Genomic DNA, 72,089 nt, shown 5'->3' with positions numbered 1-72,089 from the left:
AATATTAAAGCAAACATTGCATATCAGATAGTTGCATAAATTTACGTCGTAGAAAGCCGAGAAGATGGTTGTCCTTCAGCCAAATCATCCAAGTCCTGATGAAGAATATTATGAAGTAGTAATATTTCATTGACTTAAATGTTTTCTATTTTATCCATCACCTCAACCCGTTTCTATGCGCGCCTGCCTTTGTACCTACCATGTGCCATTTAGGAATGGTGCACTCCATCGCTTATGCCATGGTCAACTTTAATTGGCTACACTATTCGCCTGTAGGTACTCCTCCATTTAAACACGTAGGTACTTATAAGCTCTTAACTTTGCTACTAAAAATATAACATTTATCACCTGGGGGGAGGAGGTGAGGTGGTCAGTGAAGCTTCATACAAATTGTAAGGGGTCCACGATACCGAAAAGGTTGTGGAACACTGCTATAATGCGTTGGAGCGGACCTCGGAGCAGGAGCGAAGCCGGAGCACCGAAAATTTGTAGTGCTCCAGATGTTTTTTTTATTATTAAATTTTCGTCCTAAAATCCAATGAAAATAGTATATTTTGATACTTTGCAACACTGGAATTATTTGAAATATGGCAACACTGCCGAGTGTTAAATAACCTCACTTTTTTAACAGAAGAGGAAAATAATGAGAGACGATTTGCTGTCGTTTGTGTAATAGAATTAATAATGAAAATGACGATTATTTTTAAACTACTTATTTTGATTTTTAAACATTTGTATACATTTATATTACCCGGAGCGGAGCAGACCCTGGAGCGGAGCCGGAGCAACTCAAAAAAGGGTCTGCTCCAACGCTCTGCTCAAGCCCTCCGCATGAGTCGATTTTAGTGAGTAATGTTTTACCAAGTGCATAGCCAACACGCCAGTGTTGCCATAATATAATTTATAAAAAATATCGCTTGTAAAATTATAACATTGGAATAAATATTCGATATCTGGCAACACTACGGCACGCACACTGTCACACATATTTTCGAATAACCCTGGAAAGGGTCGCGGAGGAAGCGTGAAGGAGGCGAGGCAAGTGCATGAAAAAGTTCGTCATGTTTTGAATGACAAACACATGCAATAGCTCCATCTATATTTTTCTATAATCCAAGGCTTTGCTATAATTTACCACAGTTTGTACATTTATTTGTACCGTGACTCATCGGCAAAGTAATGTCACATACCTAATAATACTGTTTTTCTGAAGAAATAAATTGATTACCTATCTAAAATCCTATCAAGAATATATCCTAAAATAGAAGCTATTCGATAGGTACAATCAATAGACCATTACATTAATATAAGAATAATAATTAATAGATCCGACTCATTATAACTAGTATCGCCGTTCAACCAGTTTAGTCGGGCAACCAAATTAATTATACAGAAAGAACCTCTATTCTGTTACGTAAAAATCTTCATAGAATTTACTGAATAATATGTCTTTTTTCCGATACATAAATATTATTTTTAGTACACAAGGCTACAGTAAAAATAAAACCGGTATATTCTGTTTGCTGTTTAACTTTTTTCGCGTTAACTACTCCAAACGTTAAATTAATAGCTTTATTTAATTATTCAAAGTGGATCTTCTTTGGCTTGTTAGACTTATTAGAGAATTAGAATAATAATATGTTTACAGGTATTTCTAAAATATCACTGATTCAATAAGCCTAGTTAGTGCTAACCGTGGAAACAGAGGCGATTTTCTTTGACGCAAAGGATAATTATTATTAATTTCGTCAGAAAAAACAAGTTCAAACCATTCATAAGTAATATGTAATTATTTATTAATCTGTAATGTGTGTTATTGGAATCAAATTGAATCGAAATTGTGGTGTTGCGTATGACGTGACAAAGATTCACGAATGGGCGGCATCTTGCAATGGACGAGGATAGCGGATTTACTGGAATTGAAACGATGATTGGAGTATCACAGTTTTATCTACTGAATAAATCCGAAACAATGATGAAGAAAGAATAAGGAACAACAAACGATGAGTGCCCAGTTTTCTTAAAAGACAACGTATTAATAATTTATGTATGTATATGAACTAAAATATAATAATTTAATAATATAAACCTCGATAATACAGTTTCAGAAGGTGTTTGGTGTAAGGGCAAATAATAGTTATTTAATCGATTCGAGAGATATGGTATGAAACGCAACCTTGAAAACCGTTCTACCTGAAATAGGTAGGCTGAATTTTCTACGGTTAGACAGGTGGCAAGTAGGAAACAAAAACGTTACCTTACCTACGCTTAAAATACTTAGGTACCTACCTGTGTATGATAATAATAATAATAAACCATCGTTTGTTTACCTTTAGCACGCACCCCTACTACGAAATTGTTGTGATAATTTTATTTTATATCGCCGACGAAATCTGAAAATATTATTTGGAGATATCGTCGATTAGAAATTCTATTTCGGGACCTACATGACACGTTTAACCCTGATAGTATTGAAAAAATATATTATTCTGGTATTCCTAACAACCCCAGCCATGTTTGAATTTAAAACTATATGTAGGTAATAATTATGACAAAATAATGTGGTCACTTTTAAAACCAGAGAGACGCGGGAAAACGCCGTATTTCCACCCCTTTTAAAACATGTATTTTCATTTTGATTAATTTAAAGTTTTAACAATGCCTTTTCTGGTTAAATTATTAATGATTTAATTTAAAGCATGGATGTATAATCTTTTAATTTCTCAGGTGCTCAGGACCACATTGAGAGACGAGAATTCTCTAGAGTTACGCCGGTTACGCGTAAAACATCGAGAACCGAAAGAATTCTATGTGAACCGTAATTCTCAATAATCCAACGTGCATACAATACACATTTATGTATTGCGTTATATAATGTCATGGTGAATCTTTCGAATGACTATTTGCCCAAATTGCGAGAATGGAATTTAGTCAATATACCTAATCATTATTTCAATAGGCTGTTTGGTGAGCCTGGCGTCGTCAGATTTATCAAAATCCAAAACTTGCGATGGATCGACCACGTGAGGACGTATGAATAAACAATCACTAACAAAGCACCTCTCTATAGAACATGCCCCTTTGAGGTGAACAAAACAGGTAAAATAAATTATTTAATAATAAAAAGTGGATTCGGTAAAAGAAAGGTGTATTATTAAAATCATTAAAGAGTCTCTCGTTTACTGGTCCAGAAAGGAAACGGAGTGCGAGGTGAATTGATAGCATAGAACAGATTTCTGAGTTCCCTGCTTGATAGCCTACAACGAGATTTGCGTGCGCTGAGAATGATCGCCTGGAGAAAGATAATGGAAGAGTCTGGTTAAGTCGGCCAAGATCCATCCCGGGTTGTAGTGCTGGAGACAAAGAAGAATATCATGGTGTTTATTAATGTTCTAGTATTTTGTTGAAATGTTTGTGTGAGTATATTTTATCATTACACTGCAGACGTGGATCCCACTCACAATGCATCCACGAAAAGACAATTAGTTAGAAAAGAATTTAATAAATCATGTTTTGGAAAATAAATGACGGCTCTGGAAACAGAAACGAAAGTTTCCATTTAGTTATGAGTGACATTTGAGAATATATTTTTTCTTGTTACTGAAAAATAAAAGATTTTGTTTTTGTTTGCTAACATTTTCGGTTACCCAAACTGGAAACAGTCGTTTTTGTTTCCAGAGCCCTCAAATAATATTACGTACCAACATATTGAAGTTTTAGTACGATGGTTTTCAACCTTTATGTTTGGCAGAACACTTGAAACACTTTCCAAATATTGCAAGATACTACGTACAAAATTGCAGTTCAACTGGGATCCGGAACAAGCTGAGTTGTTTTCCACGAGGATCCCATTGATTCTTCCGCGTGCCAGCAGAATTTTCGCACGTGCCAAAGATGCCACACGTCCCACATGTTTGCCACCGCCGGTTTAAATGAATATATTATAATATTCTATGTGTATGTAAATAATGGATAGCATATCGATGTTTTATCCAAGCCACTGACACGTGAACGTAATTCGTAGCCATTTCCGAATTTATAAATAAATTTCCAAAAGCGTGGAGAAGCCATTGTGCTAAAACTTAAAATAGGTAAATCGATGGCGAATTCATTAATTGCCCGAGCCAATAAGTTATTTCTGGAGACTTCGCGGTCGGGTGGGTTTTCAATGCATGGGGTGAAAGTTTACGCGACGGTGGTGCCATGCATCTCTACAATACAACAATTATTATTTCATTTCATAGTTCGCTGACTCATTCACGATTGAATAGTTTAGTTCTATAATTGGTCATAAAATAAACACAGCAATGCATTCTGTCTCCATAGTTGCACCTGCCATAACGGAAGTTGGTTTTATACTGATGCATTTAAAAAAAATGAACATTGACAAAGCTGTCAAGCGATGACTTATTGTTTTAAATTCAAACAACTATACTTACTATTTTTCTTTAACTTTCTGTATAATGATGAATGAATCACGCGAGTCCAAAGTGACTCTAGTCACTAGTGGTGACAAGGTGGTGTCATACCCATGATCATTGGGCCTCTCCCGATAGATACAATTAATTATTAGGTATAACCATGTCACCTGACCTCCTAGTCAACAATGGGCGTACGTACGTCCATTATTCCTTGATTAACTGTCAAAATATTTAACTTGTACTTAGCACGTAAGAATTATTATTGTATTTAATTAATAATAAGGAGTATGTGAGGGGAGGATGGCAACACTGCTGGTCAGTCTATGGCCTCGAGCCAAAGAAGTGGTGACATCCGGCCCTCACGACTCGGAGAGTGACACAAATAAAATTCGAGAAAAATACCAATTTAGTTTTAATTTTTGTGAATCCCGGGTCCCACCAACATCCCGAGCTAGCCACCAGGTCCCGGGATATAACGGTGGTCACTCCATTCCATTGTTGCATCAGTTTGTGACCTTAATGCTTTTTAAATTTGTTTTTGAACGGCATCTAATTCACATTAACAACGTATTTAAAAAATATCAGGAAGGCAGTATGGAGAAGTACACGTGGTTCAAGATCTGAGAGATATGAAGGTAGATGCAGTGACTTCCCGTGTGTCTGGAGGTAATGTGTTGCTTGGGGCGGCAAATTAACAAAGTAATAGGCATAGTATAACAGATTACGTGAATGATATTTTTTTTCGCCTGTGGCGTTAATAGTCTCTGCAAGAATTTGAAGAAATCTTTTCGTGGGACCGTTTAGCATTTAAGTCATTTAGGACAATGAGAGAACTGTTGTAGAAGAAGGTACCTACCTACTTAACATTAGATACAATAATTGAGACTAAACATAATATAGGGTGGAATTTTGCAGGACGACACTTTTCCTATTTCACTTGATAACTGTGTATAGTTTGATTTGAAAATTTGAGAAACTGCATGGAGAAGAGCGCACTCACTGTCTCAATACTAATTAAGTAGTATTTTTAGGGTCTCAGTCCCATGACAAAATCATTAGACACGAAAAGCGCCCCGAGACGAATTTTTTCAACCACTGGTCTAATATATTTTTAATATTGCATTGCTTTTCTTAAACGTGAAAATATAATAAAAAATCTATAAACCTTTTACATCCACTGTAGTGTCCAATGGACACAATTTGTCAGCACAGTAAGCTAAAAAATGTCATTAATTGAGTTAGCATTTACTTGGTAGAATTCCATTTTACAAGAAATGAAAATATAATTAATATTAAATTCTACAGGTTTTACCTGTAGAACCTGTAGAATTTAATATTAATTATATTTTCATTTCTTCTAAAAAATGTTCTTCCGTGATACCCACTCTCAAAAGATTTCTCGTCACTTCCTGTATTTTAAGCCCAAGACCTGCCTACTAGCCTACTCCAATGGTACGTAGCTGTGCAAGCCCATTTATTCTCTGCCACTCAGATTTAGCCATGATCCGGTTCCATGTTTCCATAATTTTTATATCCACACTTTATTTCTTCTTATTTTCAAACTAAGAACGAATTAGTACTCGCCTTATTAAGACACTGATAGATTTTATGTATAGATGTATAAATCTTCCTAATAGCGGTTTTCTGACTACTAAATACATTAATTTTATGTATAAATAAATATTAAAAACAGAGATACCCACTTGTACACAATTTAATGCAGGTAAATCTAATTCTCGTTTGCTTCTCTGTGTTGGCCAATTTCGTTGGCGAGTCGATGACGAATTTCTCCCACTTGTGCATCCACGGCTTGGTGGATTTGACGTTGCCACCACAATTTAAAATAAAAAATTCGGGAATCTTATTATTCTCTGATTTCAAATAAGCTATCAGGGGCCTTATGTTAGAACTTGTGAGTTGTAGTCGCCCGGTCGACATGACGTCATATGACATCATTGTGACGTACTACCGGAGTGATAATAGCATTCGAGAAAATAACGCTAGTCAAATACTGGCGTTATTCATTGTCCCCATACACAAATAGGTGTTTCAGCATAATAATATCTATGGTGAGCAGTGTGTGTTGGGCGGCTTGCCTCGAGCGTGTATTGGCTTACGTCACAATTACGTCATGTCGTCGGGTGACTTTATATCACCAGTTATAACATAGGCCTGCAGGTACGTATTATCAGGGCCGCTGCGAGCGTACATCCGCATGTATGTTAATTTAAAAAATATGGCACCCTTAGTTACGCATGGTCAAACAATAAAAACATTCTTACCCAATTTATTAGTGACATATTATTTCACAACGTTCCACATACAAAACACCTTTCTCAGATAAATAATAATTGTAAAATCACTATTGTCGTTTTAAATAACACTGCCGTCATAATATATACCTAATGTAATAATACTTAAGTATATAATTTATACCTGTGACATCTGTTATTTTGTAATTTAACTATTTTTATATGCAATGCATACAGAGTTGCCATCTTTTTTCTATCTTGATTGTACAAAAGGGTAAGAATATAGTATTTATGAAAAAAAAATATAGTACCTATCTACAGGAACATTTTTCGTCTCAAATACCACAAAATTATAGTATTTTTGGCATATTTGCGTAAAATTATAGTATTTTTCATTCTTCGCAGATTCAAAATTATTGTAGGTATATCATCATCAGCCTGAATCTATCCACTGCTGGATGAAGGCCTCTTCAAGTTGCTTCCACTTCTCTCGGTCCTGTGCATTGCGTTGCCACGTACTTCCGCAGAACTTTATCATTTCATCGATCCAGCGGCCTCTAGGTCTACCTTGTGGACGTTTTGTACTTCTTGGATACCACTGGATGACTAGATTTGTCCAACGATTGTCTCTTCTTCGAGCTATGTGTCCAGCCCATCTCCATTTAAGGCTTTTAATAAACTCTATTACATCGCAAACCCTTGTCTGCTTCCTTATCCACTCATTCCTCTTTTTGTCCTTTCGCGTTATGCCCAGCATGCACCTCTCCATACCACGTTGTGCTACTCTAAGTTTCTGTATCTCTCTTTTACTTAGGGTCCATGTTTCACACGCATATGTCATCACGGGAAGCACACGCTGGTTGAACACTTTGCGCTTTAGGCACAGTGGAAGGTCACTTTTGAAGACATTATTGAGGCGGCCAAAAGCACTCCAGCCTAGCTTTACTCTGCGAACAATTTCATCAAATATACATCCATCTATAGATACTTGTTGTCCCAGATAGATGTAGCTTTTCACCTGTTCGAGCTGAGTGCCATTGATGAGGATCTCTTTTTGGCCTGCAAAGCAGTTGAACATGACTTTCGTCTTTGTTACATTTATTTTCAAACCTACTTTGTTGCTTACTTCAGCGAGTTCCTGCATTCTGCTTTGGAGGTCTTCTGAGTCTTGCGAGAAAATTACTATGTCATCGGCAAAGCGCAGATGATTCAGGTATTCTCCATTTATGGGGATCCCTTTGTCATTCCAGTCAAGTTGCCTGAATAAGTCTTCAAGGGTAGCTGTAAATAGTTTAGGTGAGATTGTATCACCTTGTCGGACTCCTTTGCTGATAGGAAATCTGCGCGATGGTTTATGGAGATTTACAGATGCTGTTGCGCTACTGTATATATTATTGAAAATATTTATATAGCGTCCAGGGATTCATTGTTTTCTGATGTAGGTATATACCTTCATATGTAGGTATATATTGTACTATAATTGTAGTACGGTTGGTAACACTGAATGCATAGTACAATAGTGTAAGTTTTGTTTGTTGAACATACACAATGCGTATCTACAGAATGAACATCGCTGGCACTGACACAGGCTCTGAATGCCGCTGTATGTCGAAAGGGTAGAACCGAGCCGCGGATAAGCTTGTACGCCGATTAACGCCGTCATGGGTTGCGTTTTATATACGTATGACCCTGCTATACCCCGCGCAGGTATACCACGTCTACTTGGTTGTAAATTGACTTCACCGGAAGAGTCGACAGGCGAGCAGGGGGTCAAATGCACCATTATGTGGTCCATATACGCGCAGACGCTAATGCTACTGTCCAACGGCCAATTCTTCCGGTTCATGATCTTTAGTCACGATATCTCGACAGAGAAGAAGAAGAATGGCGTTATCAAACGATAGGTATATAGGTACTCAACATATAACAGAAGTTAACGTGTGTATATCATAATGTACGTCAGGGGTTCCCAACCTTTTTGTACTCTAGAGCACATTCTAAAATATCGGTAGGGTGGCGGGCACCACCTATTTTTAATCGACAAACTCCTTCCATAACTTCTCATTTCCCCATAATTTATTTTCTTATATTCATAATTTATTAATAAATAATAAACAAAAATGTTTCAAAATAATAAAACTATTATTCAAATTGCATACATACAGAGAAATGTATTTACAAAACGTAAACAAAGTAAACAAAACACACAAATACAAAGAAAACATTTTATAAAAAAATAGAATATCAATAAATGTCAATGTGATCTTTGGCATTGCATATCATTGGCCAGTGCCTCATAATTAGGAGAGTATGACGATAATCATGTTAGCAAACAATCATAAAGATGCTCATCGGTGAGTAGAGATCTATATCTTGATTTTATTAAGTTCATGTTTGAAAACATGATTCGCATACATAATATGTCGAACCGAAAAATGATTAAATTTTATATGCCGCTTTTTTCAAAAATGGGAACTTTTCTCTGTCCACTGTATTCCAAAAGTCCTCTGATATTAAGGATTTAAGCAAAATATCATTCTTAAGCTCCAAAATTTCTAACTCTAGTTCTTCTGTCTTACCTTGAACAAAATCTGCAATACATGCGGCCATTTCCATTACATTTATTTGGCAAGTAAAAGGATTGATACAGAAGGAAACAATTGGCTCGATATCTGTAAACTGCAAAAATCTCTCTTCAAATTGTTTTTTTAACACTTGAAGATGCTTAATAAATAATGACCCGTTTAATTCATTGTTACCTAGCATTTTATTCATATGTGGGAAATGCACGAGAGAATTGATATGCAGATGTGATATCAACAAATCCAATTTAGCTTTAAATGACTTTAATGACTTTACAGAGCTTATCATTTCAGCTATGTTTTTGTCTTTCTCCTGCAACTCCAAATTTAAAGAATTCAATTTTTCCATGATGTCTGTGAGAAATCCCAAATCAATCAGCCAGCGAGAGTCAGCTAGTTCATCATAATTTTCCTTTTTATCGTTTATAAATGTTTTTATTTCTTCAATTAAACTCACAAATCTTGTACATTGTACGTGAACGAAAGTGTCTGTGCACACGCGGTGACTTTAAAATACCAACTTAGTAGAGTGAAGTGTAGGATGCACGACCACTTCCGCAGCTGGCATCATGAGCTGTCATGCACACTATCGCGTCAGATCACCTCGGCCAAGGGACACAACATTAATGAGAACTGGCTTACACTTTACACTTCCGAGTGTGGTAGCTTTGAAACAGAGTTCGCTTTATTATTTTGAAGCCATAAAACCATGGGACACAAAACGCGCCAACTGCCCTAAAATATTGATTGCGTGTTATGTTTACGTAATAAAGTTAATGCATGCTATGAGACAAACGTAACTATTGAAAGTGTTTAAGTTTATCACTTACAGTATAACCTCGTTTTTACGTGCCCGGTATTCACGTTTTCCCGGCAATTGCGTGTAATTTTTTCGGTCCCGATGTATTTCAGTACATTTAATAACCGCATTTACGTTTTTATTTCCCGCGATTTACGTCGGAAATATTCAAAATATGCGAGTTACGCGCGCTTCTGAAGAACTGTCTGATGAAGACGAGGTTGATATTCCAACAAAAGAAGAAGCAATGAGGTTCACCGAGGGTTTAAAAACCTACTTTACAAACTTTGCTGATATCCAAGATGACACTTTTAAATGTTTATATAGTAGAAAGAGAATTACATAACAAAAAAACAAAAATACAACAAACTAGTATACATATTATGTACATGATCATTTCAATAAAAATTTTAATTGAATGTTGTTTTTTAATAAAACGTTATTTTTTTAGAAACATAAAATTTTAATGTTCTTTTTTTCAATACCCCCCTTTTACATTTTCCCTCCAATTAGGTTTTTTTTTCCAGTCCCTTAAAAAACGTAAAATAGGGGTTATACTGTATATTCTTACCTTGTTATACCACACCCGTTGGGTAAGCCAGTTTCCATTCATTTTGTTTCCTGACCTGGTTCCCAAATAGTTCATAAATGATTGTCTCCCTATCTTCAGAGCCTAGGTCTTACGTCACGGCTGCATTTTTAAACAGAGAGCGTGGCGAATCAAAATTCGTTTTTATAAGTGCCAATTTTTATACACCAACTTCATTCTGACTTCACCTAACTTCACGGTTAATGGTGAGATGACTCATATTATTTAATTATCTTATCTGCTACTTGAAACTTGAAGAGCATCAATTATTTAAAAAAGTCTAAAATACAATTAGTAGTCGCAATGGCACTCGAGTTTTTTTAAAAACAAAAACAAAAAGTACTTGGCTACTGGTTAATCTCAAATAATCAATCCCTTGAAAAAAATGTTAAGATTAAATAAATATAACCATATTATTCACTCATCGCCTATTCGACATTGCATTCTGAAAGTGCTGGTTTACGGTGTGGACCCCCCAGGACCGAAAAAATACAAATTATTTAAATTAATTAAATAATTACTTCGTCTTCGTCAGGACCTCGTGCCTGAAGATCGTAACCCGGATGATTTGGCTGTCAATTTCAAGCTTCTTAACGTGTTGACCCATATCCTCTTGTCATTCTATGACATGCAAGACCTGTCGTCGCTGTAGGATTGGTTTCCCGAATAGACCAAATGTTCAGGAGACGAAAAACAAATTTCATAATCCTATATTTAAATACATGGAGATATTTAAATTGTTATTTTTACAGCATATGAATGATGTATTCATTACCATTACAAAGTAATTTAAAGAAAGGGATGGTTCTAGTCCAATTAGATACAAAATAACATTCTGCATTAAGAGATCGATTTCGACAAAAACGGATATTCGGAAAACCAATCCAATGGCGACGCTGTGTCAATGGAAAACCCGCGGCACTCATAAATTGGTGCAACATCTCATGTCTCCAATGGTTGCTTTAATATTCTAGCGCGGTATGTCGACCAGGAGACAAGACAGCGCGGACGACACGAACGGACACTAATGCTTCATAATGCTAATTATGACCATTAGGCCACGCGCACCAGTGTTGCCAACCGTACTATAATTTTGTCCGCGTACTATGTACGATATAAAACAGGTATAGTATGCCCAAAATACTATAATTTTGAATATCGGAAAAAATATGTAATAAGTACTAAAATTTCGATATTTCCGTTCGATAAATCGGTGCAAAAGCAAAGTACTATAAATTCTAAATATAAGAAGATTTGGTGAACTAGGGGAAAAAATTCCTCGAAAAACGTAAAAAAATCCCTTGACTTTGGTTTAAAATGAAATTTTTTGAATTCTTCGGTAAGCATTTTTCGTCAGAAGAGGTACCGAAATAAAAAGGGGTCTCGGAGTTTCTCAAATTCTCCGTTATTTTATTTCTGAGAATCAAAAAACCTATACATTTTCAACATATGACAACGCGTACTATATTTTTTCCCCAAATACTATAATTTTGGAGGCAAGAGATTTAAGATGGCAACACTGACGCGCACTCGATATTTTTTTATCGATGCGACAGGTCGCTATACCTCGCTGGTGAGCACCCGTATATAGCTGCAGGCGAGGTATTCATCGCTCGACACAAAATTCGTAGTGTTTGGGTATGGGGAACCCAAACCATTTTACTCCGTGTGCGCATGCACTCATTGTTTCTTGGTGGGTAGGTACTATGATTTCTAAGTGGGCCGAGTAGGACATGGAGTAATTTATTTCAGTCTGTTCTAATATCTAAATTACGGTAATTAAAGTCAGCTGTTTCGACTTTACGGAATATTTTATAAAACAGATACTTGCAATAATATTATTTCTGTTTTGTATAATCGATTTTACTGAGTAATAAATACCTAATTATTTACTACTTCTATTGAAATATTGGACTTCGCCCACAAACTTCTACCTTAATTGCCAATACGTACATTTTATATTATTATTATTATTTTTATCTCGGCACATAATATTACTGCATAACAGATTAATATGATAGAAATACGAAAAGAAGTCTAGTCTAGATAGGCCCTAGCCAGACTCTAGGGCAGGGATGGCGAACCTTTTTACGTACACATTTCCCAAATATTATTTTTCGACTGCCTTACGTCTCGACAGCCATGGGAGAAAACTAGTTTTTAAGAATTCTATTTAAAAAATGATGATGTTCTAGATACCACTCATAGAAGATAGTACACATATAGCTTTATCACTTTTTTCAATTACGCCATTCATTTCGGTCCACCGATTATGAAACTGTCTGCCAGAATGACTACAACTATCTCCACCAAGTTTTTGTTTCTTATTTGGTGCAGCCATTTTTTGTGGGCAGACATGAAATTATCTGTTAATTTATTAATTAGTTTGGCACAGATTGATACCAGAATCTCTCCAATCAGATGAGGCATTCTCTCGGTACAGTGGACAAAAGCATTGTAAATCGATCAAAATCAGAGGTAACCCCCGCCGCCTGATGAGGTTAGTGCGATAATATTATATATGACGCATCAAGCCTAAGAACCGACCTATGCAACTATATATTTACATTAACGTAATACTTATTCTTGAAGAGTATTAGCCTATTTTTTATATAATGCGATCTGTCATTTATTATTATTATAGGTATGTATTTTTTTCCTCTTCAAACGCATGCCACTGGTAGCACGCGTGCCATAGGTTTGCCACCACTGCTCTAGGGCCTAGACCAAGACCAGGCCAGATTTAGATGAAGAATTTTTACTCACTACGATAGGTCATGTTGCCAATGACAGTAGTTAGCATCAGCAGTGACCCATTGCTGTAGTTCTCTTCTTCTTAGTCGTGCACTCATGAGTCATGGCTGAGGATCGTGACCACATTTAAATTTCGCCATCCTTTCAGCGACCAAGACTTTCCATCCTTCTCGATCTTCCGCTTCTCTCAGGGCAGAATGGATGGTGCCCCCAGTCAGCTCTTTCACTTGGTCGCTCCATCGCGCAGACGCTCTTCCTCTGCTTCGCCTTCCCTGGAGGCTACCCAAAACTACCAGTCTCTCCAGGTTGTCCGGTCCGCGCCTGACAATATGTCCAAAAAACTGCAGAATTCTTCTCAGACAGACTCGTTCCTTTATTCCTAGTAGAGATTTGAAAAAAGTTAGTGGCGGCCTAGACCAAAACTTGGAAGCTAGATGAATAACTAATATGCGACCCAATGCCGTGCATATAGTAATTTAACAGTATTTCAGTAGTATAAGAGAAACTATTACACAAGCTTTGAGAAAATGATATAAATGTATTGTGACTTCACCGGGAATCAAAACGCAAGAAAATAGAAATACATGCATGTTTCGCTCACGTGATAAACTTTCTTGCACATTTTGAAACAGACGTAGACGTAGTTCTAACCATTGAAATAACATATTATTTAACATGTGTTTACGTTTATTTTATATTTTTCCATATTCCATAAATATACTTTCTTACGGCTACGCCCAGAAGGTAACCCACTTCCCTTGTTTATGCTCCCTGCCTATTAAAATATTAATACAAGGCTTGCAAATGTTTTTTTGAAATGCGTTGTTTGGAATTGCGCGGTTTTTTGGAAAATCAATTTACTAACCAACTTGTAGGTACATAATCTACTTAGCGGTCCTACTGGGTTATTTCAAAAACCAAAAAAGTAGGTAGCTTTACTATTTTCAATATATTTTTATCAACAACACAATTTGCAGATATTCAACCACATTCGCAAAAAATGTGGAATCTAGAATATTATGACGTGTTCCAGAATAACGAAGGGGTTTTCTCATGGTTTGGTTTCGGTTTTCCAACTCTGGTAGAATTAACGATTTTTAGTTTAGAAAGTTTACCGCTAAAAATATAGGTAGGTTGAATTAAGATTATATCTTCAGGTTTGACGTTCAATTTAACCATAAATAATTACAAGATAAAAAGAACTTTTTATATGCAACGTTTTTAAATTTTCTGTTGAATCATATAAACTTGACTTGCTAGCTTAAACGATCAAAAAAATTTGTACTTGATAGAAATAATACTGAAATGTCATTTTGATTTCCATAGTAACGCACGTATATATTAATAATTTAGTTGCTAGGACCCCAGAACCCTAGCAACCAATAATAGTGGATTGGATTACGGATTTCTTCCGCAATAACTTTTCATACAAAACAGAATTAACCGAAAGTATTAAAAAAATGCATTGGCATCGTGTTATGATATATTCTAAAAGTTGACTATCTAGTCGGGAAGTTAGTTAAAAATCGATTGCAAGATTTGTACAGGGCAAACAACCACCGGACAAATAAGAATACGAGCTAATAAAAACGTTGTAATGCAAAATAGTGCGGACTGTAACTTAGTCAGTAAAGATAATGTAATCATTGAATCATTGACATCGATTTTATTTTCAACGATTATCTTGATACACGCCATCATTTATTTTTATGATTTTTCTATAGATAGGAAAATTTTAAAAACATGTTGAGTTTCTTATCATACCAAGCCCATTTTAACGATTTTTATTGTATATAATTTAAGCGCCAATGATTAGATATTTGATTATTATTTACATTATAACATAATTTATGTAGGTAGGTAAGTAGTTAATTTGGTACTTATGTACATAAATAATAGTGCTTTTAATTATTCACATTATTAGAGGACTGAGGTTAAGTTGAAAATATGTACTTAAATAAAAACAAAGTACTTGTAGGTATATGTAAATTGGTAAATATACTCAGGCTTATCCCAACTGACTCTGTCGTCTCCAGGAAACATAAAAATAAAGGAAGCGTAAATAAAAAATAAATAGGATGGGATAAAATTAAACACATGTTATTTTCAATACTTTGTATCACAAATCTGTAGTAAGATGTCAAAACATGATTTGTCAGTTTTTTTGGCAAATTGAGTTACGTATCTCAGTGCTTATAAGAAGGTTTGGTGAAGAACGGCTCAAAAATAATAGTTTATAAGTACTAAAAGATTACTTAAAAAGGTACAATAAAATTTAATTAAAAAAAATATTTGTTTGGTTCAAATGTAAATCTTAGTGAAATCAAATCATAAAACATAAAGCTTTTTTTATTTATTAAGGAAACAAACAGTTCCATATTGATTACAAAAATTTTAAACATAATAATGAAAAGTTATTGCAACCAGCAAACTTTCCATGTATACATTGTAATATAGTTAAGCCTAACAAGATAGAGAGTAAGAATAACATAAATATAAAGAAATTACATAAGAAAATTACATGAGAAAAATGAGGAAGAATAATGAATAATAAAATTAAGTATATACAAAAAAAGTAACATAAAAAATATATATATAAATATACCTATATCTATGTATACACAATTTTGCAGATAACGCGTCGTTTAAATGAAACAGGTGAATTATTAAAAGGATCAACGGTGGAGAAATAAAGCTTTAAAATTGACGTGCTATGAAATCGCTTTTGTACCGCTTCGAGACGATTTATGTATGTAACGTACTGTGGATTCCACACGACAGAAGCAAACTCAACTATGGATCTAACATATGAGAAGTAAAGTACCTTCAGAACATCAGGTGATCTGAATGGTTTAGAGATCCGACGAACAAAATCTAGTAATAATTTTAATGCTTTATTGATAGTTTCATCATTGATATGTGCGTTAAAATCCATCTTATTATCCATTATGACACCCAGGTCACGTATTTTTGAGCTGCGTTTCAAGGGTTCGACTCCTAGTTTGTATTCTGTGCAGTGATGTCCCTAGATAAAATGACGCCCCTAGCCAGCGCCAAAATGCCGCCTCATTTTTTTATACAGTATTTTTATCATCCTTTCATGAGTCCAATATCTAAGAAATGTGTTGTATGGATACATTAACATTACTAACAAAATATCAGACTGTAATTATTCGCAAATCTGCACGTGTCGTTTCTGGTCACCAAAGACATTGAAGGGCAACGGAAGTAAACGAGATATCGCAAACCCGATTAAACCAGTGAGCAGATTGTTTTAATGGAAAGATATTTTCGTTATAGGTAGCTATTTCTATATGTTCCAAATGATTCTCCTCGCTTTGCCGCCCTTCGAGTAACTGCCGCCCCCAAGCGACGCTCAATCTGCCTACCCCCACGGGACGTCACTGATTCTGTGTTGATGGGGTTCATACTTCTGGAGAATGTTATTGACTTTACCATAAACCTTAGAGCTGGAAGTCTGGAAATCACAAATTCAATATTTTGCAGTAGCGTTTTAACCAAAACAATCAGTCAAATTTAATGTATCGTATCTACAAATGATTCTTTTCAGATATCCTCAATTATTTTGTTAAATTTGAGAATTGCAATTCGAGGTTAGACTTTTTTATTTTTATTAATTCATAATTGGGATATTATTGGACTTCAGCACTATCTGCTCCAAAGTGTATATTGTATATACTACGGGCTGTGATTTTAAATACCTATGTAATAAAACGGTATAAGTTAATATCATTTAAAATTATATTTTCTTAATAATAATTACAGGTAATTTTAAGCCATTACACACGATGCAAACATAAAAATAATCATAATTTTTTTTAAAAAAATAACAACAAACTTCTGTAAAATTGTATAAATTTTGGCTGAATGAGGCTGTTAAAATCCGACATATTTTCATAGTGCACACTAAAATTTGCCAGTCATAAGTACTTTCATACAGTGGCGCACCCAGGATTGATTTAATATTGGGGGGGGGCAAGGAGGAGAATGTAAATTAGTCCCACCATACCATGTACACCATGGCCACCACATCCTGAAACGGGTCGTCAGGCTAGGATATTTGGCGGGCCCCCTACCTACCGCTAAGATTAAAGGCAGTGTGAAATACTACATTAACGTTTTTCAAATTGTGTTTTAGTTCAAATTAAGGGTACTTATACAGTGAATTATTGGCGATTTTTAATACATTTACTTTAATAATAGTCAAGTATCGACACATTATAATCAGAAAATATATTGCACAATTAGGTATATATTCAAAAATGTTCATGGCCATGAAGTATAATAGCGACTTTTTTTACTATTAAAGCTAATTTATGGTGTGTGTTTACCTCACTTATCTGGTCAACCCGACACGCCGGGCCCCCCACTGCCCGGGCCCGTGTTAGTGACCGTCTTAAATATTAAATTTACGTCTACCTTCACTCGTCTGTGAGATCTACAAGATATCAAAATGGGTGTCTAGTTTTCATAGGTTGGGAAAAATAAGCTGTGTCAATATTATGTTGATTGTTTGAATTTCTTTCAAAGCTTAAAATTACCCTCCTGAACAATTTAGAAAAAACGGACGTTATTTCGTGTTTTGCCATTAAGATGGTAAGCAGTAAGCTGCAGAAATTAAATTTGTAATAAAGTTTGTCATGTAAACGAAACGCGCATTCAATTTTGGTACATTCCGTATTTTCTTCTGTTTTCCCCTGACCGTCATTAACCAAAACTACGTTAAAACTCTAAAGCTACGAGTATGACGACTGGCTTTCGTATTTCTATCTTGACAAAATCTAAAAAGCATTTCCATTAAAAAAAAAACACAAAATTGAAATCAAAATTTCAAACTGTGTTTTCTCAGATAGATACGAGTATGTCGGTACCAATGAATGTCATTGGTCGGTACCTACCTATGTCTTGACACATACTTGAAAAAGTGATATTATTTATTGGTTGTTTTCATTGTTTGAATGGGTATAATATGATGTTTGGCAAACTTGGTAGAATCCAGTGGCCCACCCAGGGGGTAGGCCAAGGGGTCTTGGCACCCCCCAAAAACATTGAAATTGAAAGCCAATAGATTAGACAAATAAAAACACGACAAAACAATGATTTGAAATTCTCCAGCACTCTCTAGAAAAATTTCTTAGATTTTAATTTTTAACACAAAAATTTCGAAACACTAATGCCGGGGTTTTTTAGAAACTCAATCTCTAATGGAAATATCAAAAATTTCTCGGTGTCCACCCGGATTCCGGAGTGGTGTACACCGAGTGCAATAGACAAAAGTCCGATAAACGAGAAATTAAGCTGTGTTCGGTTGGGTAGGTTTGTGTACCTATAAGTTAAATGCAATAATACTTTTTTTTTCATTTGCAATTAATATTTTGGAACTTCACTATTAAAAAACTCAAAATCGACGATAAAAATTCGGCGAAAAGTACGACTACACCCACCACCATGGGCTGACAGGGCTACAGCCTGGAGGCCCGGGCTTAAGAGGGCCCGGCGTGGCGGCTCGTCTAATTGTGAGATAAACACACACCAGAAATTTGTTATGTGTAATGTAATGTAATGGCGCTATACTACTGCATCAAAATTGACATAAAAAATATGAAGTATGATGAAAATATGATATACGTAACTACATGATAATAATTCACGTGTATCATTTTATATTACAATTATTTTTAGTGTTTCTAGAAAAATAAAAATGGTTATTTATCCAATATCGAAGGGTCGAATGCTACTTGGCTACCACAAGAGAGGGTCGCGACCAGTGGTTCATAGTATGATAACGATCGATAATATGATATGAGGTCCGACAAATCAAGAATTCAAGGGAATTATTTAATATAGATAAATCCACGGAATACCATTTGGGAACACTACTGTAGAACATCACATTCTCCTCAACCCTGGTGATAGGTAAGGGGGCCCGCCAAACATTCATGATGTGGGGGCCATGCCCACCACAGTCGGTGGTGGTGTAAATTAAAAAAAAAACATTTTATCGGTGGAATTCAGCATAAATATTGTGGCTCTAGACCAGTGGTTCTTAACCGGTGCACCGCTGGCTTGTTGCAAGTGCACCGCGAAAATAATGATAAAAGCAGAAAAAATCCGCGAAATAGCGAAAACCGAAAAATTCCTTCGTGAAATTATGAAAGCCGATGAAAGATCTAATGTGATTTCGATGTTGCTGAATCGATCGCACGCGTCTACCGTTGGTCTCACAGGTTTTCGTTTCATAAATGAAAACAAAATAGTGGATCAATATCTATGCTGCAAAGAACTCACCGAGCGTACGACATGACAAGATGTTTTTGATTCTATTTCTTCATATTTATAACAATCTAAAATATCATGGAGGAATTTGTATGGATGGTGCTCCGTCAATGTTAGGCTCATTTAAAGGATTTGTTACCCTCGCAAAGACGAGAAACCCTAACATTATATCTATGCACTGTTTTATTTACACAGGGAATCTATAGTTTCGAAAGCATTACCACAGTGTTAAAACCTGTACTAGACCAATATGGTAAATTTCATCAAATCCAGAACTTTAAGAACAGGCATTTTTAAAAAAAACTTTGCATTTCTATGGAGGCTAAGTACGAATGTTTGCTTTTTCACACTGAAGTGATGTGGTTACAGTGACGCACCCAGGGGGGGGGGCAAGGGGGCCTGACACCCCCCAAACATGAAAATTATCAGAATGATTTTAACCATTGAAATTGAAAGCCAATAAACCTTTGGGCTTAGACAAATAAAAACACTGGCAAAAAAATGATTTGTAATTCTCCAGCACCCTTTTTAGAACTATTTCTTAGATTTTAATTTCTAACACAAAAATTTCGAAACACTAATGTCAGGTTTTTTTAGAAACCCAATCCCTAATGGAACTATCAAAAAATTCTCGGTGTCCACCCGAATTCCGGACTGGTGTAGGTCATGGCTGGGGAGGGCTGACAGGGCTCTAGCCTGGGGGCCCGGCGTGTCGGGTTGACGAGATAAGTGAGATAAACACACATCATAAATTAGCTTTAATAGTAAAAAAAGTCGCCTGGCCATGAACATTTTCAATTACTTATTGGCCCCCCCCCAATATTAAATCCTGGGTGCGCCACTGGTAGAATCACATATGATAAATAATTGTAATATGTACGTTGACATAAAGGTTTTAATGTAGACCTACCAAGTAACATAAAATGCTTGAAACTTCTACAAAACAGTTGCGTGCTTGAACACAAGTAGACACCGATGTGGAAACTTCATCCGACTCATTTATGTGGGTAGGTATTTAGGTAAACTCTTTTAATCTTCAATCCTAGCATTTCAATTATGACGTAAAATACTTGATCAGATTAGCTGATATATTCTAGATCCGATTGTGGACAGCGAGTCACAAATAATTATCCTTACATAATATCGATATTGTGTTAATTCACAGTTAGTCTTTTCTGTCGCCTAGGTATTCCCTGTCAGCGAAATTTTGGCGTCCAAATGCATAATAGCTATGCTGAAACTAAATAAAATCTTCAAAACCCGTGCACCGGCAAATGTTTTTGTGGTGACGAAATCAACCGCGATCAGATGTCATTGTTAGTTAGTATATAAATAATATTTTTTTATTTCCGTGTGGCGGTCCGCAACATATTTCTCCTATTTTCAGTGGAGTGGATATAAAAAATGATAGAGAAACACTGACCTATTCGGCCGCCTTCAGTGCACAGCTGATATTATATTCTGCCTATCCCAGTGCAAATCAGATCTATCATTACCACTGAATAAATAATATATTTAAAACCAATTGTATTAATACAATGCATTTCACCATGAAAATTAACTGTTGACACAATTGAAGAAATATTTCGTCATAAAAAACACAGAAGTATTTTTCCATTTTTTGATCATTTTGTCAATCATACTTATAGGTATGTATGTACGAAATAATACGAACAATTTTATTTATTGTAGGTTGTGATTAAATTGATAATAAATGAAAGCGCCAGCATGTACCTGCAAATAAGCATTCATGCCCTTCACCTATAGTATTGATTTTTTTTACTGGACAATGAGTCCTGGCAAGTCATCGAAATATCTTTTACCATTGTTTGACTTTTGTGAAAATATCACTTGGCAGAGTAATTATGCATACAATTTTCCTATGGCGTGTTGGCGGCATGCATTGTTTGTTTATTGTATATTTTGTTCTGAAGTCTTCTTATATTAAATTTGATGAACCTGTGGGATAGGATGGGCAATGTGTAAGTTTAAGTTTACGAGATAATTATGACAAAAATAAAAACAACAGTTTATAAAATGATATAGGCGTCTTTAATTATGAATAAAATGCAAAACGAAACCTAAAAACTGACACAATTCAAGATGAAGAAATACGATGAGAGGAACAAACATATTCTTAAAAATTAAGACAAACGTGAAAAATTACACAATCATAAAAAAGACGTTTTATAAATATTAGAAATGAATTCAGCCTTAAACGTTATGAGAAAACTAATATAAAAAACAAAAAAATAAAAGATAGCAGATCATCGCGAAGATTGGTGTTGGTACTTGGGATGATATACCAGGGGAATGTGTTGCGTTTCATCAATATTCAATACAATTATATTTATATCAAAATAAAAAAAATGTACAAATTGTTATAAAAAAAGATGTATTATTACATGAAACATTTAAGATGTAAGGGGGGGGGTCACGAAAAATCGCTATCGAAAATAAAAGAGATGACGAAGGCGGATCACGCTTTTTCTATATAAAAAATTGAATTACAAGCTTTTATATGTTTATATAATATATATATTCCTAAGCAAGGACATACTTTATTATAAATCAAAAAAGATCGCACCGGAGAAATGCAATATTATAGTATTATTCATAATATAATATGTATTTAGAAGTAGTAAAAGTGACAATAAATTACTGGTGCATCTTTTCTCAAGTAATATAATTATTATTTCCGTTTTACTTCATTTAGCGTAATTCCACCTGTGTGAACGCGCGTAGTTTGAAGCCCCAAGGGGCTAAAACCACGCGATGCTCTGCTCTATATTGTTCGTTTGGATAGTATAAACTCCATACTGTTTTGGTTGGTATTTATTTGTTGTATTAGTGAAGCGATGATGGGATGTCGAAGTGGCAACGATGCTGGGCGAGCTAAATCGGCGCTTAGTTCTCGTCAACCTCGGCCTCCTGCTCCTCGTCGAATTCCGCATCCTCGTCGGCGGTTGCCTCCTGGTACTGCTGGTATTCGGACACCAGATCGTTCATGTTGGATTCGGCTTCAGTGAATTCCATCTCATCCATACCTTCTCCGGTGTACCAATGCAAGAAAGCCTTACGCCTGAACATAGCGGTGAACTGTTCGGAGATACGCTTGAACAGTTCTTGGATGGCGGTGGAGTTTCCGATGAAGGTGGCGGACATCTTGAGACCACGAGGAGGAATGTCGCAGACGGCCGTCTTCACGTTGTTGGGGATCCATTCGACGAAGTAGGAAGAGTTCTTGTTCTGGATATTGAGCATCTGCTCGTCGACCTCCTTCATGGACATGCGTCCTCTGAAGATGGCGGCGACGGTGAGGTAGCGTCCGTGTCTGGGGTCGCAGGCGGCCATCATGTTCTTGGCGTCGAACATCTGTTGGGTGAGTTCGGGGACGGTGAGCGCTCTGTATTGCTGGCTTCCTCTGGAGGTGAGGGGAGCGAATCCGGGCATGAAGAAGTGGAGACGGGGGAAGGGGACCATGTTTACGGCGAGCTTTCTGAGATCGGCGTTGAGCTGACCGGGGAACCTGAGGCAGGTGGTGACGCCGGACATGGTGAGGGAGACCAAATGGTTGAGATCGCCGTAGGTGGGTGTGGAGAGTTTGAGCGTTCTGAAGCAGATGTCGTATAGGGCTTCGTTGTCTATGCAGTACGTCTCGTCCGTGTTTTCGACGAGCTGGTGCACGGAGAGGGTCGCGTTGTACGGTTCGACGACGGTGTCTGATACTTTAGGGGAAGGCACTACAGAGTAAGTATTCATAATTCTGTCGGGGTATTCTTCTCTGATTTTGCTAATCAACAGTGTTCCCATTCCTGATCCGGTACCGCCTCCCAACGAGTGAGTGAGCTGGAACCCTTGCAGGCAATCGCAAGATTCGGCTTCTTTCCTTACAACGTCGAGGACTGAGTCTACGAGCTCAGCTCCTTCGGTGTAATGTCCCTTGGCCCAGTTGTTACCGGCACCCGACTGTCCGAAGACGAAGTTATCGGGGCGGAAGATCTGACCGAAAGGTCCCGATCGAACTGAGTCCATGGTGCCGGGCTCCAGATCGACAAGGATAGCGCGGGGTACGTATTTGCCGCCGCTGGCCTCATTGTAGTAGACGTTGATGCGCTCCAGCTGGAGTTCAGAGTCGCCATGGTAGGCGCCGGTGGGGTCAATGCCGTGCTCGTCGGAGATGATCTCCCAGAACTGTGGACAAAGAAAAACGACCATATAAGAAAATGCATTGCATTGCATACAATGATACACGAGTTGTAAATAGCCTGACCTGACCTGACCTAGCTAACCCAAGCTTTTGGGGCACTTAATAATCATGATTTAGCGATGACAGGTGTAAATACCACGAGGAATTTATAAACGATACTATGAAAAGAACCATTTTAATTAACTTGTTTAATTATTTAATGAACTGATGATATTATGTATGTCCAATTGAACGCCTTATCGTACAAAACGAACCGGCTTTGAAGTAGAAAAACATAGTTGATGGAAGATAACCCATGTCATGTCATGTCATGTCATCACTCATCATTAACTAAAAATCTCGAAAGCAACTATGTACGTACTACTGAAGTGGTTTATTCAACTAATAATCAAAAGAAAAAAGAAATACCCCATATGATTTTTATGATATCGTGTGCTACGAATAATTGATTTTTGTTATCGATGTTAGTTATTAAGTTATTATTTAGGGGAGCTGTTTATACGTTAATTAGGATGCATAACAATGGTCGATTATTCGTATCTTTATTTTGTAATATCGTGCACGCGATCGTTAATATTCGGTTCTGTCTCCATCATTAAACTTTAACTCTCGTGCAAATGAAATGACAGGCGCGTCATCGAAAAATAAAATCATCAATTAAAATTCTCCCCGAGTCCTACATCCTGCGGAAGTCGATCGAACGGCCATTAGCCACAGACGCATTATTTTATTTTGTTATATCACTCACTTTATCAGCCAACAAGAATATGAATAATATATTAATAACGATGGAAGGCATTCAGTGCCATGCACGAATTAACTCAGGGACAAAGTTGGTAGTGACGGGTACAGGTAAGCACTTAGGGGACGCTCTCAAATACCCCCCCCCCCCCCCCGATTTATCTATTTTTTCAATTGCCTAAAAAAAGATTGCGTGATGACAGCGGTAGAAAGAAAACTTATTATTACTCACCAATTTTCGTCATACTTTTTATTGAATTGATAAAATGTATTTCTATTGAAATAATCTTTAAAAAAAGATAGACACGAATTCGCGAAATTTATAATATAGCGTGGTTTGAATGCCGACGTTTTGACAGACCATCGTTTTATTTTACGTAAAATATTATTTCACTGATAGATTTTACACCGTATTGGATAATCTACCCATTCTGGTAGTAGCGTTTACTTATTACAGTTATTACTGTCTACTTACTCTAGTTGAATAGCCAATGTTCAAATAAGGACATAAGTTAAAGCAGATTCCGGTATATTTTACTGCAAATTGTAGGTATAACGATAATTAAATTCCAGTTCTGACAGCCTATTTATAATGTTGCTTATGTCACATCAGCGATTGCAATGTCAGGTTAACAAGATAGTAATACCCCGAGCAACTACAAAACATAACTTAACAGGAGTATAAATATAGTATTAGTATGCCTACCAACCGTAAAACGAGATCCAAAACGATAAATGACAATCGTTTTATTATCTATTTTATATCTCTAGTCGTAGGTAGCTGTAGCTACATGTGGAGTTTGAAACGATCTCCGCAGCCTATCTACCATCAAGCCGATTACATCCAACAATATTACAAAGAAAAAATAATCATACTAATGGCATACAGGCGACTAATCGATTACAAACTGACACTGAGATCGGCGTTGATGTCTTGCCAACCTAATTAATTAGTCATCAGACAGAAGAGATCGATACAAAATACAATATTATGTAGTAATTTTATGAACATTGGGTGCAATTTTTTAAAGTAGTAGGTAAGTACGTTAAATGATTGATGATTCTGACTCCCAGAAATAGAGTCAGAAGGACGAAGTCAATCTAAATCGTTTTCTGTTGGAGAAACGTATTCCCCAGAGATAACAGTCGATGTTTGTATTAACCTCGCTTTTTGTTTAAAATTTTAGATAATGCGGTACCAGATTATTTGTATAATATAGCTATACATAGTAAAATGCGGAGGCTCATCCTAAAAGCATTTATCGACTGGGAAACCTACATCTATTAGGGCTCGTGCTAGGAGTAATATGTTGACATTCAACGGTATAGTAAGTGAAATCCTGTGCAATTTCGTAACACTGCCAACAGATTGACATCACAGGTGTGCCGATTTCAAAATATGCTGACGACCAGTTTTAAGGTAACGAGCCTAAAACGGCATTCGAAAAAGTGGTCGCCGCGATAACTCATTTGATTCAGAAATTTAAAGAATCGCAAAAGGCAAGTAAGTGAGTACATACGTATGTAAGTTGTAACTTTGAAACGTTGCGATAGATTCCGCTCGTGGAAAATGAGACTCGTGGATAAACTATTCCAAACGCGTTTCGTGGTTTCGGTAAGAAATCGCCATATTAACTCTTTTACTCCCAGCTGATTTAGCCTAGCATATGCGAAAACTCCCAAGCGTTTTTTGACAACAAATCGTCGATTTAGTTTTTTTTAAATAACTAATTCTACACATGTTTTAAAAATTTGAAACTTTTTTTGTGTGTTCTCAATGGTGTATAAAGCAATAATAAGTAATAATATTGATAGTTTACATCAATAAAACAAAAGAAAAAAATAATGTATCAATATTTATTTAGAAATGAACGGATAAAACTATGTTTGAACAACAAAACAAGTGTGACAACATTTTTTTATTTATAATTGATATATCAAATTTTATAATATAATCTATCCTTATGTAGTAACAGAAAAAAAAATAAACATATTATTATTTCTCTATGAAATAGAATTTTTATAAAGTAATCAAAAAAAATCGTATAGTGTCAAGGTATTCAAGAATATTATTCAATTCACGAAATCGCAAGAGAATTCGATACAGTATCGAAGACTAACTGATATGGAATGAAGTAATTTCAAAAAATAAGTCTCAAAGCACTAAATCATTTATAATATTATTTATATTCATGTATTTTTTCACCATCTTACCAAAAATACAGTGGCATCCATTGTTAGTTCAAAAATTACAAATTTAATTTTGTAATGTGATATATGAATCATAAAACAACTAAAAGAAATATCAGAATTTAAAATGTGTCATAAAAATAATGTTTTATTATTTTTATGACCCTCTTTGGTCTCAAGTTCGACAGCAGAGCAATTATGACTTGTGAGTTATTAGGGTATGGCATAATTATAAACAATGCCGACACTAAAATAAATGTTAGTCACCACCCAACACACAGTGAATATAATGCTTCGTCTACATGAACGAAATATGACGGGAAAAAATTTGGAATAAATCGTAAATTTGGTTCCAAACTTTCGGCCGATGGATCGGCCCAGATGGAGTTTTCGCATAGGTATGGTGGGCCGAAATATCGGCCCCGTGGGAGTAAAAGGGTTAAGAATTAAACTCATGACTTCATTCGTTTACAAGTCGTATTATAATAAACAACATACGAAGTTAGAACTTGTTGACGATGGATAAAAATGACGGGTGTGCGCGCCTTATGCTCCCCATGATAAGGATTCACCCTATGATAGGGGAAATACGTCTGTGATTTGAGGATACCCACCATCTTACCTACATTAGTTTTGTCCAAATGATAAAACAATAGTGGTACGGTGTAAAACTGTCAAATATAAAAGTGAGCTTATACAAAATGTTGAGTCTTCAGTACTTAATTGCGATAAAATTGGACTACGAGTTCAGACAGACAGCGAACGTCATTATTTTAAAATTAGACGACGTGCATGGCATTGTTATAGTTGGCGGGTGTGGCGCTGCCATAGCAACAGGACACGGAATCATCAAAACGTAGGCATTTCCCCCGCACACACTACAGAACAGAGAAGAAAATAAAATTGACAACGGCACACGTAGGATCGAAATGCGCATGCGTCGATCGCCAGACTACGATGACATCACCGTCGCCGCTTCATTCCAACGACAAACACAACCTTAATGGGATGACATGGCAGGGACGACAAATGATTATTTTATTTGTTTAGTATATTATGTACACGACAAAAATTATATAGTTAAGACTAATAGGTGATGTCTTTCAAGGACACGGAAACGTCAGTTGTGACGGGGGAATTCGGGCACCCAAATGCTTGGGTCCGGCGAATTGATAAATAACTACGTTTATATACCGAGCAGATAAAATCGACAAGCACCAAGAATTAGCTGGCATACGAGGCAACTTGACAAGTCTGTGTTGGGCGACTTATTAGCGCCGCAGGCACGAAAACCATATCCGCGGAATCCATTCCCAAGTTATGGGAGCTTCACCACTGGACGATTATTATACAGATATGGAGAAAGGGAAGAAACTGAGGGTAAGTATTACGTTTCGGCCATTCCTATATAAGTGCAATAAGCAAAATGTCATTGAATTTAAAACTCTTCCTAAAATAAAATCGATATTATGAAATTTTAAAAAGCTCCTAAACCAACGAAATAAATCGTGGCGCTACGCAACATAGCTTTTACCGACAATTGTATAATAAGCCGAAGAAATCGAATTAATGAAACTCACAAAATATATCAATTTCTTGCGTATTCATTCTTTCATAAACTATTCTCATCTTGCATTTCATAAGTCCGCAATACGTGGCCCAGAGCACTCCATGCCGTACATGGGCATAGTGAAACGTAGCCACTGCTCCCTTTGTTGTGAAAAATCGATAACATCACGTAACGCCAAGCACAAGTCGCTGTACTGTACAGAGAAAAATATAATAGGTACGGCGCCGAGCCGAGGAAGGAAAAATACCACGGCCATAGAAATTATTTGTAAATTAATTAATAAAACAAACGGTAATTGCGATTTGAAGTTAAGTGGGTGTATGTGTCGATAATACGTGTCAAGGGCTTTAGATTTGAGGGTACTTCGAGTAGGCAGCAGACCATACAAAACATAAGTAGGCATGTCGGTAAAACATGTAATTTTCGTCCATCAGGACGGAATACAGCCATGCCAACTACAGTAAATGAGATTCGATTCAATTTATGAATATTATTATTTCAATCACAGCTGTTACTTTGAGGATATAATGAAGTCTATACAGTATTTTCGATGTCGTTCCACTTTTGGTGGTAATCACTGGAGGCAGTCAATATATTATATTCGTAGTTCATTAACTAAAATTGAATAATTGACATCGATTTGTGATAACCCTGTAAATATTAATATTTCGTTAAAATTACACAGTTGATAATAACATTACTATCTCGTTTACACAAGGCCAATATGTGTTTGCGAACTGTGCAAAGTAGCTTCCAATGTGCGAGAAGGTGAACGCATAATACCTATGTATGCACACAAACAGGTTGATTAATATGCCATCTGCTCACTAGAAATTACATAATAATAATATTTGAGTCAATGCCTCGCTGCGGTCATATTAGATTTTATAAAAAGAGTCAAAAAAAATCGAATTATTATTTATTACATGAAAAGTATGCAGCTGGGGCGCTATAAATTCTGCGAACAAACTTTATTCAGAAAGGAGAAATCGTAAATGATATGGATTAATTTTTCGATTACCTATTCCAAAAATAAACGAGATTATATTTTTTTTAGTAGAGTAAACTTTGATGTTATTTGATGGCCATAATGTCCAACTAGTACGATCGTCAAATTAATAATGAAGATAGTGTATTGACTATATTTGTAACTGTAATAAATTAACGGTTTGACAAGAGAGCGGATTTGAGGTAACAGATAACTCACTTTCCTTGACCTTTCCGTGTAAAATAAAAGCAGACAGGTAAACAACGCGATAAATACACCGAAATGGAACAGGTTTTTTTGTGATCAAAAAATTAATAAAACTGGTTTGGTTTGAAAGTTATAAAAAAAACATTCACAGCTAAGAAGCTTTCGCCGCAACACGACAAACAAAAAAGCGATCTTCATACTACCCACTTTGTTAAATGATATAATATTCTAACATACGGCAATAATAAAGTCAATACCTATGTAAAATAATATGTAAGATGTCATCACAGAACAGATTGATTATTAATTAATCTGTTATGCAATGACAAGAGTCGTGTGTGTGCATTGAATGATGAAGTCATAATTCCGAGAATAGAAACTGGCTAGGCCTGAAGGTATAATAAAATGTGCAAGTTGTATCGATGTACTTTCAACCGCAGGACAAAATGTATTAAGAATTTTATTCATGGTGCTCTGGAGAGCTTGAAAAAATAGCATGTATAAAGTTACCTTTTATGGGTATAAAATATTTATAAACACTTCTTAGAATCGATGTAATCAGTGTTTACTGGTAGCAAATAATATGACGAATTCTTTCGCGAGTAGGTATTCAAATGAGGTTTACGTGGGTGTTGATTCTGTACATTTTTTTTATTCACATGCATGGAGGCTTTTCATCAAAACCAAGGCCGCAGGAATGCAGAATGTTCCAAGGCGAATAGGCCTGCGTGCTCAACAAGGTAGTATAAAAAAAATCATGAAACAGGGAAATACAACCATTATCTACTATGAATTTAATTGAGACAAGTAAAGGATTTTTTTTAATCCTAAAACACTGCATTTTCCTGTCTGTTCTTCAAACGGTAATTCGTATCACGGTGTAAAAAACATATCAGTGTCCGATAGTAATTACTCGAGGCTTAATCCATCTTCTACGTCAGATAAAGAAAAATTAGCACCGATTAAAAATCGTCGACAAAAAGTGCATTACATTGAGACAAACAAGCCGATATATTGAAGCAAGTATCTTTCTCGGTGTTATCTTTTTCTTTCATCTGAGAACCAGAACATACTGACGGAAAAAAATACTACTTTCTCGAGACTAGGCATGCGACGTCGGCGACCCATTTACCACGATGTTTGTAGTATTGCCATGTCACAATGGTAATACATTTATAATTTTAAGACTGCAAAAAGATGATTCAATTGTCTGATGGAGTGTGGGGATGCTTCAGACATTTACATCGGAGATTTGATTTCAAATAAGTACTACACGATACTTGCCAATATTTAGTTTGATGGAACACAGTAAACATCCATGAAATGACATAATAATAAATTACGATGAATCAATATTACACTCAACGTTTACGAATATTATGCAACAATGATTTTACACTATAACGAAAGCTGCACGACCTAAAAAAAAGTGACATTCAGGAAACATCTCCATTCATGTCAACAATGCTATTGGATTGCTAGATCGCTTTTCAGTAAAATCACCAAATGATCATCCTTGTATTATCAAGTACACTGCGACCTTACCAAGCTCATAGAATGTAATTAATTCCACAACTATTCTGGTGTAATAAGCATTGTCATTGATCCACAAATTACACATAATATATTGAAGGAATCTACAGAAAACCGAGTGCTGTAAGACCTACATTTACTGAATACTATCTACAGTCGATACTCGGATCAATAAGGAATACTTACTTTAAATTATGTTCATATGTCATGAATGCCTACTATGATTTTTTTTAATTCATTATGGGCACGTCGATCATAATGAAAAGATTGAGCGAGGGCGTAACTTCAAAACAACAATAACAACTGACAGTTCGAAAATGCCTGTTTGGGCTCGTTCGTATGTGGGCCGCCCTAGGTAATTCGTGAGGTAGGCTCGGAACATTATCTCTCTGCGGTTCCGAACAATCTTCGTGGCATGCTGCAGCGATTTGTTCGCCGTTTGAACTGATTCTGCCTTTTCCGGTAGGCCGAATTAATTATTTATAACTGACATCATATTTTGACTTATCTCCATAACAATAGCGAAATTAGCGGCTGTAAAATAATAATGGGAATTGAACAAGATACAGCCTTGTAATGTGAAATAAAATTATTATAAAATGCGAATTGAACATAGGAAAACAATATTAGAAATTCAGCCATACATTTTTTTCAGTCAATTTTAAATTTTAAACATTCAATATTACGGGAATTTTGTGGGAAGATACTAGGGTTAATAAATGCATAAAATCACACTTGACATTACATATTCAATATATTAATATTATTCCACTATTATATATATTATTATATATATTACTATATTATATACATAATCAGTAAACCACATCGCTCGAAGAACAGATTATTCCTACAAATATTAAGACACAAAGAACGGCCAAGAGACCGATGGATCAATGAGATAATAAAGCAGAAGACCCAAGGATCGAGAAGAGTTCGTTCGGTAGTGGATAGAGAGCTGCTGTGATAACGATGATTTACCTATTTATAGACGTTATAGTAGTATAAGAGGAACGGATGTTCAAAAATATATATATATATAATCACTCCAAGAATAATAAAATACTGACAATTAACATACAAATGTCAATCCTTTCAATAATACACAATCACGACGAATGACAAAATAGAGAAACAAATTAGACGCTAAATAGAAGAGATCCAAAAATGAAGACTAGCCTAGCGGAGCATGTTGAGTAAAACGCGAAATGAGCACACAAGACTTCGCGGTGTGATAGATGTCACGGAAGTGCTGTGAATAATGACAACGAACTGGAATACCGCTTGGCGTATGTATCTACACCTTTGGATCGGAAGCGAAAAGTCGAGAGAATCGGAAGGCTAGCAGCAGCAACTGTCGAATATGGCTGATTATGATTCTGGTCTAGTTTTCGTTGTGATAAAAATGATATTGATCAGAAGTAGGTCAGCAACAGTGATGAGTAAGTACATAATAAAACGAATAGAATCGGTTACGGTAAACCGTTCACTACCTTCCCTACCCAACAGGATGCACCGTACACAAGAACACCACTGACGGGAGTAATTACTGCGGTTGCCCACCGAAAAAACGGTGATCGATTTCCATCACGGATGGATTATCATGACGACCGGACCGGGCCGCTTTGAGGATGGCGATGCCATATGGAGCGTGAAACCGCCGACGAGCAGTGGGCGGGGGGTCGTTAATGCCTAAGGAGAGGCACGGAATAGTTTGCGACGGTAATCTGAGTTCTATTCGACACCTTCTTGGATTGAACGTGGTATTAGCCTATATACGGAACGGTCAGAGGAGATTGCTTAGCCACCCACAGATCTTGAAACAAAAGCATTTTTTTCATTTTAAAATAATGCAGTCCGATTCAAAACTAAACAAATTTTGTATGTACGATTAATAAGACACCGTAGCTATTTTTTACAAAATGAACGTCACCAATAAAACAGGTTTAATATGATAGAAATGAGAAAGCCAGTTGCCATGAACAAAGGCTTTGAAGCCAGTTTCGGTTCATTACTTACTGACTGCCAGGCCATACAACCCAATAATGTATAGCCTTCGGAGTGTCCCCAAATATTACCAATAATGAATGCGCGTTTCAATTACGTGACAAAATTTAATGCATGTTATGGATACAGACGTAACTATTGAAAATAACATATTTTTTAATTTAAAACGTATATCTCTCCACACCCGAGAATAAAATTAAAAACTTCTTAGGCGTCTACAGAAGGCAACCCACTTTTATTGTTGTGTTCTATGTGTACTCAATTTATGTCATGATAATTGAATTTGAATTGTGGAATCATAGCTTGGCCCAACATTTAATTAAAATGTTGTCAACGTTCTAACTAATCTAAATTAATATACCTAGTACGTACACTTTTTTCAGTTTTTAATCAATCTAGTTTGACCGATCTATAAATTATGCCAATGTCTACTAAAACTACACACATTTGTATGATAGCAAGAATTAAAGAATGTTCTCATTAGGAAGACATGAGGATCTGGTTACACATCTCAATATTCATCACAATTTTCACTATAATCATGTAAAAATAAATAAAATTTTAAAATAAAACAGTACAGAGCCCAGAATAAAATTTGCAAATAGGATTAAATACATACAATAATGATTCGTGATCGACGATTAAAAATCAATTAGATCTGAAAAATGTAGACACGTTCGTCTGCTATGCTACCCAAGTGAATAACGGTTCAAATAGAGCACAACGAAGCTCATAGTTTCAGCGTGGATGTGATCCAACACAAAAAGGTTAATTGTAAAATAATTGCGGTGAAGAATTTATGCAAGTGGATAAAACAATATTTAAAAAAAAACATAAATGCATAATAAGAATCTCGCCAGATGAAAACACGCCAAGTCACGAAAACGCCTAATAGTAAATGCAGTGTTAAAAGTATAAGCCTCGGTTAATGGCAAATGAGCTTCGATAAAAAGGTGCAGTCAGTGGATATGCATGTATTTCGGAATTGTCGATAGTATAACAATAAATTAGAATGCAATCTCTATTATAGCACAACCAAATTGCGTTTCGACGTAGAAATTTTCACACAGCCGTATAATACATTGTATTCTCCGTTATGAACGCTCAGGAATGCAAAGCGAGAAAAGTTGATTTATGACTAAAGTATTGTATCCCACGTGAAAAAGAAATGTTTCAGTTTTATTTACATACAATCATTTTCTACATATAATTTAAAAAATTGATGCTTTTTAAAAGTATTTTGTTGATAAGGTCTCAATTTCAAATGTAGAACAATGTGCCCGCGCAATTTATTGTTTATTAATTCTACGGCCAAAAATCAAATCTTCGGTCAATAATAAGAAACATAAATAGAATTCGACAGTGCTGGATAGCAGTAGAAAATGACAATATCTCGCAAACTGGAGTCTATATTCGGCATGTCGAGATCAGTGACTCCTCGGGTCATTGGAAATTCTATCCCACAATAAAACACGGTGACTAATAGCCCCAAGTGGCTCCCGAAAAATATTTCGCACGAAAATGCATCATGCATGTTATTTATTTACGCGACCAAACCGAACAGCTGACGTGTTTCTTTCAAACGCAAGGAATATCTGTGAATAATAGGGAATTCTGCAATCCAGTCTGGATTCATCTCTGGATATGAATCAACAAACTGACATATTATTTACCCTTTAATAGCTCACTAGAATAGGATTTACAGTGCATGGTGTATTTAAACTGGTATAGTCACCATTTGTTATCTAAATAATAGGAGGTTCAGAATTGAACGACAATGGAAGTACAATGTGAAATCAACGCGTGGATACGGATGGGTTATTTGAGGTATGGTATCTCGTCAATTTTTGCGAGAAATTTCTTTTGATCAATCTAAATTCTAAACGATTGTAATAATCATAGTATGTACATATTGTATGGTTAATTTTATGCATATGAAAATTGCCTTGTATTGTTTCGGTTTACACGGAGAAATCAAAGATTCAGTTTTGCACCAGTCATAAATTGGCATAGTTAACATGGATAGATTGTAAAATGGCAATTACAACACAACAACGTAAAATTTCTGCAAGAAAAGACTTATTTTCATTATCTTTTATTAAACTTTGTAAATTGGGTTGTAACTTCCAGCGACCGCGATGAACTCAACCGGACGATAACGAAATATTTTTCATTTTAAATCATGGCTATTGCCGTGAGCAGCTAAGTGACCAGGCCACTGTGTCATTCATTAATCATTTTTATTTATTTTATATCGCATAAGTACTGCTTGTATCACAATGTCTGTATAATATTTAGTAACATGAGATCATTGCTAGGAATAAATATCGCATTATTCCAACGCGTGACATTGAAAGTGAGTGATTTGAATTACGTCAGGTGACATACCTAGGTAAATAGTTTTCGCACATTGTCTTTTCAGAATTGCAACTTGCGATCAAATTGTTAAGAGGATACCGACAAATCACGGATAACCATTCACCGCCGACTTGACTGACTGCATGAAGAGGCTGTTTTGAGGTTACCCAACAATTGATTATTTTACTAGGAAAAGGTTTACAATGGGACGAGAAAAACGAGCAATCATGAATTAGTTGGGTAATCTTTGCTGGATAAATCGATCTATGATTGAAAGATACTGGACTGCAAAAACACAATAAATTATTTATTAATAAAGTATTTACCAAACGAGGAATTGATTGGACGCATCGTTAATGATTAATGGTTCTGATGATTGGAAACGCGAAAGAAGTACTGTTTCACTCGGTCGTATGAACAAGAACATTTGTATATGAACAATGTTTTCCACCCCCATCAGAAAACAAAAATACATGGGACATGTTGACCGAATTGGTGATGTACCTTGGTCTGAACTAGGAATCATACCAATTAAATCAAACCTGGTGAATGGACGGCATATAATTAATAACGGTGGATGGATAGTCAACAAATAAAGATTGGACAGCACAAAAGTGAAGTGTTGTATGTCAATATTGGGTAGATTCAACGGGGTGCGAATCCCGAGTGTGGAACATAATATGGAATACAGTAAAATCGGGTTATTTTCAATAGTCACTTCTGTCTCATATGTATTAAAGGTGGTCAAGTAAACAAAACGCTCGTGCAATATTTGAGGACAGTCGGCGCGCTACAGTAATAAAGCGAACCCTGCCTCGAAACTTTGGTCCGTGGCGACAGGCTTTCACACTTCTATTAATCTGTTCTGTGAAAGTCATACCGCACGGAGGACAGCTCGAAGGGCAGTGCCCCCGCGAGCCTGTACGTGCTGAATAGCATAACCATAACGGTACTGCCGTGAGTCGCTTGCTCCATGTCGGATCGGCTTTACGATCGCCGCCCGCCTCGACCACTTTAGATTTATGAAAGAAAACGAGATAATAACAACAGCGGAGAGAGCACGCGGCTTTCTTTCGCGGCGGGAAGTTTAAGTTACGGCAGGCCGCCGAGCTATTTCGAAATGATTTACTTGCACATTCTACAAGATCAACGAATGCGCCTCAAAGGGATTGTTTGTTGCGTTCACAATATGCGGGTCAGAATAGATTGTTTGATAATATCTAGCCAACTAAAATGCGATTAATCATCGTTTGTCGAAACAGCAGCGAAAGAAAAGAAAGCCGATGAAATTGGGTACTGCATATAAGAAAATTGGTAATTTAAATTGATATAACCAATAAGTCGTGATTAATTAATTGTACAATAAAACTAGGGGACTGTTAATGTAAATGCGTTTCTATTTCAAGCTGATTCAAAACAATCCATTCAACTCTGCACGTTCCATAATAACGATAATACCGTCGCCATACGTTTACATGCCCATAAACTTCCCATTTGATTACATATTTAGCTATAGTTAAAGAGACCACGTCAGTAGTTGGAAGATTTTTTTTCTTATGTACGCAAAATGAATACTGAAACAACACTAAATTATTATACAAAAAATTTCACACACCATATTATTATACTTTTATATCAAGTATTCTAATAACTACGTTGGTTAATTTACAGACACATTACATTTTTTTGGGATTTCGGCTTTCGAAGAAATGGCCTTTGCGATATGAACCGCCGCAATGTTGAAAGATGCGCCTCAGTCGTGTATATCTGCGGAATCCATTATATTTAACAAGGAGATGAAATCGAGTGCTTAAAGTCAGACAACGTTATCTACAAAAAGTGTTTTTTTTTTTTTTGAGATAACGTTATTTCACATTTATGGCTACATGATAGTCAAACAACGTTATGTCAATCTTTTCTAATTTTTTATTAAATCGTCAGTAAAGTTTAACGCTAACTACATAAGTTACCCTTGTTTTCATATTTATTTAAAACTATCCCTATAAATTTTAACATCATCATAAGCAAGATAAATGTACAATACACAATAAATTATAAAATATTAACATTAGGTTTTAAATAAACATTTACCTTGTTGAGTTACAAGAATCTAAAATAACGATTTTTGGCTCTTCTGTAAAGTTGCACTTTTGTAGATAGTGTTGTTTGACACTAAGCCCTCGAAATATTGTAGGTATCTATCTATAAATACAGTCATCCGCGCAAGCTGTTGACTGCATTACAACGTGTTTTTTCAGCAGAGCGTGCTTCTTTTTTAGAATGACAAAGAATAATTATTATTGCCCTAAAGCCCCTGTGGTAAAACAAAAATAAACCATGGAAAACGAATCTCTTCCAACATATCGGTGAATGCAGTGGAATAATGCAAGGCGTCAAGTCAAGTGCGGCGTAAGTTCGATGGATGAGACGCGGACGTATTTTAGAAAGACGAAGGGAACACAATGGATTGATGATTGCATTCCGCGTGGGCTAATCACAACGCATTCCGGTGAAACGTATAATACGTATGCATACATAATGTAATGCATATTCGTGGGAGGAGCGGAGGGTTCAAAAAATAATTTTAAAGGAGAGCAAAAACCAAGTGAAAAAGTTCAATTCTCAAGGCATTTTTAATGTAATAATGGTGATTATATTCTGCAAAAGTTAGTAAACGTGTGTTTATCGTAAGAAATCCATGATATTCTTCCTAACAAAGATATTATAGAAACAAGTTGGTAACTTGCAAATTAATAATTAGACAAGACTTAATGTTTCAAGTTTAACCTTACCTACCGCTAGTTATGAATGGGAAACCAAACGATTCACAGAGACGAATATGACAAAAATAAAAAAATGCTGTGACGAGAGATAGGTATGACGTCACTTTGGATAGTTGCGGATCTCATCATGAAGCTGCATTCTTCATGCATATTTTCTGCAATGAAGGCTCGCTCAATATATTGGAACATACTCTAGTGGCAAAGTACGGGAAGATGTACTCGGACTACTTTGATTGTCAGCCTCCAAAGAATATTTCAGAACTCACAGACACGAGATCGACGGTTTGAGCAATGTTTATGCAAATTGATAACCAATTATTGGATAGATATTCAAAAACAAGAGAATACGAGTGACTCGTGTCAGTACAAAACTACAAGTAGAATAGACGCGATCACAAAGAAGCGCATGACGTGGGCAACGTCTTTGATATTCTGTACATCAAGATAACGCCATGCCTATCTACCCCCACATTCATCCGACTCAACTATGTATAGAATTCATTCATAAATAAAACCTACAGCATAACGTGAAAAAAATGTCAGTCGGGCATGGGTAGAATTTCCCCTCACATTCCTGTACCGAAATGTATTAAGTAAAGCGCACGGGCGATGTAAATGGTATTAACAAACATTTATTATTAAAATCTTTTACCTTACATATACCTAAGGGGCGGTAAACATTAAAATGGGGTTAGATTTATAACGATACCATGTATAAGACTTTTATCTTATGAAATATGTCTGTTTTCGTTCAAAACCTTGTTCTTGGCAATGGATGGTCAATGTCCGAATACGACTTATATGGCTACCAGAGCGCGACGATCCACGTAACATATTCTAGTCCAACTCAATTAGTTCATTAACGCGTTCAACTATTGGATCCACACAACAAGACTAAGTGTTTGCTTTTAATTGGCTGAAGACAATTAGAGATACATAATTGAAATAGTAATTGTCAACAAGTTTTAAATTCGAATCGACTATATAATAATTGCTCACTCTTACGCAAACTGTCAAATGTTTACAATCGTTCATCGGTATATCGATTAGTGGACAAATGTTCTGCCTTTCCAAGGAAAGAGGCAGTAACTGACAAAACACTTTCGAGATAAATGACAAGGGTTTTTTTTCCAAATTTTAGTACTGTGAAGTGTGAATTAATAAAAACGGTGATATTTTTTATTAGTATGATGTTAAAATACAAAGTAATACTAAACAAGCAGTAACTGCAATAAATAGGTGCAATGACTGCCTTTTTGCTAAATGTGAATCATTTTAGCAGATGTCTATATTTTCCACCAAGGATTTTAACGGTACTTATTTTAGTGATAATACTGATTTTAAAGGGAACAGAATTTATAGCTTTCAAAATTACCTGGCATTCATAACTCAATTTCACAAATTTTATGAGTTACTAGCCTTCTCCATTGGAAGGGCAAGTTTCATATGATCTGACAAAATCGAATTTGAAAGATTCTAACCTCGAAATAGACCAACCACTTCTCAAAAACCCTATTTGGATGTACAATATGTTTACAGAAAAATATGTACAATTCCGGTAAAAACTGGGCATACAGTAACCAACCCAGCGTATTATAATATACAAACGAGAATAAAATACAGGTATTAAACGAACGGAATCCAAGCGTAGCCTACTCCTTGGACATGGTAACTTAAAGAGTCGGCAATTCGAATTAAACCACCAAAGAAAAGCGATCAAAAATAAAAATTGACAATAAGCAGATAAATCTTCCAAGTTTATTGCGCTCGATTAAAACAGTTTTACTGCAACGGTAAATGAAATAAGTACACTACGAAACGGCAAAAGGAAAAAATATAAAACGTTCCGAGGCACAGTAGTAAATTCAAACAATTAAAAAAATAATAGAAATGTTAAATGGAATGATTTCCAGATGCAAGATTTTTTTATATGTGTAATTTAATCGTAAATCAATTTCGGCCAACTAGCAGTAGTTCGATTAATCGGATTTTTGCATCTGAGATATTACTTTAGTTTTAGTTGTGAAGCTGTATTATTTTACAAAAATCGCTATTGTCATATTATTACAGTGCAAATTTTCAGTTACTGGGTGCCTCTTATCTTATCTCTAATACAAAACAAAACATATTATAAACATTATTTAAGAATTAATTCGACCGATAATTGAAGGCGTAATAATCTATTCAAGTGAGCCAAGACGCCAAAATAACAATGTATAAAACCAGCCTGCCTACTGAAAAAATACAATAACAAAAATGCTGAATATACCTAGTATAATACAATAAAAAAAAATCGGGAATAAAAACCACAAAACCGACCAGCAGACGTCCGCATTACTTTTCGATGCAGCGTCTGATGCCATCAGGCATTGATTTTTTTACATGAAAAAAGTCTATAGTACGAGATGGAATAGACTAGATTGGTCCGATCGCGATGATTCGGACCTTGACGGGCTTAGTAGGTATTTTCTTACTATTATGGCCGAGTGTAATAGAAGGCTGGACGCGGAACATGCTGTGAAAAAGTGCAGCCCGATTCGTCGGTTGCCGCGGAGAAGTGCGATGCACTCTCGTAGCAGTGTAGTAACCAAAAAAACCGAAGAATTTTAAATGAAAGTTCACGGCGTACATATTTCTGGTTGTAGTTGCCTGCAAGTACCAACTCGGAAATGTTTCTTAGAAATAATCACGAAGAACGCCGCCCATACGCATATATTATAATGCATTGAAGTTTGTCATGTAAACAAAACGGGCATTCAATATTGGCAATATTTGAGGACATTCCGGAGACTTGATTGATTGGGTTTTATGACTTGACTTGATTCAAGTCATAAAGAAAATCTCGCTTTAAACTATTGGTCTAGCTAGGGCGACTGGCTTCGTATGTCTATTAATCGAGAATCTTGACTTACACCGTAAAATGGATGGATAAGATCGTTAATAACGTTAAACGCCGAAAACTGCAAATAGCTGCATTTAAATGTATTCTTTGGACCGTTTTGCATGTAATGTGTGATATGATTTACATATTACATGGGTAGCAGTGAGCACGAAACGCAGCAAGGGCGGGGAAGCGTGAACGACAGACAGACACAAGTCGGGCGATACAATCTCATTTGATTTCTTCGCATTAAAATACAATAGGATTTGCATTTATAATGTACAAAAATGATTTTTTTTAATAATCAATTACCACTGGTCCCACTGCGGTAACTACGCGATAATTTTAAATTGAGCACACTAACATATTATAATATTATGCAAGTACTAGGAAGGTAGTAGAAGTAGATGTAGTAAATAGAACTGTTGGCGAGTGATAAGTAAAATAAAAGAAATATTTTAAATATGGTACAATACAATATTTTTGACGTTAACTTCCGGAAACGTATGGCGTTTTAAAACAAAAGCACATCAAAATGTTCCCACATGAAAAATATATATAGTACCACCCCGAGTGTGAAATGAGTATTTTCAAGTACTGAATCGTTGGGTGCAATGGTAAGATTTCGGGGAGGGTGTTGAGGGAAGAGGCGCGGTCACGGCCACTGAACCGCCACCGCAGACGGATCGATAGCGGCTAACCGACGTTGGATTACGATGACAGCCAACCGTGATAGCCGAGAGCCCATCGTGGTCAGTTTTCGACCCAAATCTACAAAATATATTTTAATAACACGATTTCATATAAAATGACAGATAGCGGTTACAGGTCTGAAGGAGGGGTTAATTTAAATACCGCATTGGGCAGTGAAGTTCACGAATGTATTTGTCAAATACCAAGGTACAATAAAATTTAAAGATATAAATTGATTAGATTTCAATAAACACAAGATCAAAGCATAGCGACGCTATACCTTCAGATTAGATTAACCCGACTGATGCATGTCGAATTAGGTACCAATGTAACTTGTTAATCTAATCTAATACTATCAATAATTTATTATATCCATGGATTGGAGTGCAAAGGGTACTACGGCCGATATACCTAGGTACCTACATGTTTTATTTTATCATGGCAGGTACATACTAGAAAGTAGTTTAATACTAACAAAAAAAAATGCAGATACGTGGCACAATGCAGGATTATCTACAAATAAAATTACTAATATTAGTTTATAATAGGAAAAATTAAAGAGATATTGACCATTTTATTTGAGCCGTTTCGTAGTGTGGCCAATAGCATAATAATAAGAGTTAATACCTAGTAATCGAACAGCAGAGTTTGTGCAAGTTTAAATAGTTTGATAGTCGTATTTCGGATGGTATTTCAAATTCAATACATAATAATATAGGTATGATGCATCGTCAAGTCTGCATTCAACAGAAAAAGTGGCTTGACTTCGATAGGCACCACATATAAAGGGGATAGACTATAAATTCGTCTAGGTGGCCCAAATATATAAGCACATTACCCTAAGTAAGTACCGCACAAAACAAAATATATAATCAGATCATATTATCAAGCCGAGAATGATATCTATTTTTGAATATGTAGTGCGTTAAAAATAAGTGCATGCATCCATACAAAAGTGATGAATAAATCATGAAGTCAGTGTATTTTTTTCTGAATCATAAAGTGCTTTGCTTTCACCCACTGATATTGACTGAATTCTAAATTAGTATTTCTTGAATACCGTTGGTTCGAAGATTGATTAAAGACCACAATCGAAAAATCGAATAAATAATTCACTTAAAAATATTAAACTAAACGTTCCCAGTACATAATAATATCACAAATAAAATACATGAGTAAATAATTACATTAAAAAAAAAGATTTTGCTATGACAAAATATTTTAATTAAAATCAGATGTACGTGGGTAGGTAACTAGGTACTTATATGTTTGTACAAACGAAAACTATTAATTATTCTTTATGGTCATTAACCCATCGCGCCCTATCGGCGCCGGTGTTACAGGATGCAGGACATGATGAAAATAAAAATAAATTAATCATGTTTTGATTTTTTTTAAGTTTAAATTACAATAGTTGTAGCTATCATTTTATGATGTTAGTTATATACTTATAGTCCAATATATTTTTTAAGAAATATTTGATTTATAAAATCGATTTTTATTTGAATTTGTCAAAATAATGATCAGTTCGCTAGAATTTGCACATAAAATGGCCCTCCATCTTCTAAATAACTTGAAAAGTATTAGGTATATTTAGCTCCAGTTTTAATATAGGTATCTTCCTTTTATTATTTACTACAATCATGGACTTTTTATCTATGTCATTTTGTATAAAAAAAGGCTAAAAATACCCTAAAAACTATATTTGACATGTTATTTACATTTTAAAATGTAAATACTTATAAAAAAATTCAAAACCTATAAATGTTTAAAAGATTAATTTGAATTGAATGAATAATACACGAGTTATATCAATTTTATTTTAGTAATCAGTGTGCCTTTTCAAGTGTTCCTGAAAAATTAATTCCGTCTCCAAGGGTTAAAAAAAAATAGGAAGTCGTGTTGTCTATTAAATCAATGTCATCCGTAATATCAGGTCTTAAACATTAGAGATGTTTAATCCACGTATAGTTTATTTTATAGGTAGCTACGATATCCATAATGTACCGGCATACTTAAAAATAAGAGATAAAAAGTTAAAACCGGTTGCGAAACATTCTGTGATCATTTTCGGCATAGAAATAACAAGAATTAGACATGACTATGGATAGAATACATAGGTACATAAAATTTAATCATTGGTCATGAAATTTTCACATGTACAAAATTCGTATCGAGAAAAAAATATCGTCCGATCAACCTTGACGGATGAAGACATAGCCAAAAGCAGTTTTGACTGTGCGTCGATTTACTGAATATTCTGTACATAGGTTAGGTAGGTACTCGGCTGTACCAAGTAAAGATTGATACATATTTGGCGTTCGTTTTTAGTTTGAAACACTACGCACGTACAACGTTTGCCAGCCGGCAAGCGGCACACGAAAAAACGGTCAAATGATTATTTAAAATTTGTTCGTTAGGAAATGCCTGCATCTTGTATATTTTCGTATACAAGCTGACTGCGAAAGCCTATCGTAATAAAAGACATTTAAATGAAAATTTACTACAACAAACTCAGTAGCTTGAAGGAAAATAATCAATAGAAGCTATAATTTCTATGACTGAATTACAGTTTAGGTATTATATTGTCATAGTATTAAATCCAGTCAGCTGAGTAAACTACCAGATTAACTCTCAATGCACTAATTTATATAACTTTACTACGATTACAATTATTAATTTTATCACTTTAATATGCACTAAAAATGAATATTTTTCTCCAGAGATGATACACAACGTTAAAACAAACAACGAATAATAACAGATGTACCGGCAATTGGTCATCGTCGCCACGCCACACCCAACCAGTAAATTACTATTTTCGGGATAAATATAAAGTAACCCGATTATTGATTAATAAGGCTAAATAAATTAAAACACTTTTTCGTTATATTCCATACGTAAATCGATTAAATCCAGATGTATTTCACAGGCGGTGACTAATCGACAAGATGTCGGAAGTGCCGGCCGGTATGATCTCAGTCACCGTTTTTCGGTTCTCGAATTATTATTAAAAACTGAATATAAACTATTAAAAAACACTATTTACCTTAGCTCCAATCTGGTTTCCACATTGACCGGCTTGAATGTGCACGATTTCCCTCATTTTGATATAATATAATTCTTGTTATTCAATAAAAACTAATATTGTACTGCTCACAGAACGCTCGCGCTGTACGGAGATTTAGCTCGCTATGATAATTTTCTATCCGCCAAACGGATTTTGAAGCCTCGTCAACGCCCAATGCTCTGCTCTCATTGGTCGATGGCGATCTTGCGCATTACAAGTTACATGGCTGCCAACTTTATTTTTAAGAAGTCAAAAAATATACGTCAAAATATATTATAAATCGATGTTATATTATACTGCAAACGTAAAGATTCACATAAAATCGTACCCAACTATCGCCAATATGTATTTGTATAAATTTCTTAAACTCTAAAATCATGTTTTGAGCATATTACCAGGAGCATATTTTTTATTAAAAAATGTTATGTTGGCGCACTTTAAAACGCCACATAGTGATAGTTTTTATATAGGTAGGTGCCTACGGTGAAAATTTAAATAATGCAGTACCTATTGAAATTTACTTTCCGCTACAATCTGCAAATATGAATTGTACGGGGACCTATAATATCATACAACGTTTTTAATTAATTTATTAAAACCAAACCTAATGAGGGTAGTTTTATTTTATTTGTCATAATTAGTAAACCCAGCTGTAAAATAAGCGCCCACTGACTAGAAAAATATAATATTAATATTATTATGGGTGTCATCCGCATATTTTATTATGGAATTATTTTTTCCCATTTATCTATGATATGGGTATTTCTGAAATAAAATAAAATGTGGATTGCATGTATCCCTCTATACATTTCAATCATTTCAATTTTATAATGTAATTTTGATCTGAGTTTGTTGAAACGGTTTACGAGGCAAACATTTTGAAGGGATAGTCTCTAACTTGATATGGGTTTACGCGGTACAAAGCGGAAATGACCTATGTTTTTTGCCTTTCTAGTGACGTATCTGCAATAATCCTGCGACAATTTTCTTCGCCAACTAGACAAGAACATTATAATAGCAGGGCTCGAAATGGACCGGAACGCACCGGAGCGCCGTTCCGTGGAAATATTATTTTGACCGCCTGAGCTAGATATGTCATATAATAAAAATCTAACAGACTTATTTTTATAAAATACATAATATACAATTAGATAACAACGTTAATATTTTCATAAAATTATCGAGCGCTCCGGTTCGTAAAATTTTCCATTTCGAGCGCTGTATGTATATATGTATGAGAAAAATGAAACTGTAACTCATTGGTGTTATGTAAATTACACGGCATCGAGGATCCGGAACTTCGTCATAATTATCATTCTAATGTTATTAATTATTATCATATCAATTATTGACAAATCATTATTGCCTTAAATTAAGTAGAGCGAGTATTATTATTAGGTAGTTAGTAGGAGACCTACCTATGAGATATTTTTTCAGTCGATGGATGATAATCGAAATTCTCGTTAGATATAATAATTTGCTCAATATTCCAACAGATGAACGCCCGCTAAAGACCTGAAGAGCTATTGAATATTCATAATAATTAACACTTTAATTCCCAGACGATTCCTAAGTCATGGCGAATTAAATTTTTCGGGTGTACCTCTATAGATACTGTCTCCAGCTACCATATCGAAAGTAATGTGCGCCGCAAAGCTATGTTATATACGTATTGTTGCTATCGCTGACAGTGTTTTCTTCATTCCTGTCGTATAGGCTTGTCTCATTCGCCCTACCCTTCTTATTTTTCGATCGTAAGTGTCGGGCCTAATTGAACATTATTTTCAATATTGACATGATATAAAATAATACTGTCAGCAACTGTTTCGAACACATAGGTACATATTCGAACATTAAATGAAGATTTCTTTTATAATATCGAATTCGTAGCCCTAAATGGCCTAAATAAAACAATGCATTTTTACTGATTCAAAGAAGGTAGATAGGTACTTACCTATAAATAATCATATCACAACAAAAGAAATTGATGCACATAATTAGATACCTAGGTGTAGTCAAACTATTCGGAATATACCGAAGGTAATTCCTACTAATGTATTTTGTATTACACCACTTGATGACGACTCTACAACGCTTTCTAGCGTAGTTGAATATGGTACCTATCTTGGTATCTACAGAAAACCAACTTATCTACGTTTAAAAAAAATGGCATCTGTTCTGCTATAGGATACCTACTGTTGTACGTGTTCGTATAAAGACGAATTCGGTACCTACCTACTGCTTTTTAGCAATTTTTATAATTGTTTATTTTAAATAATAAAAAATTATTTAATGGTAACCCTGGCAAATAATTCATAGCACAAAAATTAGGTCTTTCTATAAATGAATCTGTAATATTAATTAATGTAACTATGCACTAAAATCATGGCTTTAATAAAAGTTTTTGGGATTATACGAGAAGAATTTCTTCAACGTCGTTGTTTCAGTGTTTTTTACTAGGTACCTACGAAATTAGGTTGGATGCGGAAAAATCAGGATCTACAAGCCTAGAGGGAATCATAATACTATAATATTATTACCTACACAGCACACTGACGGATAATGTAAATATTGCATAATTAAAAAATTCTGGAGTTACATTATTGAACAAACACATAATAAACGTAGGTACGTGGTACGACTATATTTTTCTCCCTTCCCATATAGTCATTCGTCGACATGCCTGGATGATTCTGAATCACCTATCATTATTATTAAAATTAGAATATTGTTTTCAATAGCAACGTAAAAAAATCAATGATGGAGATTTATGAATCATAGTTGGCAACATTGAAAATTTAATAAAAAAAACTGGTACCTAAGTATGCTTTTTATTTTGCGTGAATTTTATTTTAATGTTGCAAGAGAAAAAATAACTTTCATGACTAAATAATAATAGCAAAGCAATAGTGTAATAAAATACTCTTTCTTGGGTAGGTACGTATGAAAAAGATGCGCAGATGCTGCTTTTGCATTCGTTTCAGCTAGCCGCGTGACGTCACTGTCCCGGCATGTCCCCACTAATAATAAGTATAAAAATGTGAAGACTTTGAAGGCAGTTTTATTTTATGACTTAATGGCGGTCATGGCATAAGACGCAAGAAATACGATACCTGCTGATTGTTCTAAGTAAATAATTATCAATGCGTGTTGTATTTACGTGACAAAGTTCATTGTATAATTTATGTATTGCTATTATGTATGACACAGGCGAAATAGTGTATTCTTTATCACAAGTTTATCCCATATGTATCAATGTATCTACGCTTTATTTTTGTGTTTCCGGTGTATATTATATACTTCATATATCAGAAGTTTAAAAAAAACTGGGTGAAATTTCATTAATGACATTCCATTTCCATCCAGGTGGGTTACTGAGTGAATTTCCAATGATTTATATCCATTCCAGGAACTCACTCAGGTATTAAAAACTTTTAATGGTTTTTAAAGTAGTCATTAGTAATTCTATATTAATTATTCAGTTAAGTAGGTAGGTATCTTACCTGATTTATCATTAGCATTACCTACTTATCTAAATCTCGGAACTGATTTTATATTGTCAACACATTTTTAATTATCTCTATCTGTAACTTTACTGTATTTTCTCTGGGACAGAAAGTGTTTGTGAATAAATTAAATAATATAATATGTGTATTTATTGTACCCACATGGCGTTAATTTTCGAATTTAAAGAATACTTATGAATACACAGTATTATTATGGAAAAGAGGCATATATTATTTAATTTACGGTTAATTTTAGAATGCGTGTATTTATTATTTATATGCCTACATGATTTTTTTAGTTTTACAATGAATTGTTTCGTTCTTTCTCTCTATAAGAAGTATGCAGTGATTGGTTTTCCAAATAATTACCACCATGAATTATTATTTTCCCCTGCTGCATGAAGGCTTCCCCAAGCTATTGTTAAGTTACTCGGTCCAATAATTTTCGTTGCCACGAGTATTTCTGTCTACCAGGTTGTATGTACTAGGTCAGGGATGGCGAACCTATGGCACACCTGCCACTAGAAGTGACACGCGAGATGATTTTGCATGGCACGCGAATGTTTCATTCTTAAGAGAAAAGAGATTAAGTACTATTTTATATATTATATTTTAAAAATGTTTTTTTTTTTTTTAATTTTTACAAATAAATATATAAGTAAGTACTTACTAATATAATATTTAAAAATAATGACGTCATAGCCATGCATATTTTCTTCGCTTTTTCATATTATGTTATCGATGCGCATACGGAAACGACGAAATTCATGCATAAACAATGAAAAATCGCATTGTAAAAAAAAATACAGGCAAATTCTTTTCAAGAATAATCTTTACGTTTAATGTAAATATACAATTGCATAGGTTGGTCCTTAGGGTCGGGGAATTAAAAATAAAAAAATTCAATCAACAAACTTTATTTCATTAATTATCGGCAGTCATTCAAATATTTTGCTTATGGTTGATATTTTGCCTCAAACATAAATCTCTAAAAATGGAAAACCGTTCAGTGACGGAGAATATAATTTGAAAAAAGAGTGGTTTAATTTAAATGCTTCTACGATCTCTTTGACTAATTTGAAAACAAGGAAAAAAATCCAAGTAATAAAAGATTTACCTTTGGCTAGAAATACGGTGAAAGAAAGAATATCAAGAGCTCAATTGTAATTTAAAATTTTTTTAATAGAATTCTTAAAAACCATTTTTTTTAGAAAACTTTTTTCGCCATGAAAAACTGCTTGGCACGTCAGACCGTTGAAAAATATTATCTGGGAAATTTTGGCACGCGTACGTAAAAAGGTTCGCCAACCCTGTTCTAGGTACATTAGGAATTAAATGACCGATTCCTTCTTCCCCCTGGCACTGCAAACCTTTGTGGGTCTTGACCTCCTACAACCACGTGTTTATTATGCGTTTTGCTGAAGATGTCATCCTGTAATTCACACAATAAGCAAATAGGAGTCTATTAAGTCATACTGATATCTCCTGACTGTTATCTCCAGTACCTACACCACTTTAAATTAGGGGGAAAAAACAATAATGTGTTTATCAGTTTTTGGAAGAGGAGGTCTATCAAACTATCATACCTGACAGGCGCGTGATACGGTATCACCTACTCTTGGACATAACCAGTCCATGGATTGGAGACACATGAGAGCACGGCGGTCGTAGCGCCATGGACTCAATCAGGAGCAGTGGCTACGTGTCGGTCAAAGTAGCTTCCCTCCAGTTTTGGTAAATCTCTCCAGTAAAATATTCAAATCCAACTCGAAATTATTCACCCATCGTCCAACTTTTCGTTTGGCTTCCGGCTTTCCGAAGGTTAGTTTTTTTTGACAATACAAAGACTCATCCATTCTTATGTACATGGTTCACCCATCTAAGGTGGCCCAATTTGATGTAGAGGTGAATTTAATATTTAAGACGGTCAATAATACCAACATAATATTTGTTATCCGATAGAATTTGCTTTATATGGCTACCCATTGGCCGATATAAATAGTCAGTATTATCAGTTATTTTGATTAAATTTTATTGTATACAATCTTTTAATTTAAATTATTATTTTTGAGCACAAAAGCTACACAAAACCGTCTTATAAATTTGTACTGAGTCTACTGTGCGATGTGCGGGATTTTGGACAAAGCATACAGCTCCATCACTTAAATTCTTATTTATTTAGGTACCTACCAGTATCTACAAACTACGGGAAAGAAAACCTAATGGAAACTGTACACAACACTCTATAAAACAGTGCTATATTATCACGTTCACATATTTTTTCTTTGAATATTAATTGGGAATGTCTTCGCCCAGTGTAGAACCTAATGTGGGTGCTAATTATTTATTTACGAGTAATGTAACGACTTATTCGTAACAATATGTCATTCTTTTTTTCCAGTAAACAGTATCGACCCCACATAGAATAATATAACCAATATATTTGACAGATTATGAATATTATGGATACATGGGGTATAGCAGTTGTAGTGTGCAGTGGTCATGTGTTTGAATCCCGTGCATGACAAGAAATCTCATGCCATTTGTTCAATGCGTGCTTGATCCAGAACAGGAAGCCTATCGGTTAGGGTAGTGGTTAAAAATTAACAACCATTCTTTATAAATAAATTATATCATATCTACATTTTCAAATAGTGGGGTAGGCAGGTCATGCGTTGCTTAAAAAAAGCTAAAACTTTAAAAAATGCGAATAATGAAACTTTTAAGATTAGATTTCATAGAACGAGTTTTATTTTTCGCCTGCAACGCTGATAACACAAGCCTACTCTGAACAACGGTGGACGTGTATGTTAGAATAATCATCAAATATTTTTATTGCATTTATCTGGTTTTATAATATCCAATAAAATAACCGAGAATATATAATAATAAAATAAAGTAGGTAAGTCATGTATTTACGTAGGTACAATTTTATACACTTACATATGTATATTAGACGTAGAAGAGCATAATATGCTTACTGCACTCCATGGCAATGAACATCTAACCAGCGATATGTTGCACCCACAAGTCGCTATCGTATGCGTGCAGTATAAGGGCGGAATTTTTCCTAGGGACGTCGCTGTTTACTACCTATCTATACATTTATTCCACGATTATGCTATGTTTGACTGGTTTATCTTTGACAGATTATGTGATTAACTTTGATCATGCATACTTAATTTATTATTACCACAATATGACATCACTGCAATGTTATTACTTACTAATTACTTGTTACTTCATCGACATAAAATGATTCAAATGTATTATTGTCTCCAAATGAGGAGTAAAAATGGTTATTTTCTGCGGTTTTTCTTGTCAAAAACTGATATCACTCGACTACCTACTTACACATTTTTTTATTTACTTACCACAAAAATAATAAACCTAAGTACCTACTTAATATTATTTTTTAATAAAAGTAAACATTAATACTTACCGTTGAGATAGAATTCTTATAAATACCAAATACAATAGTAATATAATTTGTTTATGTTACAACCAGTAGCGAAACAAGGGGTGTGTAAGCGGTGCAGCCGCCCCGAGCGCATCTTGAATATGAGCGCAGAAGTGGAGTTCGTTGAATGTGCAAGAATAAAAAGTGAATGGTATATTACATCCTAAAATGACCTAATTAATTTTGTTATGATTATGTTGAAAAGTAATTTTTTATCATGAAAAATCGCCAGCGATGCAAATCATCAAAAACATTATCTTTATAAAATATGTCTATGTAATACATCTATTGTTTTTTAGTCCTTAGTCATTCGTCTGCAGCCCTATGTTCTAACTAGTGATATCAAGTCACCCGACGACATGACGTAATTGTGACGTCAGCCAATACACGCTCGAGGCAAGCCGCCGAACACACACTGCTCACCATATATATTATTACGCTGAAACACCTATTTGTGTATGGGGACAATGAACAACGCCAGCATTTGACTAGCGTTATTTTCTCGAATGCTATTATCACTCCGGTAGAACGTCACAATGATGTCATATGACGTTATGTCGACCGGGCGACTACAACTTGTAAGTTCTAACATAAGGCCCCTGGTCAACTATAAATGTAATATTCAAAATTTACCGTCTTCCTTCGTAACTAAGTATGTACCTACTTATATGAAGAGTTACATTTTTTTTATAGATTCTTATAAAGATATCTGGGTATCTTAATTTTTTCAGTTTTAGAGAGCCATACATTTTTAGACATACTTTAATAATAATTACTTACCAACTTGGTTAAGTATTAAATCCGTATTATTTAATTCTGTCAATGGTAACCAGACCCAGACACCATCGAACTTACTACCTATTTAGGTATAAGTTGGTAATGATCGTACATAGGTACCTAGTAAGTTTTGTATTGCGTAAGGGGCGCATTTTTCGTTACTACCCTGGACGCGAAAACACCTTTGTAGAACGGCCTTTTTATTTATATCGATTCGATCTTTCAGTATGGACACAAAATTAAAAAATCGATTTTTTTTAATTGATTTTGTAATTCATGTGTTATTTTATTTGCATTTGAAAAGCAATTATTAGCAAAAACACAAATTTGTGCGTCCCGCAACTGAAGTGATTAAATATTAAAAGTATGTTTTTGGAAAACCTTTTAATAGGTGGGGGATTAATATACCTACTTAGGTTGGTGCATAATAATAATAACAAAATAGTAAAACAAAATAACAATGAGAAATCGTGAAAAATTAAATGTTGTACCTAATTACCTACTTATATAATATATTATAATATAAACTATTTCTTTTATTCAACGAATAATTCACAAGGGTAGGTATAGTAATTGACCAATAGTTAAAATTTGTTCGCTATTAGTATGTCACGCCGTAGCATAATGGTAATGCGACGGATGAGGCGCATACTCGGGAGATACAGGGTTCGATTCCCCGTCGGGGTGACTTACTTTTTTCAAAAAAGATTTTTTCTATTGGTTATTATATACTATATCAGAAAGTGTTTTTTTCAAAATAATATATGTTCAATAATCAGAATGATATATTCTTAAATCTTGTGAATTATTCGTTGAATAAAAGAAATAGTTAATTATAAATTATTAGCAAGTGCAAGTAGCTACATCTATAAAAATATTGGAGAAATTCCACGACGTCGGTTAGTAATCAAAAGTAATAGTAATATATACCTACTTTGATTTAAGAAACAAAAATCGATTGCCAAAGTAGCTGATTTGGAAGGAACGCTGATGGGTAGGTATAGTAATTGACCAATAGTTAAAATTTGTTCGCTATTAGTATGTCACGCCGTAGCATAATGGTAATGCGACGGATGAGGCGCATACTCGGGAGATACAGGGTTCGATTCCCCGTCGGGGTGACTTACTTTTTTCAAAAAAGATTTTTTCTATTGGTTATTATATACTATATCAGAAAGTGTTTTTTTCAAAATAATATATGTTCAATAATCAGAATGATATATTCTTAAATCTTGTGAATTATTCGTTGAATAAAAGAAATAGTTAATTATAAATTATTAGCAAGTGCAAGTAGCTACATCTATAAAAATATTGGAGAAATTCCACGACGTCGGTTAGTAATCAAAAGTAATAGTAATATATACCTACTTTGATTTAAGAAACAAAAATCGATTGCCAAAGTAGCTGATTTGGAAGGAACGCTGATGGGTAGGTATAGTAATTGACCAATAGTTAAAATTTGTTCGCTATTAGTATGTCACGCCGTAGCATAATGGTAATGCGACGGATGAGGCGCATACTCGGGAGATACAGGGTTCGATTCCCCGTCGGGGTGACTTACTTTTTTCAAAAAAGATTTTTTCTATTGGTTATTATATACTATATCAGAAAGTGTTTTTTTCAAAATAATATATGTATAATATAAACATTTATAAAACTATTGATATCTCAGCTTTCCCCAAATATACCTATAAAATATCTCCTCCAGTCTGATAGATCTTCTCTTCGGATTTATATGCTTATTTGCTGTCTCGGGTACTCAGTTGAATGGCACTCACCTGTGTTCACCTCATCAGTCAAACGACACCCGATCTCAGCCACCGCCTTCAAAGCAGATGGTCTCCTGAATCCAAATGTGTCAAAACCCTTTGGACAAACAATATAATTTGGTGACAGAGTACCTAGTATTTTATGGGTTTTTTAGACTCAGCTAAAAGAACTGCTCACCTGACGATTCAGATGAGATGCCGTGAGTGTGTCCATCACATTGGCATCCAAAATCATATATTTCTTCTTCTTCTTCTTCCTTCTCTCCATGGAATCATCAGGCCGCATGCCATCTTGTCGACAAATACCAAGAAGTCCATGCCTTAATAAGGGAACTTCCGACGAAACCAAAGGATCGACAAATCACATCATTGATGGCAGAATAATGACTGTAGCCGGGCACTCTTCTGGCAGCTCAATTCATGTGACGCACACGGTCAACTAGTCTTCCGCAGTTATATTGGTGTACATGGCGGAGAGCAACACAGCCTTATAGCGCCTGTACACGCGCATGGATTTACTGGCAGCAATAGTGCGTATTTTAAACTATCGTGGCATATTGTAACGTGTATGTATCACGTACAAGTGCTGACTGTCTCTCCAATCTCATTCTTCAAGAGTAAGCGAGACGCGATTTTGTCATTTTATGGTACTATTTGACAGGTAGGTAGTAAAAATCGGTTAACCTCTAAATGAGTATAGTTCGTTTTTTGTCGGCAGGTTTACCACTATCGTTCTACTGCGTAGGCGCAGATCGAAAAAATCTCTATTGTTGCATGACAATTCAGAAGCTTCCAACTTTTTGGATTCATGCATGCAAGCTTGCAACTGCAGGATATTACATGTTTACCCATACATTTTCTTGTTATGGCCGCGATAATATTTACTGTCAACAGTAAATCCATGCACGTGTAAACTGGGTATTAGTCTAACTAAATTCTATAGGGTTACCGATGCTAAGAGCTGATGGAAAAGCATTTATCCAAAGACCCCACCCACTCAGTGAAAATTGAGCAGTCTCCGTGGGATACAAAATATATTTTTACGATGAATTAATCAAACATCTTTATGGTAGGTAGGTGTACCTTCAAAAAATATCCATCAAATATGGATGTATGAATGATGTTTGAATTAACGCACATTTTATAAGTTTATTTTTTAATTATAAATATTTTTTGTGTTTTTAATAGGTAGCAAATAAAAACATGAATAAATGTTTTAAATTGCAGTTTTTGCTAAAACCGATACTTTTAGCTTCAATCAGATTTCAAATGCCACTCCTTCCAATTTTAGCTTCATTAAGAACAAGAGCACTTTCTAATGAATGTTTAATATTCGCTTTAATAATGCGTCTTTATTTCCTTTATTTACAGCCCCCTATTAATACGCCGACACTAAACAACGCATGACGTACCTACTTCCGCTTGACATCACTGTTCATCGCCGTAGAAGAAGAAGGGTAGAAAAATATTCGAAAATTTAAAAAATGTACGGTTTTTCCGGAAATGTGCGAGAGTCGAGTTCCTGTTTCAATCAGATAAAATCGAGGCAACGCAAAAAAGAATTCAGACCCCCACGAAACTCCCCAAAATTATCTGATCTGACCTACGCAGTACTTCATTATTTATTAGTTTTAGTGCCGGTTACGTAAATAAGATAACAAAAATTTTGTTGTCTCTGGATTCCGCATTGGAAATTGGAATAGACCTAAATAAAATTATAAATGCCAACATGCCTACGTGCCTTCCAGGATTACGGACGTCGTAATCCGACTTTTTGGCTGGCATTACTCCAAAGAACGACGAACTGGGTGCCGCATTTTGACCGCTGCATTGGTTTGTTCCACGGCTATTTTAGATGGGTGTTGATACGTCGGGGTCGATCCACTACTGCAGGGGTCGGTGAACCACAGTTGAATTTTCCCAAAAGGGGTAAAAGTTACATTTTTAGAGGTAATAAGGTCACTAAAATATAAATTAATGTCTATTAAAACTCAAATTAATCGTAAAACAAGACTTAACAATGCAATGAAAATGCAATCGCCTTACTATCTACCGTTGTGAACAAAGACCTTCTATCAGTAAGGTGTTTTAAATAGATTATATACATAATTTACATAGATCGCTTGAACACAATGATAACCTCCAAATTAGTCTGGCATAAAAAAAAACTCCCGAGATCACTGTTGTGTTATCAAAAATGGTGAATAAGTTTTGTATTTTGTAAATGATACAGTTCCTATTATATTTGTATAAGTAAATATGTGTTATTCTTATTATATAATACTAATACTAAAACTAACGTGTAAAGCATTTTTTAAATTGTTATTAATCATGAATTGATTGATACCTATTTCATTTTACGATCTATTAGCCTGGTTTTTCTTACTTTGAAATCTACCGGAAGTGTAATATCAATTATATAAATAAGATGCAATAAAAATCCCTGCCTCTAAAAATATTTGTGTAAAATTTATAAATGTTTATATATGTTTAACTTTAAAATCGACTTACTGAATTACAGTCATAACCTATGCACTTGAATCCCTTTATTCATCAGTGGAGTGGTTTATGTATGTAAAGATTGATTCTTTTACAAAATATGATTTATTTACCAACTTACAATTAGACGTAAAATTGTTCTGTTTATCGCTTTCGCAAGGAGATCCGAGGCTTGAGGAAAATATCGATGATTCTGGACATTGAACAAATCAATCTTGCAACGATATCATATCGATCGCTGGCTGGTAGTGCCTCACCCCGTCATCCGCAAGGGAGTGTGGGGGTGCCGCCGACGCCCGCCGCGACGGCAGACGACGCGGGACCACGCCTCTGCGGAAAATGAACGAGCCGCGCCGTCGCTGGTTGCTAGGCCGTCGCCGGGTGGCCAGGAAGTCCGAGTTGCCTATTTATAGGCCAACGGCTAGCCTAAACGTGAATGAATTGAGGAAGTGGTGATTGAGAGGATCCATGTGCACAAGTTACCTAGTTGAGAAATGTACATCAACATTACAATTAAGTATATGCGATTAAAAATTCTACATAACTATTATTGACATTCTGTAAATGATGTCATATTTTGAAAAGATCCATTATTAATATTTATTTATAATATTTATATTCCTATTTCTACAAGTTTATTAGTGTTTTTAGTATTTGAGGGAGAAAATTTCAGGCATTAACTTTAATATATATAATGCTGTGAAAACAATATCAAATTAAATACACACAGTCAAGTTCATGAAGCGTAATCTAATGTTAGGAATAGTATAACGTATAACTACTATCAAATTACTAGATAAGAAGTACAATTGTCATTTTTTGAAATACTCAAATTTGTTCAATGTGTAAGTGTTAGATACAAGCCCTTCTGATTTTGATCTACTCATATACAAAATGGGTGGTGATGTAAAACTTAAAAACTACTTTTTAATCATTTTGATCTTATATTATGTCACTTGCACTCCTTTACTCGTCAGCACATTAATTCAAATGTTAAGAAAAGGCAGGTACTGAACTCAGTAAATAAATTCAAAATTTATAAATTCATTTGATACGCACTTTTAATATATTGTGGAAAGAATTAATCTATCAGTGAAATCACTATGTAAACTGCTAAATAATAATAAAAAAAATGTTTGTCAGTATGTGGGGACGTATAATAATAGAACTTGTGATTTCTCGACTTTGCTTAGCTATCCCGAGAAGAATTACATTGATGATTTCTCGAGATTCGGTTTGTTGCGTCGGGGATCCACTTCCCTAATCCCATCACTGATACAGCGGATATTAGGTGTACTGTGGTATAGCTTTAGGAGTAACAAGGAGATAAGAGGGCGGATCAAGCAGGCTCTCATCACACTGAGTGAAAAGGGGACATTGGAACTAGCTCGCCCACGTGCGGCGGATGGCTAAAGTGAATTTCAATGTGCTTTGGTATTTCTTAAAACCAACCCGATTCCGGCGTCCTGGAAGGCCGCTAAATACCATCCGTAGAGTGTATACGGTCGTGCTGGCATGGTCTAGGAGGATGCAAGCTGACTGGCGAGCGACAGGGATGCTTGGAGTCACTGAGTGGTGACCATACGCTCCAACTAAGGGACGGACATATTCGAATCTACCTACATAAGTAGTAGATATTGAAGATAATGAAAAAGCAAGTAGATACATCATAAAGCACAGAAAATGGGCATGTAACGTGTCGTGAAAAATACCACCTCTTTCCTGCAACGTACTGGTAGGTACACGGAAAAACTAAGGTGTCCCGATCAGCTGTTTTAAATGAGAAGATTGCGTTGATGAATACCAACCTTTGCACAGGAATTTTCGAAGAAAAGTGAGAATTTCACATTATAAAGTATGCTCGTTTGAGGCATACAATTTACATGTAACCAGAAAAAAGTTTCGGCGGCCTACACCATCACGAAATAAAGATTTTACAACATCGCAAAATATATTATATAACACGGTAGAAATTTAATACTTACTTCTAATATAATATTTTTCGTTGTTACAATATTGTCATGTTGGTAATGCTGTACAATCACCACACCTATCCTCTGAATACACGTTCCAGTTTTCGCTATTCCAGGGAGTGCCTCTAGCTCTGCCCAAAACTTCGTATACAATATACCTGATTACATTCATAATATTATTCGTTCGTAATGTTGGTATACATGTCGCGTAGAAATATTTCCATCCTTGGATCTATATTATCATTATATTATTCATATACTATGTGACAGTGGAGTACGAAGGGGAATTATTGAACGGATAGAAGGTGGACTACATTGATTTGTTTCTTTGGGATAAATTCACTACATTTTAATAATGTAATTAAAACCACTCTGTCAAATGTGAATAAATTAATTGGCTATATTTTATTTCGACCTTATTAACATCACGTATCGATACAAAAATATTTATTTGTATTTTGTGACCAGTGACGTCCCTATGCAGGGTGCCGCCCTTAGAATAACTGAAAATTCCTCCCCACCCCCCATTTTTTATTATATACATTAGAGTAAATTTGTGTGGTGTTTTAACTGTTCGACCCGCCACGCCGGGCCCCCCTTAAGATCCCTGTCAGTCCCCTCGTTGTGGGGGCAATGGGTTATATTCACCTCTAGTGACATACACGGAATAATTACAGCACAGGACAATCATGAATGAATACTTATATCCTAGTTAAAATAAATTATGATTTTATACAATAAATGAAAATTGAAAATGTAGCAAAGTGTATCTACCCCTAGGCGTGCACACAGAAAAAATGTATGGGGAGAGTCCATTTCGAAAAAATATTTAAGTCCATAATATATCATGTAATAATTTATTGTTGATTAACAAAATCTAGATTTCTGGTTACATTCTTCATATCTAGACACTCCTCACTTTGAGTCTACCACCCCCTAAAATAATATTATAAGTAAGTATATAATAATAGATGTTGGACGATTTTTATTATATATTCTATGTTAATCAGCATTGAACAAAATTGTACCACAGGCGACATTTTGACCATTGAAAATTAATGAGAGAAATGGATGAAAATTCTTCTCTTAGTGGATTGCGAGAGGAAATAAGATAAAATTCTAATGGTCCTGGTAGAAACTCCAAATCAATAAAATCTGGGGACTTTTACTAACTATGATACAAAGTTTGCTCCATTGACTAAAACATTTTGTATTTTGTCCGTTCCTGTGGAGGGGGGGGGGGGTCCAGATTCGAGGAACCCCCTTGTATGCGTGCCTGCTGCTCTCGGAAGATATCAATAATTAATTGAATACATGTACTTAGGTATTATCATAATAACGCTCGATTGCAGACGCCACTGGTGTTGTGTAATAATGCGTTTGATAAGTTGGCATTCCGTTGACCTAATCATGCGAGGAGGACCGTTTAAACGCGAAGGTTTGGCTTCATTGTTTCAGTTAATTTAAATAATGTTATGTTGGTAACTACTCTTTACTTCATGACAAATTTAGAGTTGCCATGTGAGATAACACTAGAGATTAAGATTAAATAATTGGTGCAAAATTAATATTATACACTTATTATGAGCAAATGGTTTGTTTGAGGACGCGAAGGCCTGACGGACAGACTTTTAAAAAAAGCCATAAATCACATCCTTCAACCAAAAATAATATTGATTGAGGAAGACAGCGATGGCACCACAATATTGGTGGTTTATTTTTTATGTACCTAGTACATACTTATATCATTGAGTGGTTTTGCTATTGGCCTCTTTGCTGTTAGTTGCAGGATATTTTTATGTTTTATATAGTATTGTATAGGTACCTACTCAATTTGTGAGATATAAATATCGAAGATTTTGCAACAATTTAATCGGTAATTGTACGATTGATTTGAACTGTTTCGAGGCCCCCTTTGAAATCTTCTGACGAATCGACTGCGTCAGTTGCTTCAAAGAAAATAGCCGCTAATTATGAGAGAAATTTGTTGGCTTGTGACTATATATTCAATTCAATATTCCGACCATGTCCGATCCTAATAGGATCATATGGGCCTCCACAGAGTAGAGGTTTGTATTAACAGATTTTGTTTTTACGAGAAATGGATGTCAGCCACTTGCTCAACCTATTAGGTCCATACCCTGACTCACACACAAATTGAAAAACAATATGTGTACTTGCCAGACCCAGGATTAGAACCTGGGAATCACGGCGTTATAGTCCAACGCTATATACCTACACGCAAATATATTAATTCATTCATTGTATTGTATGTAATTTATTTTTGTGATGTTACCGCGTATTCGTCCTTCTTTTCTCGTCGTTTTAAGCTTATTTTAAGCTTATTGTAGAAGCTATTCTTAAGAAGTAGGTAGTCCAGTAAAAGAGGAAATAAGAAAAAAAATTAAAAAGAATAAGTATACGGCGACCAGTGGCGCACCCAGGATATAATATTGGGGGGGGGCCCAAGGAGGAGAATGTAAATTAGTCCCATGGGCTCTTTTTCTTCTTCACAGCCTAATTTCTCGTTTATCGGTCTTTTGTCTATTGCACTCGGTGTACCTACACCATGGTCCTAACATCCTGAAACGGGCCCTCAGGCTAGGATATTTAGAGGCCCCCCTACCTACCGCTAAGATTAAAGTCAGTGTGAAACACTAAATTAACGTTTTCCCAATTGTGTTTTAGTTCAAATTAAGGGTACTTATACGGTGAATTATTGGCGGTTTTTAATACATCTACTTTAATAATGGAGCTATTGAGTATCGACACATAATAATCATAATAAGGCCCCTTGCCCCCCCCCCCCTGGGTGCGCCACTGACTGTTGGTCACTAAAGACTAAAATTTTTGGGGAGGTGAGCCTTGAATTTTTATTTTCTAATTTCGGGGGCCCGTGGTATGAAAAAGTTTGAGAAGCACTGGTCTAGACTCAAGAGCTACATTATGTATGCCAAATTCCACCGAAAAAAATGTTCTTTTGATTTACACCACCGCCGACTGTGGTGGTTTTAGTCGTTCTTTTCGCCGAATTTTTATTGTCGATTTTTTAATATTGAGGTTCCAAAATATTAATTGACAATGGACAAAAAAAAGTATTATTGTATTTAACTTATACACAAACCTCTTCAACACAATACAGCCTAATTTCTCGTTTATCGGTCTTTTGTCTATTAATTGTACTTGGTGTACACCAGTCCGGAATTCGAGTGGACACCGAGAATTTTTTGACAGTTCCATTAGGAATTGGGTTTCTAAACAACCTCGACATTTTCGAAATTTTTGTGTTAGAAATTAAAATCTAAGAAATTTTTCTATAAATGTGCTGGTGAATTACATTCTGATAATTTTTATTTTGGGGGGTGCCAGGGCCCCCTGGCCCACCCCCTGGGTGCGCCACTGACGGCGACAATCCAAAAACCAACTGTGAAGGATTCAATCATATAATAGTATGTTAATCTAATGAAAATCTATACGATAACTGAGGTAAAAACTACGAGGCCTAACTAATTTTACCCGTAATAGGGACCGGAGGTGATTAGGTACATATTATGATACACCATTATAAATTTATTAGTATTTTGTAACGGTTTGTTACGAGCATTGCATATGGGCCATTTTCATCCCTTTTCAGGATACATCTAGAAATATCATATAATGCACAAATTAGCAGCCTCCATATTATTATGATATCATTAAGGTATTTAAAACAATTTTCATTTCAAAATAGTACACTAGTCTAATGGGGTGGGTATGGGTAGTCCACTGCAACGTTTCCCAAATGGGGTTCCGCGAGGTAAAATAAAGATGGTGTTACGTTACACGAATAAAACTGCACAAATAGTCACTGTGTTCTTCCTAGATGTGCACTGGTAGCTAACAATATTTTAAATGCTAGAAGAAGCGATTCTGATTATTCATTTTATCAAAAAGCGGCCATTACAATCAAAATACTTATTTAAAATAAATTGTGCCGATATAAGTAATCACCACTACAATTTTATTGCATTCGAAAGTGCAGTGGTTATCGCTAGGTAAAGTTGTTGTAGCAGATCATGCGTTGCATAAGAGTAGCAGATCATAAAAGGCGGCGATTGAAGGAACGGATACAAATATGATAACATTTGAGAGCAATAGCACTTTCCCATTAAGTAGATGATGCTGCCAACACATTATAAAGTATCGAAATCTTAGTTTAAAAAAATAGTAGAAGCATAATAAATCCTGATAACATATCTATCTAGCTATTCTTCTTCTTATTGTACCATCCCCTAGCGGAGGTCGGCCACCATCAAGGCGATCTTATCTTTGTCGTCTGCTACCCGGAACAGTTTAGTGGAGCTGCACTCGTACCAATCACGGAGGTTCTTAAGCCACGAAATGCGGCGCCGTCCTCTGCTATGCTTCCCATTGATCTTTCCTTGAATGACAAGTTGGGGAATGCTGTATTTTTGTCCTCTCATAATGTGGCCGAGGTACTGTAGTTTCCTGGATACTACGTGGAACTTCTCGGTTCTTCCCCATTCGATTGAGAACTTCAACATTTAGCTATTATTGCATTGTAATGGCGGTTTATCCCGCAGGAAAATTTTTCACAAGAGTGCCTCTAAACATGTAAGTGACACAGACTTCCACATACCTAAACCCACTGCTGTTTGATAGTAGGTTTTTTTTTCAGAAATGCTCTAAGAGTGTGTACCATGGCCCCCACAAGGGGGGGGGGGGCTGACAGGGCTCAGGAGGGGCCCAACGAGGTGAGTCGACCAGATAAATGAGATAAACACACATCACAAATTTGCTTTAATAGAAAAAAGTCGCCTGCGGCGCTATTTTCCTTCGATAATGTTATTGTTTAAATTTATGTGGTTGTACGATAAATTTTTTAATTGTGTATCGATACTCGATAACTCCATAATTCAAATGGATGTATTAAAATGTACTAAAAAAACACTAAATATACACATTAATTTTACCGCGTACACTATTTAGAAAACGCTACAGTAGAGCGTCACACTGCCTTTGTCCTTCTAAAGATTCTAGCCTGGGGGCCCGTTTCAGGATGTGGGGGCCATGGTGTGTACTTATGTCGATTTAAAGATTTTTGGTGTATTTGTGTTAGGATTAATTCGGATGACCAGGAGAAGTAAAACAGTTTGTAGTGGTTAGCTTTGTGTTTCACAAGAGAATGGTAAATTTACCATATACATTAAAATAAATGTATAGCAGACGAGTGAATAATAAGTGTGGCACTGTGGCCATATTATATAATATTATTCCAACAAATTGTCTGTGTAAGATAGCCGAAAATAAATAAAATAGGTAAGTGCATAGGTATTTAACGAATTTTCAGACAATTTGAAACTAAAAATGAAAATGGATGGCATTCTAAGTCTGCTTAAGGGTAGCACTTTGCCCAGGGACGCCATTGCTTGTTAGAATGTTTGAATTGGAGTGATTTCTGGATCTATAAACTTCGATTATCTGATAGATAAACAAACATTTCGTCGCTACGTAAAAAATATTCATTATGTTCTGTTATGTTTTACAAAATATAAATGGGTTCCACGATTCATTTTAATTGAGAATGTGGTGTCTACAGATATAAATGTTGTTATCTTTATATATGATAAATTGAATCGAAAATTAAATCATAGATGTGAATATTATAACAGCTGATTCTATCCCACATGAGATCTCTCATCCCATAGACAGTCCCTCTTTCCTCTGAGTTCAACTGGAAAGCGCCAACGCACTCTTTCTCCTTTTGTACACTACCGTATTGATTTTCGCATTGCCACAAACAGAGAAGTAAGTAAACTCAGTAAGTAGGCTGTACTTGCTATGCTGTAGGTACTTGGTATTTTTACCTGCCTAGACTAGCGCTCAATACAGTGTAATTCGCAGTAGCATCGTCTGTTACCTGTCTACCTGCTGGCACTTCTACCGGTTATAATGATAGGTCAGTTTCCAATAAAACACGACCTATAAAAACCGTAAATATACCATTAATATTATATTATTGTTGTTTAAAGGTAAGTAAAATCCAAAATTGATATTTTGGCTCAAAAACGGATTCCAAGGGGCATCTTCAAAATCATATAATATAATATTAGGATTAGTTAACTATTAAATTCTTTGGCCGTTTGAAATACGTTTTGTACAAAAAATTGTGTGTTTCCCATTGCTTAACCTAGGTCCCTGGTCAGTGTCTTGGATTTAAATGTAAATTGAAAATCAAAATCTGAATTTGTTAGACACTAAATTCGAGCCCGTGACCCTTCTTCATACGTTACTCTCTTTTACGACGACGACGGGCGCTAAACTCAAAATAGATTATTATAATTATTTTGTGTGCCTATAATTAATTGATTAATTGTGGGAATAATATAAAAAATATTAAGTATTATAACTTGTTACCTACTTAGAGTTGCAACTTCTTAACTTTGCATATATTATCTATTTATTTATTTATTACTACAAATATTAATTCAAGTGAATATCATTACTAATTTTATGGGAGGTAGGGATTCCAATCCTGGGATCCCGAATCCCGGTATCCCGGGATCCAGAGCTATTTTCGATACCTATGAATCCCGGGATTGATAAACATAATCCCGGGATTTCGGGATTGATTTGTTTTATCAATTTTTATGGAAAATATAACAGAAAAAATACTTTTAATACAAAATAACGACATTAGAAATAAACTTAGTTTGAATGAAGTTTGATGTGTAGGTTGCCGATTCATTTTATTTTTTCACATAAATTATTAAAAAATGAGAAAGAATGGAAAAAAACAATGCTTCGCACTTTTAACAAAGTAATTCCGCCATGATATTATACGTTTTACGGCTGTTTCATATTTGGCTGACTAATTAGATTTATGAAGCGGAAAGGCCATAAGTACACCATGATTATTTGCTTTATTATTTTAAATCTCTCTAATCCATTCATTAAGTCTTTACTATCAGAAACAGCAATTTCATATTAAATTCACATTATTATTTATATAACAATATTATTTACTCCATTAAACTTGTGTATTTCCAAGATTGAACGTATACAATATTAAAAATAAATGTCTTAAATAGTATAAATTATACTAGATTTATTTTGACCAATTTTCTGAATGTTATTTGTAAATATAAAAATTTTATATTAACAATGGAAAAAAATGCCAATCCCGGGACCACTCCCGGGATCCCTGGATTGTCAACTTGTAATCCCGAAATCCCGGGATCATAATTTTGGCTCGGGATTGGATTCCCTAATGGGAGGTAATCAGTCAAAGAGGCATATCAGTGTAGTGCAAATAAAGAGCAAAGTTATAAAGCGTATACCTACGCCTTACTCTTTCACGTCTTTCCATAAAGACTTTAGTATATAAACAAAAAATAAATAATAATGTTAATAACTGAACCCGGTTGTACATACAAAATCGTCTCGAATCAGTCTGAATCAAAACAGCTGGCAATGTTGCAACTCTCTTCCGCGCACACACGCGGAACCATTGCGAAACGAATGACTGCCCACGAAAATCTGCATCTGTGCATGCGACAGGTCTGGAGGCACACTTGTCAAAAGTTTGCATGTGCGATAAACTGCCATTAAATTATGTAAGTATTACAATACAACATAAATTATGTTTTCAGGATTTTTTAAGCCTCGATTATTATTTAAACTAAGATGTCGATATTGTCTAATCAAGCTGATGCAGTCGTAGTTATTCATTTCTTCATCCGCCGCCCCTTATTATGTACCGCCCCTATGCATGACATGAGCTGCTTACCCCAATGGGACGTCATTGGTTGTGACAAAAGATATTATGAAGTCAATGATAGTAACAAATCAGGGTTGTCATTATTAGTGACGGCGAACAATCTTGAGTGTTATCGGAATGAATAACTTCAGCTCATCAGTCAAAATTGGAACAAGTGTTTTACTTCTGCCAGTAGGTAATGGTCTATGAAACCTTTATCTCTGTAAGTCGTTAGTGAATATGTAATCATTTCATTATGCTCCTAAATAAAACAACCATTAACAGTCAAGTATAAAGTGGTGCGGTCAATAAAAATAATATTATGTTTCTTCAACTTTCCGTAAAGAAAGATAAAATCACCTTGTAGTGTGGACATCCTTTCACATTTCTTTTACTGTGATACACACAAGCAGTTTATCTGTTTGTGCGACCCAAGAGAATGTATTTCGCTTCACTCAATGTGAACCAACGAATTCAAAAATATTGCATACCTAAGATCTAAATAATGAATGTATAAAAAAATGTTTTAAGCGAGTTTTACGGTGTTTTTCTCAGACGATCCAGCACATAAATCTATCTCACTTTCAGCTTATTTACTCATTCCTTTTAAAACCCTTTTCATCTTAAATTTCGTAATATCTGTACGCAAAAGGAAGAGGGTGATAATAAGTCTTAAAAATTATGTTGAATATGCCATTTAAACATTGGTTAGGTACATATAGGGTAGCGTTGATTCAACTCCTCTGAATTAATAAATTTCACACAGAAACATAGAAATCCTCATACAAAGTTGTCAAAACTCAATTTTCTTTTGGGTCTCATGTATAAAAAATGCTCTATACTGCCGTACTAAGCACAGAGGCCGTAACTGACGTATTTAGGTATTTTCATGTTTTTAGATATTTGGATTCTGCAGAGTTTTTGTATAAGATCGGTGAATAAATCCAAGCCGTAACTGCTATAGTTACGGAGAAATCAAGGGTTTTAATAGCCGTATCTACGGAGTTTGAGAAATAAACTCGATAAATACTAAGCGATTTGGTTGTAACTATCATTTACTAAGGCATATTAGCCATATCTGATATATATATGGCTAATATCAATACATAATAATAATAATAACATAAATCAAATTTTCAAGGTATGTAAACAAATCTTAAACCAAAATTAACTATTATAGGCAAATAAAATAAATAAAAAGTTCCCCAGTATTAGCAGGAAAAGTAAAATAATATGAAAGCTCAGATCTCCCACTTGCCTAAAATGCAGATACGGCCTCTGTGCTTAGTACGGCAGTATAAACGACGGTATACTTTAAAATCTAAAAAAAAATCGGCATATGGATATTTATGGTAAAACATGATGATATTGTTTTTTTTATTCTTATGAAATAGTTCCATTGAGATAACCACTCCATTGACGGAATCATTCTATCACCAGCAGCCCGATTTCCTAACTATCGTCTCGTGTGGCACCAGACGACATGACGTAATTGTGACGTCAGCCAATACATGCCGCCCGCTTGAGCGTGTATTGGCTGACGTCACAATTACGTCATGTCGTCTGGTGCCACACGAGACGATAGTTAGGAAATCGGGCTGCAGCAGTCACTGAAACTCGCGACCTAAGAATAATTTTCGATCAGAAACTGTCAGAAACTGTTTTAAATAATTAACTCTAATTTAAATCAAACATTAATCGTACTCTTACTACAGCTGAGGCATGGTCTAAAAATATTGTGACTACGCGACGCGCGAATTGTGCAAACGACGCGTGCGGAAGAAAACATAATTTGTTATAAAAATTCAACATTCGTCCATTTAATGTTATGTTTATTGTTATATTAGTAATAATAATAATATATTCATTGACATCTTTTCTTTTTCGAGTACATGCGTGACGTTTTTTAGTCATCTTTACACGATTTAAGAATATATTCCTCCGACGCTATCACAAAACAAATTGACGTGCTCACATCTCGACTACCTCTCTCCGATTGGCAACAAGAGCAAAATTTCGTACCACCTATTGTTTATTCGGTTAATTTTATTCGGCCACGACTCAAAAGTGACTTTTCACGATCGGGGACAATGTTAATGCACTTTGTGCTTATAATTAATATTTATGTGGTCTTTTTACTGTTTTATTTTATATCCGTTATACGGCGTTTATAAAAAAATAAATAACATTATCAATATGAACGCACCAGTGACGTCCCGTGGGGGTAGGCAGATTGAGAGTCGCTTGAGGGCGGCAGTTATTCGAAGGGTGGCAAATCGAGGAGAATCGTTAGGTATATGTAGAAATAGCTACATAGACTTAGCAATAACGGAAATATATTTCCGTTTAAAAAATCAGCGCACTGGTTGAAAACAAAATGTATTAATAATTAACATAAATATTTTGCAGGACTGTAACTTATTTATCGGGTTCGCGATGTCTAGTTTATTTTCGTTGTCCTTGGACGTCGTGTCCTTGATGATCAGCAATGACACGTGTAGATTTGCGAATTATATTTGAATTATAGGTAGGTACATACTTACCTAATTTAAAATATATCCAAAGATATTCTTGCCAGTCTCTCACGAATTTTTAAAGTTATCAGGTGTATTTTTAAATGCATCTGAAACCGGTGGACTCGAAATATTGTCTATTGAAGCAGATATCGAATTTAAATAAATTTAGATCCAGTGGTAATTATATTTTGTTAGTAATGTATCCATACGACACATCTCTTTAGATATTGGAGTCATGAAAGGATGATAAAAGATACTGTATACAAAATGGGTCGGTATTTTGGCCCTGCCTATGGGCGTCATTTTGTCTAAGAACGTCACTGGAACGCACATTCGCATACAACAGTTTGTCTCAATTTTTGCTAATGTTCCATGTCGTTATGCAGAAATCTGCTATCGGAAGCGCGACCGTAAATGGTCGCAATACGAATGTTTTTCTATTATGTTTTACCTACTTAATTGATCATATTAAATAATCGTATAACTGTTATGGAGATTTAAAAAACAAATGAATCACTTAATATGCATAAATTAAAAATGTATCAAGCTAAAGCATGACTCACATTTTCTCGGATCAATATTCACTACAAGGCACTCATTGCCTGTCGCTTCCATCCATGGCCGTGAATAATGCTGGGCGAAAACTTGTAAGGACTTCGCCTACACTTTTCTTGTCTATGATATTATTGTATTGCCTGTCTATGGTGCCCGAGAAAATGGTGGGTGGACCGCTTCGACGGCCTCCTAGTAAGGAAAACCTGATAATGTTATTCTCGTTTGATGATGAATCTAACAGCCTAAAATAAGATAAAATAATGCGGGTACATGAATATGACGATGATTATTCGTGTTAATTTTATATTTATATTCAAATATATTTATTTACACGAGTGAACGATACAATTTACAAGTTCAAAACGTTTACAACGCATGACAGAAAAAATATAAAGAAGACGAACACATAATATTTAAAAATCTCAGAAGCATACCTACCTATCCTATTTTTTTTTTAAATTGGATCGAGTGGGATCTGAACTCACATCGCGGTCGAGTGGTCTTATCCTTCAACTCTGTCGCACATACATAATCGTCTCGACTGCAACACTTCGAACAGTGACGTGCCGTGGGGGTAGGCAGATCGAGCGTCACTTGGGGGCGGCAATTACTCAAAGGGCGGCAAATCGAGGAGAATCATTAGGTATATATAGAAAGCTACTTAAACTAAGTAATAACGGAAATAACTTTCCATTAAAAAAATCAGCTCACTGGTTGGAAACAAAATATATCTATTAATTAGATAAATACTATACAATTTTCAACAGGACTTTATTTTTTTGTCGGGTTCGCGATGTCTAGTTTACTTCTGTTGTCCTAGGACGTCACGTTCTTCACAGTCACTCGCGAGTTATGGAAGTTGTGAGGTGTATTTTTAAATGTACCTATCTGAAACCGTAGACTCACAATATTGTCTATTGAAGCAAGAAGTTAGATTTAGTAGAATCGGTACCTATATCTTGTTAGTAATGTATCCATACAACACAATTCTTAGATATTGGAGTCACGAAAGGATGATAAAAAGTACTGTATAAAAAAAATGTGGCGGCATTTTGGCACTGCCTAGGGGCGGCATTTTGTCTAGGGACGTCACTGACCTCGAATACAATTTGTGGTCGTGATTATATTGCCATTCACAAAAGGCATGTAACTTAACGTACTTCCGCACATAACGTTGATGTGACATTATTGGTAGGAAAAGCACCTGCTTGTCGCATGTAACAAATGTCCACTCGATATGGGCCGTTGATTGAATAGCAAAATTTTGCATCGACGCTTGTGCAGATGATGCTTTTCCATGTGTTTCTGCTAGCCGCGTGGCGCCAATGTCCCGGGACGGTATCGCCTGTGAGCACGGAAGAGAGTTGCAAAATTGGCGATGATTTTGATTAATGACCATATCTCAGTCGAAACAATGTTGTGTGTGCGACCGGGTTTAAGATACCGATCCACCAATGCTTCATGCGAATCGAATACGTATGCACTAGTGTTAGTACTTGTGTTGGGCGTCAGTTTCCGCCAACACAAACATGGACCCCTCCAAACCAACCCGACCCGCACCACACTCGGTCTTAATTGGGCGTATCACGAGGCCCTACGTTTGGATATGAAGCATCAGCAGTTATTTACGCTTGGGAATGTCACAGGAGCAGATACCTAAAACTGAGATCGCAACGCTCTCGAGTGAGCTTAGACTGAGTTTACTGAAAGATGTAGTAAAAAGTATCATGGGAGAGAAAGGCACGGAAAGGCAAAGAACCTTTATGGCGACCAGGTCGGACGGCCCAATGGGCTTCTATTTCTGCCAATGAAAGGGCAACCAGCTTTGTAATTAATCAAGGATTGATATTTTTAAAGTTTGTCAACGACACCAACAGACACAAAACACCAGCCAACGATGATGTGACAGTTTCACATTGTCAGTTGGATTTTAAATTACATTTTGTATTATTACTTTGCACTGTTGACACCAGGAGATCTTCTGTTCCATTTTTAGTGACATTTATTTTGAGTTCACCGGACAACCAATTTGGATGGCGCTATCATATCCAAAAACTGCTCAACGTATTTGGGAACAATATTTATATGTCATATTATTATTTTTTGAAAGTCAACCTTTGGGATAAAGCTATGCCTATGACCATGGCCCCCACAAAGGGGGGGCTGACAGGGCTCTAGCTTGGGGGCCCTAGTCGACCAGATACACGCATCAAAAATTCTCTCTAATAGTAAATGCCTATCTAATATCTAAATCTAATAGTAAAACGCCTGCGGCGCTATTTTCCTTCATTAGTGTTATTATTTTAAATTATGTGGTTGTACAATACAATTTTTAATTGTGTATCGATAC

At 35.4% G+C, this 72,089-nt stretch overlaps 1 protein-coding gene across 1 annotated transcript; it reads right to left on the bottom strand.

Moving 5' to 3' along the window:
- Nucleotides 1-21,723: 21,723 nt before the first annotated feature.
- Nucleotides 21,724-45,051, bottom strand: LOC147077945 (tubulin beta-1 chain). Its single transcript, XM_085961009.1, has 2 exons — nucleotides 44,905-45,051; nucleotides 21,724-23,888 (listed from the first exon to the last, which is right to left on the bottom strand). Exons 1-2 carry the CDS (start codon nucleotides 44,959-44,961, stop codon nucleotides 22,602-22,604), a joined length of 1,344 nt encoding a protein of 447 aa, XP_085817135.1. The 5' UTR covers nucleotides 44,962-45,051; the 3' UTR covers nucleotides 21,724-22,601.
- Nucleotides 45,052-72,089: the final 27,038 nt, after the last annotated feature.

This window comes from Rhyacophila brunnea, unplaced genomic scaffold (assembly GCF_057557595.1).
Source record: "Rhyacophila brunnea isolate RB1 unplaced genomic scaffold, BYU_Rbru_1.0 scaffold_12, whole genome shotgun sequence".
Lineage (NCBI taxonomy): Eukaryota > Metazoa > Arthropoda > Insecta > Trichoptera > Rhyacophilidae > Rhyacophila > Rhyacophila brunnea.
The sequence above is the reverse complement of the archived record's forward strand: the minus strand, read 5'-3'. Positions and strand labels throughout refer to the sequence as shown.

Coding starts and splice junctions, on each gene's coding strand:
- LOC147077945 (XM_085961009.1), bottom strand. CDS start 44,961: ATGAGGGAAATCGTGCACATTCAAGCCGGTCAATGTGGAAACCAGATT. Junction 23,889..44,904: donor GAAACCAGATTGGAGCTAAG/GTAAATAGTGTT, acceptor CTTTGTCCACAG/TTCTGGGAGATCATCTCCGA.